Source organism: Acinonyx jubatus, chromosome D1, assembly GCF_027475565.1.
Source record: "Acinonyx jubatus isolate Ajub_Pintada_27869175 chromosome D1, VMU_Ajub_asm_v1.0, whole genome shotgun sequence".
Classification (NCBI taxonomy): Eukaryota; Metazoa; Chordata; class Mammalia; order Carnivora; family Felidae; genus Acinonyx; species Acinonyx jubatus.
Window position 1 is genome coordinate 40601485 of NC_069390.1, and position 60665 is coordinate 40662149.

General features: G+C 39.0%; 1 protein-coding gene across 2 annotated transcripts; it reads left to right on the forward strand.

Annotated features, from left to right (window-relative positions):
- The first annotated feature begins 25858 nt into the window (after positions 1-25858).
- On the forward strand, positions 25859-59555 carry TPH1 (tryptophan hydroxylase 1). Of its 2 annotated transcripts, XM_027073025.2 has the most exons (11): positions 25859-31227; positions 31351-31487; positions 38626-38809; positions 40929-41029; positions 44389-44456; positions 44583-44779; positions 47455-47590; positions 48289-48415; positions 52872-52967; positions 53771-53904; positions 55651-59555. In XM_027073025.2, the coding sequence occupies exons 1-11, from the start codon at positions 31122-31124 to the stop codon at positions 55823-55825; spliced, it is 1461 nt and encodes a 486-aa protein (XP_026928826.1). In that variant the 5' UTR covers positions 25859-31121; the 3' UTR covers positions 55826-59555. The 2 variants fall into 2 exon arrangements, with proteins under 2 accessions (XP_026928826.1, XP_026928827.2); XM_027073026.2 differs by having other exon boundaries at positions 25859-31487.
- Positions 59556-60665: the final 1110 nt, after the last annotated feature.

The window sequence follows — 60665 nt, forward strand, 5'->3', positions numbered from 1 at the left end:
AGGGGACCTTTATCATCACAGATAGAGGTGGGTATAAGGTCACATGTGTGTACTTAGAAGATATGCCTATATGTATATTGTGTGTTATGAAGCCTGGGACCCTTTTTGAGCAAAGATCTTAATGTTATAATGAGGCAGAGGTAACAGCTTATGACCCATCTGCACAGGTGTTGGCTTGGTAGTTGAGCCCAAACTGGTCAAGGCTAGCTGGAACTCATTTCTTTTCCTTTTGTTAGTTTTTAAAAGGTAAAATGAACAGTTCCGGAAGGGTGAGCTCAACGGATCTGGCAGTGACATCTGCTTAGCAGTGCTAGGAATTCCAGGTTATTTCTTAAAGTTTAAGGCTAAAGATACAAATAACCCCACAAGAATAATAGTTCCAAGTTATTAGTCATGTTTTACTCCAGTGCATATGAATTTCACATTTGTTTTAGAAAGAGCACATTTTAAAAGGGGAACACAAGGCCCCTGGGTATCTGAGGGAAAGAGTGCCACGCAGAGTGGGTAAGAGAGTGTTTCACACCAAGGGAGAAACAGGATATACCTGGGAAGGCTAGGGGTGTCCAGGTTATTTTCTGTTTCCCATTTCTGCCTTGGACCTGCCCTATTACTTGTTACTAGTTGCTACTGTAACATTATGAGGTAGTATATATTTTCATATTTTGATGTATTTGAAAACTTCTAAATCTATAAATTATAGTAGTTTTTTAAAGAAACAAAGCATAAACAATGTTAAAACTTTTTTAATGCTGTGCAGTCTGATGAATTCACCTCCAACATTTAGCACTTGCATTAATTATAGTGATGTTTTGAAATGGTGCTTCCTCTAGGAGCCTAACTGAAATTTGGAATTATATGTATAAATCAGATTGAAACTTTTCCCTATACTTTATTGCAGAGGAGGGGAGAAAGTACAAAATTAACTTGAGTTAGCATGTTAGATGTATTATTCTATTTCTAATTAAATTTGAGTTTGATTTTTGAAGTACTAAACCACTTAAAGACAGAACACATAAGATATCTTCCCCTTCTAACTCTCCCCCCTTTTAAAGATATTTTATCTTCTACAGTTAATGGAGTGTAGCTAAATTGTTTTCTCAGCTGATCCAACTTTCTAGATCAAAGACTTTTTCCACTCTGTCTTTAACATTTCTCATTGCTTTGGCTTTGAATTAGTTACCCTGAATAACTGGAAGTAAGTGTAAAAAAGTTTAAAAGGCACCTGTAAGCATATATACATTTGGTTATGAGGCACGTGCAGAAACAAACATATTAAGACATTAGAAAACAACCTCTGTTTGGGATTCAGAAAATCTTAAATGCATTAAATGTTGAACACATTTTCTATTCTTTAGGACTGGGTTGTAGTGGTACTGTGTCTGAGTTATTTGAATAAATTGAAGAAAAGGAATATTGAGGTTATAGATTAATTTGCCCATTTTAATTAGTATTTAAAATCAGTAGCTTTTTTTTTTAAGACATAGGTTCATATTAATTTAGGAGTGAACTGTGTATTGTACTTGAGCTTATATTCTTTTGCCACTTTACAACTCCAATCTTTCTGCTCGTGATAGAAGTTTTAAGAAAGAAATAGGTAACGACACATCATGTGTTAGACCAGACTAATAGTTTTCTTTTTATTGCTGGTATGAGATCTAATTTAAAAACTGTTATTAAAAGTCATATTTATAGTGAAATGATACGATGTTTTGGATCTGCTTCAAAATAGTTTGGGGCTAGGGGAATGAAATGGGTTATAAGAGTAGATGAAACAAGATTGACCATGATTTGGAATTGCTGAAGCTGGATGATGATTATACTATTCTATTTCTGTATACAGTTGAGGATTTTCTATTAATTTTTTAAGTATTAACTTAAAAACTAAAACAGTCATTTTACCAGGAAGAAAGGGTTTATTTGGGAATAGCAGAGACTTGAAGTTTGGGACATGCAAGCTATAGTGAAGTCATAGGCAAGTCCAACAAACAGAGGAGAGGAAGAGAAGGCCGTTTTATGGAAGAGGAGGAAGTTGCGAGGGGTTTTGAATGAAAGTCCACTGGAGAAAAGTAAAATCCAGGTGATGATAGTTTCTCATTGGCTGACTTGTAGTTGATTTCTTGTAGAAGATTCTATGTGCATTTTTTCCTGTTGGGACCTGTAATTGAGCGTTCTTTCCTGTTGATTCTTCTATTGGGGTCTGTAATTGACGCACAATGGTGGGGCTCCTCCTCCTAGCCTCCTATTCCACTTTAGTGAGGTTTCCGTTTATTAATTTTCACAAAAGCAACTCAATCATACACACGGTTTTAAGCCTGAATTTAATTATGAATGGTGCTTGCTCCTTTTTGTCTAAATAATACTCGAAATATTGTATTAGCATTAAATACTTTTGAATTCAACACAGTTGAAACCAACACAAATACTTGGCTTGCATTATCATCATTATGTAACCAATTACGTAAAAATTATTATCTTCATTGTTTTAGCTGACTCAGCAAGGCAACTTTTGTCATGCAGTTAGGAACTAACCAGATAGGAACTGATGTCATATATGTTTTACCACCATAGTGGGGTGTGTTTACTAACAAGTTCTTATTGGTGATCTTCAGTGGTGTATTTTGTAGGTAGAGGTGACTACAGGAAAGAGACAGACTCATAGAATTTTAGAGATGGAAAGATTGTTAGAGATTAGTATCCAGTGCTAATTCATTGGACTAGTCAAGCCAACAATAGTCTGGACCAATAAAGTGCCAGGCCAGATCTAAAGCAGCAACCAAAGGAAACTAGGTAAGACTGGAAGTAGGAAGACACCTTGTGGTGGATGCTTCTAGCTTTTCACTCACCTCATGGTATTTGCTCATCAGCTTGACTATTCTGTATCTCTGTATAGAATGCAAAGTTTCCATTGCTAAAATATTATGATGTACCTTAAGTTAATATACATAAAGTCAGATTTGCTTAAATCCAGTTTTGTGAGACTTAGGGAACATTTGTAATATAAAGGCTAAAGAGCCTTCATAGGTTGCTAGTTAGTTTTCAAAGCCAGAGAGTTTGGAATATTAGGCTACTCTTTATACCATGGTTATCATACCCATGTGACTGCTCTTTTTTAACAGCTGTATATTCCCTGGAGGTCCATGCCTCCAAGACTTAAATAATTTAGTGGCATCATGGACTATACCATTCTCATTTTACTCTAATTTTCCATGTCACAGGGCCCTGGCAAGGAACAAAAATCTGGGGAAAGGTCATGCCACACTAAAACCAGACTTGGAAGAGAGGATCTGTACTTCAGGCAGTGTGGGTTACTGACTAGCCTGTGGATTGGCTACTATAGGCTAAGTGTGCACATCTAATGCAGTCGATTGAAGTTGAAATTAAAATGAATGTGATACAAAATTTGCCTAAGGACACAAAACAGATACCTGGGATACCAGCTTATCTGTGTCCCTAAAACTACCTGCATTCTTTCTCTGGTTACAGTATATGACTAAACAAAGGATGGATTCCTGATCCAAACTGGGCAAATCTCGTTGGTTCAGGAGTACTAGACTGTAAAGATCATGTAGCCTATGGGGCGCCTGGGTGGCTCAGTTGGTTAGGCGGCCCGACTCTTCATTTTGGCTCAGGTCATGATCTTACAGTTTGTGACTTTGAGCCTCGCATCGGGCTCTGTGCTGATGTGTAGCCTGCTTGGGGTTCTATCTCTCTCCCTTTTTCTCTGCTCCTCCTGCTGTCTCTCTCAGAATAAATAAACTAAAAAAAACAAAAAACAAAAAAAAAAAAAACATACAATTTGCAAGGATGAGCACACTGAAGGTAGCCAGTCATGTATTATCTACTGTGTACCAGGCATTGTTCTAAACATTAGGAAGATAGCAATGAACAAAGCACTGGAAATACTGTAGTGGACAGAGACAAAAGTCTTGCCAAATAGAGCTTGCATTCTAGAGAGTCACGTGTGAGGGGTACAGAGGAAGAAGCTGGTCTGCACAGAGGGACAGATAGAAATCATGCAATCTGCAGCAGATTTGATCTCAATTCTTCACCTCTGTGTACCCATTCTCATGCCATGGCTTCTTAGTGGATAGTAGATTCTTCCCTGTTCCTTGACTTTGAGCTTGGCCAAGTCATTTTGCTTTGGCCAACAGAATGTTAATGAAGCTGGTGTAAGCAGAGTACATGTACCATTCTTTTTCTAAGGCTTAATATTCCTTTGTATGCTTATACCTCATTTTTTTAATCTTTTTGTTTGTCAGTGGACATTTAGGTTTGACCTGTGCCTTGGCTTTGTGAACATGGGAGTGCAAATATCTCTTTGAGATCCTGATTTCAATTCTTTTGGATATATACTCAGAAGTAAGATTGCTGGATCAATGGTAGTTTTATTTTTTATTTTGTTGAGGAACCTCCATAATATTTCCATAGTGGCTACACCAGATTACATTCACAGTAACACTATACAAGTGTTCCCTTTTCTACACATCTTCACCAATACTTGTTATCTTTGTTTATTTGTTTGTTTTAGTAATAGCCATCCTATAACTGGTATAAGGTGATATCTCATTTTGGTTTTGGCTTGGATTTCTCTAATGAGTAGTGACAATGACCTTTTCATATACCTGTTGGCCATTTGTATATCTTTGGAGAAATGTCTGCTCCTTGTCGAATTTTTTACTCAGGTTATTTGGGTTTTTTGCTGTTGAGGTGAAGGAGTTCCCTATATATTTGGATATTAACTCTTTATCAGATACAAGGTTTGGTAGTATTTTCTCCTATTCCAGAGGTTGCCTCATTTTTTTGTTTCCTTTGTTGTGCAGAAGCTTGTAGTTTGCTGTAGTCCTGCTTACCTAGTTCTGCTTCTGTTGCCTGTGCTCTTGGTGTCTTTTTAAAAAATGATGGCTGATGTCAAGAAGCTTCTCCCCTCTTTTCTTCTTGAGTTTTACCATTTGGGGTCTTACATTTATGTTTTTATCCATTTTGAGTTAATTTTTATGTATGGTATAAGATAAAGGTTCAGTTTCCCTCCTTTTTGTGGGTATCCAGTTTTCCCAACACCACTTGTTGAAGAGACTATCCTTTTCCCATGGTGTATTCTTGGCATCATTGTTGAAGATCAGTTGACTGTGTATGTGTGGGTTTATTTCTGGGTTCTCTATTTGGTTCCATTGGTATATGTGTTTTAAAACAATCCTATTTGTAATAGCATCAAAAAAACAAAACACTTAGGAATAAACTTAGTCAAGGAGATGAAAGACTTAAACATTGAAAACTATAAAACTCTGACCAAAAAAATTAGGCAGACACAAATAAGTGGAAAGACATCCCATGACCATGAATTGGAAGAATTAGTATTACTAAAAATACTCCTACTTCCCAAGTAATCTATAGATTCAGTGCAATCCCTATCAAAATCCTAATGGCATATTTTACAGAGATAGAAAAAAAAAAATCCCTCAAATTCAAATGGAACTATAAAAGACTCCAAATAGCCAAAGCAATTTTGAGGTAAAGGAACAAAACTGGAGGTATCACACTTCATGATTTCAAAATATATTACGATATTACCAAGCTTTTTAGGGTTTCATGAGTAAGATTCAGAAAGTCTCAAGCATCTGAAAATTCTACAACTACATTTATTTTTCACTAGAGATAAATTAAGTGAAGGCATACCATACTTGATACTTCACTGCAGATACGATTTGTACTAGAACATGAAGAGCTCTTTGGCTGCCGCCTGCTATATATACCTTTTGCTTCCTCTGAATACCTTTCTTTGTGAAATGATTTTAAATTTACCTTGGAAATACCAGTTTCCTGTGTTCTGCTAAGGGTACGGTATATATTTATAAAAACTTTTCTGTTCACTAGCACACCTCGTTCATTACATATTGAGCTTGTATCAATATTGGGCTTGTTTGCCTGCAGGCTGTTGAGAAGTTGAAGTCCTAACCAGACCATCTGCCAAACCCTGCCCATTGGAAATGTTTTTCCCTATTACTGTAATGAAATCACTAAAATCATTTCCTGTTCTTGGTCCTTGTTTAGATCTTCTATCTATTGTCAATAAGAGGATATTAAAGTACTTAGGAAAGTCCACATATCCTTTTCATCATGGTCAACGGTGTAGCACATGGCTTTGTGTTTTAGTGCTGGAAATAATAAATAATGAAGTCAAGCCTATTGTAATAAAAAAGGGCTGCTTATTAAACTCTTTCTCCAGCTGGTTTTCCTTTGACATCATGGGATCTGTTTATAATGACTTTTATGGGTTTTCCCCCTTACTGTTCAGGGTTTACGTGATTACATGAGAAATTGAAATGTTTTGGGAACACTCCTTTTATACAACTGAGTTTCCTGCTCAATCAGTCCTATTGTGCATGCAGATTACAACAATAGGATCGTGGGAAGAGAGGATGAAGAGAATTTTTATATTCTCCTGGAGAGTTTGGTTTCCTGAAGTGTGGGCTTGCTTCTAGGAAGGAGTATACATTGAAATCATGGTGGGTGGGTGCATGGGGATTATGTATTTATTATAGTCCACAATTCAAGAAAATGCATGTACATGGATGGCATTATTATAAGTCAGTCAATGTACGATCACATAGTTTTGAGTGGTGTCTATTGACCCCATGCCATTTGAGGAATTCGGCATCTCTGGAAATTCACTCTTCCTTTGGGTCTATATTTGGAAGGCTGGTGGCATTTGTAAATCCATGAGTATGCTTTCTTGAAAGTGCAACTGGCGTTGGACTTTTCCTTCCTGTACCCTAGAGGAAGCATTCATTTGGCCAACACTAAGTACTTCTTGGAGAAACCGAAATCCTTTAATTCCTCCATCACAGAGAAGTCTGTACTCTGTTATCATTGGGAGAAAAAAAATCTGATATTGTGGATTCTGGACAAGGTCCCTAAATTGAATTCCCTAATTTTTTTAAATGTTATTTTTAGGTTTACATGAACCAGGTAATGTCCCGTTTGTTCCAAATCAGTTCTAGAAGTTACTTCGTTTTTTATGATTTTAGTATTCAATATTTAAAGTGATTTGGAGACTTCTTGGTCCAGATCAACCTTTTGCTTGTTGCCCACTGCAAGTGATATATGAGTGGTCTTCAAAGACCCAGATTGCACATTTTCAGATGAGCCTTGAGTAATCTGAAAATCTTAGAATTTTCTGTATATTCTGTTTGGATATATGTTTTTAAATATAATTTATTGTCAAATTGGCTTACGTACACCACCTAGTGCTCATCCCAACAAGTGCCCTCCTCAATGCCCATCACCCACTTTCCCTCTCCCCAACCCTCCCCATCCACCCTGTTTGTTCTCTGTATTTTAAGAGTCTCTTGTGGTTTGCCTTCCTCCCTTTCTGTTTGTAACTCTGTCCCTTTCCCTTCCCCCATGGTCTTCTGTTAAGTTTCTCAAGATCCACATATGAGTGAAAACATATATCTGTCCTTCTCTGACTGACTTACTTCACTCAGCATAATCCCTTCCAGTATGTCGTAATGTGGGTTGCTATTTCTTTAGAACAACTGTATGAAAACACAATTTTTCATAACAATTCACGAAGCATTTTCAAGGATTATTTTATGTTTGAGGAAGTGGTCACAGGTTGTACCCTGAACTCTCACGGCCCCTAAGGGAAACCAGGAGGATCATGCTGCAGAAGCCCTTTGGAGGAACGTGCCGATTGCTCCGTAACCAAGAGTTGACTCTCCTTTGATGGAGAAATTAATAGTTTCCATAATCATATCATCCTGGTTGCTCTGTGCCCAGAGTTTACTCAGACCTGAAAGAAATGGAAATTAATTGAAAAAGAAAAAAAATTGTTCCTCCAAAGCCTCTCATCTGGAGAAGGGATGAGAAAGAGATTCAAGAGTGTGTTGCCAGTGGGAACCAACATGTTTGTTCTCTTTTGCAACTCTGGATGTAAAGGTCCAGAAGAAAGCATTTGGACGGGGGAGGAGATAGGCATGGGAATTGGGGCACAGCTTTGCATAAATAATTCCAAACAGAGGAGAAACATTTGGTAGTGGACCCAACATATACATGGAGAGTTGTCCTATAAAGCTGTGAGCATCTGCTGCTGGAAGTAAGTGCAGAAGGAGCAGAAAAGGGGTTTTGTAGCTCATGTGATTGTCATCAGACAAATTGAATTGGTCTACTTCTGTTCCAGAGGGGCTTATTTGCCATATCCTGGAGTTTGAAAAATACTCTTTGGTTAACATCTATTTTTTTCTGGCTCTGAAGTTTGAGCTCAATTCTTTTTTAGCTCCCTTTGTCACTCTAACCAGTTCTCTCACCGTGTATACCAGTGCTGATTTCTATAATGTTGCTGTTAAGCCTTGGAGTTATTTCAGTGGCAGAGAATTTGGTTCTCCATGGGAGCATTGGGACATTAATAGAACACAGGTCTCTTGTCATGTCTTCAATCTGAAGTGAACTTCCAATAGGTGCTCAGTAAGTGCTTTGTTTAAGTTTATTTAGCCAGTAAGAGAGAAACTGAATTGTAGATGAACACTTCTCATTTATTCATTCATGCTGCAGTATGTTACGATTTGTTGAACTTGACATGTGTTAAGCTCTGTTTGGTTTGTGGGACTAAGAAGATGACAATTCAAAATAGGAAGAAAATGGGAGCTAGTTAATAGGTATTCATTCCATCAGCTTCTGAAAGTCAAGGTCCATGTCACTTCCCCTGAAGTGATGTACTTTTGTTACTAGACAGAGAACCAGTTCCAAACTCAAGTTCAGCTGCTTGCATTGCATTTTGGGAGGAATCCATAGGGACCACCTAATATATATGCCATGAAGCATCTTTATCTTGGAGTAAACCCAGAGTGTCTTTGAAAGCTGTCACATTTAAAGGAAAAGAAATTGGAGAATTCCAAATCTAGTTTATAACCAGTCTCCAATGTAAAACAGGAGAAACTACCTAACTAGTGTTCATTTATATATTCAGCAAGTAGATATTCCCAGATACATGTCAGACACAGTGCCAAGTGCTGGGGATACAGTGCTTGGAATATGGCAATTGTTTCACAAATGTTAGTTATCTAAATGAATGAAAGCTATACTCCCTATCCAGAGACAGAAATACCTGAAGCCAATAAAGCTTAGCCTTTAAGCAGTGGTTCCCAAAGTTTGATGCACATAGGAATCACCTAAGATCTTTAAAACATACTGATAACTGGCTCTCATCCCCAGATATTCTGATTTAATTGATGTGGGATACAAACTGGGCATCAGGATTTTAAAGCTTCCCAAGAGGTTCTAATGTACAACAAAGTTTGGGAACTACTATGTTAAAGGCCTCAGACTTGCTAAAGCCCCTGGGAGGTGCTTAGAATTTCAAATGTGAAATTTTGTATTATTTTTTCTTATCTTTAATATTTTTATATTTTAAAAATGATTTTGTTAAGGTTTATTCATTTTTCAGAAACAGAGACAGAGCATGAGTAGTGGCAGAGAGAGAGGGAGACACAGAATCTGAAGCAGGCTCTAGGCTCTGAGCTGTCAGTACAGAGCCTGACACGGGACTTGAACTCACAGACCGTGAGATCATGACCTGAGCTGAAGTTGGATACTTAACCGGCTGAGTCACCCAGGCCCCCCTACTTTAAAAACAATTTTTTTAAGTTTATTTATTTTGAGGAGAGAGAGCGCACATGAATGGGGAGAGGCAGAGAGGGAGAACGAGATTCCCAAGCAGGCTCTGCACTGTCAACACGGAGCCTGACATGGGGCTCAAACTCACAAACCGTGAGATCATGACTTGAGCTGAAACAGTAAGAGTTGGCCGCTTACCCAACTGAGCCACCAGGTACCCTGAAATTTTGTATTCTTTTTCTTGAGCAGGTTTTCCGAACTGAGTAAGTTTCAGGTGGCACAAAACCTGGATCTGACCCTCTCTATCCTTGAGGTGGTCTTAGTCCAGTCAGTGGGTTACTTAGCCAGCATGAACTTTTCAGAGATAGAAGTTGCCTGAAAGATGCAGATTAACAGTCCTCTTATGGCTATCACCACGTGAAAGCTAAACTATTGTAAGCAATACATTCCACTTTTTGTGGGCTTGTTCCTCTTGGGTTTCTTGGTCCATGACCTTGGCGGTGATTTGCAGCGCTTTCAGAAGGAACTCCATTTCGGAGCAGAAGAACTGATTGCTACAAGTGGCAGGTCTCCATGGGTTTTTGGATTTTGCATTATGATTGGATTTCATGGTTAGCGCAAGGTTTATAGCATTTCTGGCACCAGTCCTTTGCAAGAGACACACTGGTCCTTTTCTGTGTCCCTGGAGCTCTGTACCTCACCATCCCTCCTATCTTTCCTGGGGGAGTTGCCTGGTGATTCTTATGAGGCTGATTTAAAGCTCTACAAAATTTAGTCAGTGATTTTATTACAGAGACAATAACCATTTCTGCTGTATATGTGGGCCAGTTGGCAAACAGAATGGCCACATGTGGAATTTCCGCTTCTTTGCCTTTGGCCAGGTGAATACCCAGGAGTGTTGTTTCCTGGACTTTTCAATGGGATGAGTATGAACACAGCCTGAAGAGGAAAGAATGGAGCAGCTCACTACGCAGGAGTGTTTTGAAGTGGCTCTGAACTTGCTAAGTGGGCGTGTGAGGTGATTTATCCATATCTACAAAGTACAAAGGCTACTCCTGGGTTCTTTGAGGCTTCTTTTACCTGGCCATGTTTTGTTGTGAGTCCTGTTGGCCCCTTAAGTGTATCGAACACCTACTTAGCAGGTCATTTCCAGGTTATTTACACATCTACTTGTGAGTGGCTTTGTTACCCTCCAAGGAAAATATTACATAATACATATGCCAGAGTCCCCAGTGATGACTAAAGGCAGATTAATTGCCTGGTTGCTTCTCTTTGTAAGGAAAGAGTAGGGCTTTCTAAAATTAATTTCTGTCACAATGGAGCCTGTAAAGTCTTCTAATATCTGACCCTTAAGAAAAGGTGCCTTCCACTAACCTCTTCCAGTGTAGAGTCCTGGGGTATTAATACCATGTAAGTAGGATTTCCCCAAAGATGAAAGGATGTGTCCATTTGGAACTCCAGGAGTGGCATTCCTTTTTTTCTCCATATGGTGTTTTATTCTTGACTTTTCCAGATGGTCACATTTAGATTCTTACAGAATCTTCCTGATTATTGTAAAACCTTGGCCACACTACCATGAGCTCAGTTAGAAATACAAAGGAGAAAGAGGCTAATCGCATTTGCTTATTTTCCCTGCTGTAAACTCAGTGATACCATTTCATAAAAGCTTCATTAATTAGACAAACATTCCTGGCTTTGCTTTTTGCAGCCCCAACAAATGCTGTTTGACTTGTAGGAGAAATGACTGGTTGCACTGAATGAGAAGGGTGATAATGCCTCTGAGCAGTGCAAAGCAAACATTAAGACAGCAGACACTGGGGAAACCAAGTGCACCTGAGCAGCAGGGCCCATTTCTCCAAGCACCATTGTTTCCTCATACTGTAAAACAGAGCCTCCTTCCTCCTTGAACATATGAATAACCAGCACTTCCTAATGATTTAGAATGCTCCATATTTCCATTGTTAGTGGCATTTTCTCATAGTTTGCTTTATTAGTGTGAGCAGGAATGCTGTATTGCACACCTCCAAGGGGTGGCATTCACATGGTTTTGTATGAAAGTCATGCCTTCCGGACTTAGAATGTCATTGGCTCTTTTGGGTGGTATTGGGTGCTTCATAATTATCTCTTAATAACGGATGAGGAGGCTTCTGTATGACTTAAAACCCAAAGTCAAAGAAGGCTAAAAACCTGAGGAAAGTAAAAAGTCCTTTGGGTTCCATAGTCCATTTATTGAAATTTTGTGGTATGCTGAGGTGAAATATTCCCTGGGATAAGTGAGGCCTTGGATTTTGGTCCCCTCTGTCACTCTGAATTTGGGTAAGCTATAATATATAGCAAATGGAAGGCTTTGTTGTGGCCAATACTAATTGGGCTATTGTGCTCAATGTATTTGAAATGACCACAAGCCAACATTTCTTGGAGTAATATGGTGAAACAAAGTTGTTCAAATAAAAAATAGGGTTTCCAATTGTAATTTTTAAAAGTGTAATTGAGAATTGAAGTAGATATGGAATGAAGCTTGCATAAATCTGTGTGTAAACAGACTTGTACCAAGCAGCTCTTCCTGTAAAGCCATTCGGGTGTGTTATCATAGATGAGTGTTGACTGAAGGTATCATGTGAAGATTACTGTGCTTTTTGGAGGAAGATTTAATACATTTGGATCTTGAGGACTCAACTGATTATGTCCTGGCCTGATCTCTCTCCTTCATCCCTTTGCCTCATCAGATTACTTCCCATTTGAGCATGGGTGGAATCCCATATGGCCTGTAACATCTGAGGTGTTGTAGAAACAGCCTCTGATTCATACTCAGATACACACATGAGGCTTTGACCTTTCTGATTAAGGATTACAGACAACATTTTGTTTTATCATCATGTTTCCCATTTCTCTCACATCCACTTGCTCATTTTTGTATTCATTCTTTCTCAACAAATATATATTGAATATTTATTGAGCACCTCTGTAACAGGTGCTGTGCTGGATCCTGGGCTATAGGGATGAAAAGCACGGTCCTTGCTTTCAAGGAGTTTATGGTAAAAGAAACAAGGAAACAAATAATTGTAATCCATAGAGGAATAAGCTCAGGAGGCATTCCTGCTGCTATTGTAGCTTCTGGAGGATGGTTGCAGTTTGTTTCAGAGATTCCCCTTTAATTAAATGGCACAATCTGAACTAAACACATATTCATTCATGGGAGTTGAAACCTAGTTTCCTCTTAGAGGTGGTAGCACGGCAAATAAAACAGCACAGCTGAGCAAGAGAACAGCTAGTTTCAGGTTCTTATGCCATTTACAAGCTGTGTAACTTTGGAAACAGTAGCAAAGAACCGTTCTGAGTCTCTGTTACTCTAAGGACAAGTAAACAATATAGGGGTGCCTGGTGGCTCAGTCCGTTACGCATTCGACTTCGGCTCGGGTCATGATCTCATGGTTTGTGAGTTTGAGCCCTGCATTGGGCTCTGGTTGGACAGTGTGGAGCCTGCTTGGGATTCTCTCTCTCTTCCTCTAACTGCCTCCCCCACTTGTGCTCTCTAAATAAATAAATAAATAAACACACACACAAAAAAAGTAAACAACATAAATAAACGTACTTTGTGAAATGGAAAACACTATATAAATTTAAGAATTTTTTAAGGAGAAAAAAGCAGTTTGCCACATGCAGGCACAAACTAAAGACTAATAAGCACAACTTTTACTTTGGGCCTAATTTTTTTTTTTCTTTTTTCTTGTTTTTTTTTTTTTTTTTTTTTTTTACCTGAAAAGACATTCTTTTTCTGTCTGAAAGGATCTTTTAATCATACATATAAACCACACTGTGATAGGCAAACCAGATATTCCTTTTGCCTAAGTCTCCAGTCACATGGGAATTAGGAAGTACGCATTTTAGACCCTCAGTTTGTGTATAATACAGTATTAAAATCCCCATAGATGAGCCTTAGAATAACTGCAGAGAATGATTTTCCCTAAAGGGGTGCACACTGTATAGCTGGGCTGCACTTCAGTCTTACTGACACACACAAACAGTTCTCCATGCATTCTGTATACACCCACGTTTAATATATTATTTAATAACTCAGCACTAAAAACCCAACATGCCTGTTGCCATCTTAGAAGTATAACATCTTGGTACTACAACTTTTAAAAGGTAAATGCTAGTTATCTAGTTACATGAATGCTAGTGTGACTTTTCAAACTTTGATGAGGTATTTGTATAAGGATTTGGAGTTAAAACATGTAATAAAATAAGTGTTCTTGCCTGTGGTGATAGTATTCTGTATTGAAGAGCCACAAGGAAAGGGAAAAGGAAGGAAACTTGCAATTACCTAGTGCTTCTTACATGCTAGGACCTGATCTAGGGAATTTACATACATAATTTTACGTGTGTATGTGTGTGTGTGTTTAATGAAAGCACCTGGCTAAATCACAATTAAGAATAATGAGAATTAAGATGTATATAGGGCTAAACGTTTTATATCAGTTTTCATGTGCACTGCTTTAAAATAGGACAGGGGGGAAATAGGAGTTGCCAACATGTGGGTCAACAGTTGTATCTAGAAACATCATTGTAGAAAAACTGCATTAGCACAGCATTAAAACTATACATTTCAACTTTGTTCTCTCTCCTGAACTGCCATGCATGTAGCATAGTTGCTGGGATGAAAATAAAATGATGTTACAGGCTAATCTCAACTGCTTGCCAAACACCTCCCCAGAATGATCCACATACAATTCAAAATCAAAATACAGCATGTTCATACTGAATTCATCTTCCTCTTAAAAACTTTTGCTCTTGTTTTCACCTCTTAATTAATAGATTCCTATCCAATGAGGTGCTTAATTTAAAATTTAGAACCATCTTTTAAAATCTTTCTCCCTAGGGGCACCTGGGTGGCTCCGTCGGTTAAGCGTCCGACTTCGGCTCAGGTCATGATCTCACATCTGTGAGTTCAAGCTCAGACGCTGTGCTGACAGCTCAGAGCCTGGAGCCTGCTTCAGATTCTGTGTCTCCCTCTCTCTCTGCCCCTACCCCACTCACGCTCTGTCTCTCAAAAAATGAACAAATGTTAAAAAAAATTTTTTTTAAATCTTTCTCCCCACCCAAATCTCCAATAAAATATACTGGGCAGATTTTATACTATATACCGCCTGGACATCTTTTGCTTCCCTGCAGTCCTTCCTTAAGGTGTCATTACGTTTCTTCAGGGTTATCAGGATGGCCCAACTTGACAAGCAGCTTTCCTCTCCACCACAGTTTATCCTTCATTTGCTAATTTGCCCAAATCTCAGACTGACTACAGTCTTTCTTTGGTTTACAGCCTGTTTGCAGAGAGAAATTTGTCCAGTCGACCAATGATTTTGAGTCCAGCACATCTCTTATTTACCACTCCAGCTACAGGCATAATCTTATTAATACAACAGCCTCATGAGGGAGATAATAATATTTCTATTTTCTGGATGAAGAAAGGTTCAGAATGGTTAAGAAATTTCATCGCACAGTAAATAGAGTAGTTGGAATTTGAATTGAAATTTCACTGTAAAACCCACTTTCTTACCTAAAAATGCTTCATTTCCTATACCTATATTGCACAAACACTGAACTGTGATCACATAAAATGCTGTATTAGTTTTACTTGTTATTTTCCCGGAAGAGACACATGAAAGGACAAAGACAGCAAGTTTCCAGATTTGGAACACTTTTGGTCACAGGAGTATTCTGAAGGTATGATACCCATGCAGTCTTCCGGAAAATTGTCTTTTCAAGGATTTACCTCAAGAAAATAAAAAGCTCATGGCCTAGAAGAAACAGTAACTTATGGGTCAGAACCCTTTTGTTTGCTTAAAAAAAAGGGGGGCATGAACCTTCAGGTGTGGCTGGTTCCAGATACTCAAACAATGTCTTAAGTCCTGCTTTATTTTTCAGTGTGCTCTTCTCTTTGTTGTTATCACTCAGTAAGTCTTCACTGGATGACCTCCATTAGCTACAGGCTTTTATCATTCAAGTGTAAAGATAAAATAATCTGTCTTCTAAATTATAAACAAGTTCTTGGGCCTGATTCTCATTGGTCCAAACTGGGTCATATGACCATCATGGACCCCACCCCCACCCCCCACCCCATTAATCTGGCTAAAGGCTGGCAATCCTCTGATAGGCCAGTGTAGAGCCATGAGACTACCCTGGGGCTAGGTGGGCAGGATAGAATCAGGTTCACCAAAACCAAGTGGACTGCGAGTGGGAGTCAGGAGGAGTCTCCAGAAGAAACAGCTTCTGTTAACAGAGGAAGAGGGAATAGATGTAAAATATAAGGAACAGCACTATCCTCTATAAGCAATGAACCAGTAAGCCAGGAAAATTGTAGTTAGGATCAAATAATCACTGATAATGTGGCATTTGATGCAATTATTAGATGTTAATGTACTAACAATTTGCAAACGAAATTCCAGATGATTTCAACACAGAGTTGAGGCTCAGTAAAGATTTGTTGAATGAATGCATGAGACATTTGGAAGTTTGGGATAGAGTGGGCAGGGGAAAAGAGAAGCAAGGGCCTTCTAAATTCCTTGTTAAGGAGAGAGTTGTAGATACTGATTAATCTTGGTGCTGACAGGATTATGTACATTGAAGTGTGTTTATTAAGCATTTAGGGATAATCACTATTAAAATAGGAAAAACATGTGGAATTTCTAAACCACTAGATTACAAAAGGGAGGGGAAGCAAAGAAAATTTGGTCAATCCAGCAAAAATCTGGTTGGAAAAGAAAGAGTGCATTTTAAAACTAAGATACCCATGATATAAATGTGTTAAATTCTTGTTATTAAAAGGTAAAGATTTTTCTGTTGAGACAAAATCAAGTTTTATGTTGTTTAAATTTTTTTTTAAAGTTTATTTATTTTTGATACACAGAGAGAGGGAGCATGAGCTAGGGAGGGGCAGAGAGAGAGGGAGACACAGAATCCGAAGCAGGCTCCAGGCTCTGAGCTGTCAGCACAGAGCCTGATGTGGGGCTTGAACTCATGCACCATGAGACCATGACCTGGGTCAAAGTCGGACGCTTAACGGACTGAGCCGCCCAGGTGCCCCAAGTATTATGTTGTTTAAAGGAGACAAATGTGACAACACACAATAAAGGGATGGATAAAGAGAAACTAGGTAAGTGATAAAATAGAAGGCAGGAATCGAAAAACAGAATTCAAGGCAAAAAATTTAAAGGGACTTTTGGTCTAACTTATAAGTGATACAACTAATATGATAGCATGCCTGTCTCAAAGGCTTGTATGAGGATTACAATCCTTTGAGAAAGGCTTGCTACCTAATCTTCATTTTACAGATAGAAAAGCCAAGGCATGGAAGAGTTAAGTAACTTGCCTGAGGCCACCGAGCTAAGTAAATGGCAGAACTGCATTTGGCCTCAACAGTGCGTGCTCTTAATCCCTATGCTGTAAATGCACACATGTATAGATCTTTGTATCCTACAGTGGAAAAAAAAAATATTTGGGCTCTTCATATTTCGTTCCCATCTTCCTGGATTTCTAGGGAGATGGTAGCTATCTTGCACTAAGGAGGGGCATTGTGATTAGTTGTAGTCAATGAAAGAAAAGCCATAGCATTTAAGAGCTGGCATGCCACCTCACAGCTCTTTTCTCTCTGGTGACAGCCACGGATTGAGACAGTAGAGGCGTAAGGTGGAAGTTACCAGAATCCCCGAGTAAGCACCCACCCAGAGAAGCACATGGAGAGAAGCTGCCCTGCAGGGTCTTCCAGTGCATGTTGGATTTAGAGTGAGAGAGAAATGAACCTTTATTGTGTCAGCATAAAAAGAGGATAACTTGTTATTGCAGTTAGCCTGATTATTACATACCCCCAAATGAAGAATTCACATTCTTTTCAAATTTAATGGAATATCCATAACGTTGATAATGTGATGAGGCACGAAGAACATCCTCATAAATTTCCCTAAGTAGAAATAAGATAGGCACATTCTCTGACTCCAGTGTAGTAAATAAAAACATTTTTTAAGGGAGAAACCAAAAGAACACAACCACATGGAAACCTTTAAATAGTGGATAACTTTCTAGGAAAATAGTCAATACTAAAATACTCAAAAAGAGAAAACCTTGAAAGGTTAATAATATTCACACTGGAAAGATAGTAAAAGAACTACCCTTGTTTCTATCTCAAGGCAACAGAAAATGGTGGGAAATTTCTGAATTCTACAGAGATAACAAAATGCTGTTTACAAAACTCGGTAAGAACAGTCACACACACAAAAGAACTATAGGCCAGTTTTTCTATTAATATGGATGCAAAAATTCTAGACAAAATGCCAGCAAATAAAATTTAGCACCATATTAAAAGATATATAAAAATAGACATTTTAAATAGACATTAAAAAAAGATATATAAAAATAGACATCATGACCAAAGTGAGTTTATCTCACAGGTACAGATGGTTTACATTAGGAAATCTTTTTTATTTTTTATTTTTTTTTTTACATTTATTTATTCTTGAGAGACAGAGACAGAGCACAAGTGGGGGAGGGGGAGAGAGAGAGGGAGACACAGAATCCAAAGCAGGTTCCAAGCCCTGAGCTGTCAGCACCGAGCTCACAAACGCAGGGCTCGAACTCACAAACCATGAGATCATGACCTGAGCCGAGGTCAGATGCTTAGCCGACTGAGCCACCCAGGCGCCCCAGGAAATTTTTTAATGTAATTCACTATATTAATGCATTAAAAAAAGAAGAGCTGTGTGATCATTTCAGTAAGTGCCAACAATTCATTTGATAAAATTTAACATCTATTTCTGAGAAAAACCCCTTTATAGTCTGAAATAAGAAAACTTCATTAATATGATACCTGTAGCAAATATTCTTAATTAAAACATTAGAAACATTCCCATTAAAACCTGGAACAAGGGGTGCCTGGGTGGCTCAGTTGGTTGAGCGTCCGACTTTGGCTCAGGTCATGATCTCGCGGTTTGTGGGTTCGAGCCGTGTTGGGCTCTGTGCAGACAGCTCGGAGCCAGCAGCCTCCTTTGGATTCTGTGTCTCCCTCTCTCTCTCTGCCCTCCCCTGCTCATGCTCCATCTCTCTCAAAAATAAACATTAAAAAAAAAACAAAACCTGGAACAAAACAGGATATTATTATATTAAACATTGTTCTGACAGCCCTACCTAATACATTGGATGAAAAACAAATAGGTATAAGGTATAAATATTAAAAAGAAAGGATTAAACAATGCTATTATTTTTACAGTTTATTTTGTTTTTCATTAATCTTTTTCTTGTCAAATAAAACACAGAAACAGAAAACTGCGTGAAACCAATGTGCATCTTATTGAAAAAGCAAATACTGTGGTATCCATCACCTAGCTCAAGAAATAGAGAACTTTGTCAGTCAACCAGAAGCCCATCTATATGCCTGCTCTCAGTCGTAACTCCTGCCTTCCCCCAAAACAAACCACCCTGCTGACTTTTATGATGATCACTTATTTGAAAAGTGCTGTTATTTTTTTTTTTCATGTGCCTTTTCAGAGGATATGACTGTGTACCTATGAAGTCAAGAGACTCAGCTGACTGACCTATTAGAACTAATGAGATCACTAGGATGGACTTTGCTCCTACAGTTATTCTCTGACTTTCTAAATCATCCATTTCTTCTGCCCTACTGGATCATTCGTTCTTTAGTATTTCCTATCTTAACAACAACAAAAATCCTTCCCTTTACCCCATATCCTCCTCTAGCCGCTACCACATTTTTCTGCTCGTCTACAACAAAACTCCTCCGAAAGAGTTGACTCTGTGACCTAATATCACCTCTGCTCATGTAATCTGGATTCCCTCTGTCCCACACCACCAATTCCCAATTGTCCCACAATTGCTCTTATTGGTAATCCCAGACTTCCCTGTTGCTGAATCCAGTGGTTACATTTCTGTCCTTGAGTTGAAGTAGCATTAAATGCAATTGACGATTCTTTCTCTCTTCTTAAAACACTTTCTCCTCTTGGCTTCTGGACACCACCTTCCCCTGAGTTTTCTCCCTCCCTGGTGTCCATTCCTTCAGCCTCCTTTTCCTCCTCTTTCTGGCCTCTGAACATTGGCATGCCCCGGGGCCCAGTCCTGGGCCTCTTTCTTGTCTCTTGACACATTTTCTCCCTAGAAGTTTCATCCAGCCCTGTGATTTTATATACTATCTTTATATATGATCATTATACCAGTGACTTATAAATTTGTATCTCTGCCTGTGATCTCTTTCTGAATTTTGGACTCCCACTGCTTGATGCCTACCTGACATTTTCATTTGGAAAAAAGGAGGCATATCAGACCTAACAAGTTCAAAACAGGACTTCATTTTCTACCCCTTACCAAACCTGCTCCAAATGCCAAGCAAAGAGCTTATAAATCATCCTTGAAACTCAGGTTCCCTTACCAGGTCCACCACCCCTGTTATCAGCTGATCCTATGGACTCCACCTCTGAAGTTGGTGGGTATTTCATTCCCTTTGTCTCTACTTTACCCTTACCCACCATCATATCTCTCAGCTGGACCCCTTCAGTAGCCTTTCAGCCAGTCTCCCTGCTTCCACGCTTAACTCCTTACACCACACCTTGTCCACCTTAGAACTGGAAGGAGGGAGAAGGGGGTGACGTGGGGGCCCCTTTAAACTCCAGCGTAAAAGATTGATTTGACTTTATAAAAACAAAAACAGTTGCAAAGTATAAGACATCTGTAATGAAGTTAAAGACGAATGAAAGGCTTAGGGGATAATGATGCATATATAATAGTTACTATCCATAATATTTAGACAGCTCCTCCCTATCAAGAAAAATATAGCCTGATTAAAGAATGAGCAGTGACAGGAAATTCACATGTGAACAAATGTCTGAAAAGATGCTCAGCTCTGCTAATAATTAGGAAAGAGCTAATTAAAAATTAGATACTTGTCTTTGCTACTCAGATTATCAAAATTGAGATTAATTGCATCCACTGTTGGTTGGGATGAGGATGTTGTTTTATATTCTTGGGAGTAGGAATATAAGCTGATATAATCTTTTTGGAAGGCAATTTGGCAGTATTGCACATCTGGGAATGAGTTCTACAGAAATGCTAGATTGAATGCATATATGGGCACATATTTGCAAATAGGTTCTATCATTCAGTTGTCATTAATTGAACAAATATATTGAGAAACCCCTATGTGCCAGGCACTGGGATAGCCATTGGAGACTTAACAAAAAAACAAAAGCAAAAAACAGAAAATTTTTTCCTTGTGGGAGATATAAGTAAATAGAATCACACAAATAACTGATAGCTGTTGTTACAAGTGCTCTGAAGTAAAAGGGCAGGGTATGAAGAAAGGGGCAGATGAGAGCCTAGTTTAGACTGGGGATAGTTTACTTCAGGGAAGGAATTGATCCTTATGTGAAAACTTAAATAAGGGATGAGAAAATATAATCAGGTGAAGAGTCAGGGTTGGAGTGTGAGGGTGGAGATCTTCAGGGTAAGGATGTGGGAAGGTCCTGAAATGGGAAGGAGCTTTGCAGAGAGGACCAGAATGCAATAGTAGAAGGAATGTGGTGAAGAAAGGGAGAGTGAAAGGGCAACAAGCCAGAGAGGTGCATACGGGCCAGATTGGAGGCCTTTGCAGATGATGAAAGACTTTAAACTTCATCATATGAATAATGGGGAGCCTTACATGGTTATGATCAGTGTAGTGACATGATTGTGTTTGCATTTGTAAAGTGTGGCAAAAATTATCATGTAGACTCGACAATAGTTTTTGGCATATTTAAAAAATGAGAATGGAGCGGGGCAGTTGGGTGGCTCAGTCAGCTGAGCATCTGGCTTCAGCTCAGGTCATGATCTCACAGTTCATGGGTTTGAGCCCCATGTTAGTCTCTGTGCTGACAGCTCAGAGCCTGGAGTCTGCTAAAGATCCTGTGTCTCCCTCTCTCTCTGCCCCTCCTGTGTTCACGCTCTTTCGCTCTCAAAAATAAACATTAAAAAAAATAAAATAAAAATGAGAATAGAGGAAGAGAAAGGAAAGCCAGTGAGGAGACAATTGCAGTATTTCAGAGACAAGATGGTGGATTGGACTGGCAGAGTGGCAGAGGAGATGGGGAGGAATGCATGAGTTCAAGTCTGTATTAGAGATAGAAGAGACCAAATTTCTTCATTTGTGAAATGAAGGAGATGAGAAAGAAGAATATGCAGGAAGGACAGAGACTTGAGGGGGGGTAGGGAAATCATTTACCTTTTCTATTGAGGTGAAGTTCACATAACGTAAAATTAACCGTTTTAAACTGAACAATTCAGGGCACCTGGGTGGCTCAGTTGGTTGAGCGTCTGACTTCAGCTCAAGTCATGATCTCACGGCTCATGAATTCGAGCCCCGTGTAGGGCTCTGTGCTGACAGCTCGGAGCCTGGAGCCTGCTTCAGATTCTGTGTCTCCTCTCTCTCTGCCCCTCTCCCTGCTCATACTCTGTCTCTGTCTCTCTCTCTCTCAAAATAAACAAACATTAAATTAAAAAAAATTTTTAATTAAAAAGGAACTGAACAATTCAGTGGCATTTAATAAATTGACAATGTTGTGTAACCACTACCTCTGTCTACTTCCAAAATATTTGGAATCAGATCATTCCAAAATAAAACCCTATACCCATTAAATACTTACTCCTTAGCTCCTCCTCCCCACCCTTGGCAGCCACCACACTGTATCTGTTTCTCTGGATTTACCTATTCTGGATATTTCCTATAAATCGAATCATACAATATGTGGCACTTTGTGTCTAGCTTCTTTCAGGTAGTGTAACATTTTCCAGGTTCATCCAGGTTGTAGCATGTATGAGTATGTCAATGTTTTGTTTTTTTTTTTTTAAATCACTGAATAGTATTTCATTGTATGTATATACCACAGTTTGTTTATCCATTTATCCACTGATGGGCATTTGGATGGACATTTGTTTCTACCTTTCGGCTATTGTGATGAATGCTGCTGTGAACATTTGTGTATAAGGATTTGTCTAAGAATCTGTTTTCAGTTCTTTTGGGTGTATACCTTGGTGTAGAATTACCAGGTCATATGTTAATTCTTTGTTTAACTTTCTGAGTAACCACCAACTGTTTTCTGCAATGGCTGAGTCATTTTATACTCCCACCAGCAGTGTGCAATGGTTCAGATCTCTCCACATCCTCACCAACACTTGTTACTTTCCCAGGGTCTCTTTTGGATATGTTAAGATGCCAGTGTGTTACAGAAGTGGAGATATAAAATAAGCTATTGGACATAGAAGATCTGGAGTTCAGAAGGAAGATTTGGGCTTTGAATATATATTTTGGAATTGTTGGCTTACCAAGGGCACTTAAAGACACAAGAGAAGATGACATTGGCAAGAAAAGTGTATAGACTGTGAGGAGAAGAGGGCCTTAGATCTTTGCTCAGAAGAACCATGGGTATCTGGAGGGAAGAGGAGAAGGAGCTGGCAAAGATCAGGGGGGGGCCAATCCAAACATACCACCAAGTCAGCTTAGCAAATGAGAAGTGGAGTTGGGATGTGTCCTGTCTCAGATAGGTTCTGCTGAAGATCCAGGAAGTGCAATGAGGTGTTTCTTCATTACCATCCATGGCACCAGTACTTTCTATATCTCAAAAGGCACATCTCAGGATCAGAAAACTCCCTGCTATAGATTTCCACAGAAATAGAATAGTACAAACATAAGGAGAAAGACCCTTTCCCATCTTCTAATTTTGGTACAGATATGTCCACATCCTAATCTTTGGAACCTGTGAATATGTTATTTTACATGGCAAAAGCGACTTTGCAGATGTGATTAAATTAAGGATTTTGAGATGGAAAGATTATCCTGGATTATCTGAGTAGCCACAAAGTAATCAGAAAGGTCCTTACAAGTGATAGGCAGGCCAGTCAGAGATTTAAAGATGCCACATTGCTTGCTTTGAAGATAGATGAAGGATTAAGACAAGGGAACTTTTTTGAGGTGATGGAAATATTGTATATTTTGATTGGTAGTCGCACAACTGTATATGTTTGTCAAAACTCACAGAACTGTACATCTCAAAAGGGTGAATTTTACTGTGTGTAAATTATACAGCAATAAACTTGACTTGACATGATCTCAGTTTGCAGGACAGAGTCCTTCCGGCTCCGTGCTCTTAGCAGAGCCTGCTTGGGACTCTGTCCTTTCCCTCTCTCTCTGTCCCTCCCCTGCACGCGCTGTCTCTCTCTCTCTGAATAAATAAACTTAAAAAAATAAACTTGACTTTAAAAAAATTGAAGAAAAATGTCCTACAACTATAGTCCTCAGTCCCTAGACTGAGCACTCAACCAGTAAATAACTTCGTCCAAATTTTTGGTTTCTGTGCCATGTTGTTCACATATTTGTTTCTACTAATATAGCATGCTCATCTGCCTGAAGCTTTAAATTTTAATTGGAAGAGTAATGAGCATTTCCCTTCTAAAAAGTTCAACAATTGCTCTGCCTCAAGGAATAAGGGAAAGCACCAAAAGAATGGTGATGAAATAACCTAGAAGCACAGAGGCACGTGGGAGGTGGGGGAATCCCTGCTTTGGTGCCAATCTGGAGAAGCAGGCAAGCCTATAGGAAGGAGGTCATTATGTTGAAAATAGACGTCATCTTGGTTTGGAGGGAACTTCCAACTCCGGATTGTTTAATGTTAGACTTATGTAGTTAAGGATGGCCTGGCATTAGCTTAATTAAAACACCAGTCCGTTGTACCTAAAGGCTAAGGCGCGCGAATCTCTGCACAGGCTGGCAGGGACTGTCCCCACCGAGCAGGGGTCAGCTCTCGGCCAACTCTCTCCAGCCCGGCAGGCGAACGGCCTTCTCATTGGCCACTGTCCGGCTGCCTCGGGCGTTCATTGGCCCGCTCCGAATCCCGTTTACTATAAGAGGCGGGCAGCCCTGGTCCGCCGGCAGCACCAGCTTATCGCCGGCGGCAGCACCACAGGTGAGTGGGGTGGCTCCTACTGGCGGGGATCTGGTACCACCGTCGCGGATCTGGGGACGCTGGGCCGGCACGGGGCGGAGGCAGGGTCACTCCCCCAGGAGGTAACTACTCGTGGGAATCTGGATCTGGGGAGTCGGAGTTGTACCCCTGTGATGACTTTTCTCCTTTCCTTCTACCCTCTTTGGGGAGAAAAGACACAATTTTTGAGGGTCTGCTGTGTGCCAAGAACAGGCTCTTTACACATCATCTTATTTCACCTTCACAACAAATCTTGTGAGGTGGGTATTTCTTGCATTTTACATTTCTCAGCAAGTTCACAGTTGAACTGAAGTCTGTATGTATGACTCCTTTATGTTAGCAAAGACAAATGCATTCTTCTTCCTTTCCTTCTCAAATAGCAACATCTCTTTCTTCCTTCTTTCATTAAAGGAACCATCCCTTAGGGGCGCCTGGGTGACTTAGTGGGTTAAGCATCTGGCTCTTGATTTCGGCTCAGGGCATGATCTCATGGTTGGTGGGTTTGGGCCCCAATTTGGGCTCTGTGTGGACAAGCACGGAGCCTGCTTGGGATTCTCTCTCTCTCTCTCTCTCTCTCTCTCTCTCTCTCTGCCCCTCCCTCCTTGTGCTCTCTCTCAATAATAAACACACATTAAAAACAAAAAAGGGAACCATCCCTTAGACATTTCCAAAGGAAAGAGTATTTCAGCTGCAAAGCCTCTCAGCCTCACATCCATCTTTATCACCGGCACCCTAACACAGTACTAAGAGCTTTGGTACAAAGTTGCAACTGACAAACAGTGCTAGTGGTTCAGATTCAACAGGTAAGCTTAACCTTGCCTCTGACCGTTTGGTTTCAGTGGTTTAAAATTAATTCCCAACTGATGTTCTAGTCTAGTTGGCTTGAGGGGTGGGGTGGGAAACTAGAGTTAAACTTTCTGGTCCAGTAAAAGTTTGTGCCTGTCAATTAATTATTAAAGGAGAATGGAATTCATTTATTTGCTTTAAAAGGAGATGCGAGGGGCGCCTGGGTGGCTCAGTCGGTTAAGCGTCCGGCTTCAGCCAGGTCACGATCTCGCGGTCCGTGAGTTCGAGCCCCGCGTCAGGCTCTGGGCTGATGGCTCGGAGCCTGGAGCCTGTTTCCGATTCTGTGTCTCCCTCTCTCTCTGCCCCTCCCCCGTTCATGCTCTGTCTCTCTCTGTCCCAAAAATAAATAAAAACGTTGAAAAAAATTTAAAAAAAATAAAATAAAATAAAAGGAGATGCGAGCACAGCTTAAAGTAACTACAAGTGTTTCCGTGAAGCCATAATCTGTGGTTTATGAATTTCAGCGCTGAAGTTCACTTGTATACATGTTGTTATCATATTAGCTTATCTTCAGATAAGGATGTGGCTTCTATTTCCATTTTCTTTGCCAGTGCCTGTATTCCCTAGAAAAATGCTTTTCATGGACACTGTTTTCTTTTGTATTTCATTTCTACTTTCATTTTTATTCCCTTCCCCCAGTCAGAAAAGAAAATCAAGATTCTCTGGAAGATTCTCTCCCTCCATACCAGTCCTTCCCACACCATTTAATTCTGTCTTCAAACAGCACCTGTGCTTCCAAATATTTTAATTTGATAGTTCTTTATGAATATTAGATCAGATAAATTTAAATTATACTTGTTACTGATTAAACTGAGGGGAGAAAAGAGTTAGTCAATGTAAACACTTTGACCTCTACTCTTTAAAGAGACTGTTGATCTTCTGACCTCCTTCTTGGGATGTCCTCCATATTTCCAATGGTATATCCTCCACACCAGTGCATCTTCAGTCAAGCCAGGAAATGCAGCAGGAGAATGACTCTGCCTTTTACAGGAAAAGGGAAAATACCAGTTGGCATTGGCTCATTAGAGTGTTACTTTAAAAATAAAATCTATACTTGTCTTGATGAGATATGGGTTTAAACAAGTGTGACCTCTTGGACACTCGATAGCTTTTATCTTACCAGTCTGTGCTGTGGTTTTTCCTTCTGAAGGAATAGGAAGGGATAGGTATGTTGAAGGGGGGGGGGGGGGGGAGGAGGGAAAAAAAAGTGACAAGAGAAAATTTTGAGGTTCTGAAAAGGCTTTGGGGGTAATTGAATAAAGGAAAAAAGAACTTATGCTTCATAAGCTCAACCAGGCAAAATTATGGCCAACTTTCAGTGGAGATCAAACCCCTGTGCTCTGTAAGCTTATTTGGGGGGATCTGGTGGTGGGTGGAGGGTGGCAATAGGGGAGTGAGTGAGAATTGTTTTCTTCTAGTTTCTTAGCAAAAGTTCCTTTTGAGAAACTTCATTCTTATATTGACTTAAACAAGAGGGATAGGAATGTTTCAAAATCTCAACATAAAATGCCTTGTACATGATAAATATTCAACTAATGTATCCTTCACCCTTCTCTGCCCCAACCCACTAAAGAGATATTGGTAGCAAAACTAGATCCATTCCAGAGCCAGGGAAAGAAGAGAGAATTATGAATACCAAAAAGATGGAGTGAGATCCACCATGAGTGTTAGTGCCTTTTTACAGTGGTTCCCCGAGGAACTTAAGGATTGGTTTTGAAATGTGAAAGGAAATCTTTATATAGTTTTATATGAAGAGTTGTATTCTAATCTCTAAGAGATCATTGAAGGGTGAACTGTCAGGCTATCTGAAATTCTGTCAGTTTTCCCACTGACTGGCAAAAATCACCTTTCTTTGCTGTTCTCTGATCCTTGCTCCCAGTTGTTAAATTTGCTTTCATTATGAACATGGTGGTGGTCTAGGAAGTAGCTTATATTTGCAGAATCCTCTTCCTTCAGCATGTCTTGGTGACAATATCAAGGAAAATGGGGACTTAGTAAACAGAGGCTGACCGGAGTCTTCATCTGTTTGTTTGCAAAAGAATTGCTAAATTCTTCACTTGTGATTTGGAACAGTATATTTTAGGAGTTTCATAATAAAAGAACTAATGAAACTGAAAGTCACCTCAAGACAAAAGAATACTTACATTTTATGTTGCAAAACAACCTTTACCCTCTTGTAAAATGCTTAATGCCCAGAGCAAGAAAAATTCTTAGCTAAGGTAGTTTAGAATGTCAATTTTATTACATTTAACATTTTATCTTTTTTGGAAGATGGGGAAATTTGGGATGCACTTCCCATTGGTAGAGCTAATATTTATTGAGTACTTGGTGTAGGTTAACAACTGTTCTAACAGTTTTATACATTATATATATATTTACTCCTCCTTATAACCATGAGATTGATATCAATTATCCTCCCTCCAATTTTGTAAATAAGGAAACTGATGCACATAGAAATAAGGAAATGCACTTGTCTAGATAAGTTTGTAGATGAATTTATTACTCGCAATTTGCCATCTGGTTTTATTTCTGTCTTATTGTTTGTATCTGCATATGATAGGACAAAATCACCCATGCTCTGGGTGGAACAAAAAGAATGACAGTTAGATAAGAATGTTTCCAAAGATTTTCACATCTCTAAAAGCAGTGTGAGAATGCATCCCTGAATTTTTAGCCCAGAGCCACCAGTTCAGACTTTCCTGTGTATACTTAAAGTTCACCAAAGGGTCAGTTTCTTTGAAGCCGTAAGTCTCTCTTAGGATCTCTTGTTTCTCATCCATCAATCCTTTCTGATCAGACTTCTGGATGGGCCAGAAGCCATCTCCAATTATCTTTAGGATATTGGTCATGGCGTGGGGGAAATGAGGGGGTGATGTGCTCCTCAGATATCATAGCTGGATCTCAGGGTCCCATTCTCTTCTGCTTATTTGTACTTATTGGGAGGTCTGCCTCTCCTTCCCCCACCCCTCATACATAAGTCTGTGAATTCTTTGGAGGCAATTTGTCTTATTTTTTAATCTTTACTTCCTTAACACTGACTATGATACTTCATACACTTGAATGCACCTAAGTTGAAATTTCATTTACCATTAGTAAACAGTTGAGCTACAGAACAATCCAGATTATTATTAAATTTAACCGGAGTGTTTGGTTTTAAAGTATTTGACATAGAGATTGTTTTAGTTATAGAGAATAAATTGACACAATTAAAAATATTTAGGGGTGCCAGGGTGACTCAGTCGGTTGAGCGACTGTCTTCAGCTCAGGTTATGATCTCACCATTCATGGGTTCGAGCCCTGCATCGGGCTCTGTGCTGACAGCTCAGAGCCTGGAGCCTGCTTCAGATTCTGTGTCTCCCTCTCTCTCTGCCCCTCTCCTGCTCACACTCTGTCTCTCTGTCTCTCAAAAATAAATAAACATTAAAAATTTTTAAAAAAATATTTAAGCAGTTTTGATTTTAAATCCAATGAATAAATAAGTATTTGTTAAATGTTGAATTATATATCTCAGTCTTTTCTTGGTGCCCTAAGTAGCCTAGTTTCTTTCTTCTGTGGGGAAAACATCAGGATGCCAAGTCACATTTTGTGTTTTAAAATGGGTGAGAGAGTACCGGGTTTTTGAGTTCCAGTGAACTGTTTGGTAATTTTGCTGTATTAGAAAGGTTAAGAGGTGCCTGGTTGGCTCAGTCGGTTAACCATCCAACTTCAGCTCAGGTCATGATCTCACCGTCTCATGGCTTGTGGGTTCTAGCCCCATGTCAGGCTCTGTGCTGACAGCTCAGAGCCTGGAGCCTGCTTTGGATTCTGTGTCTCCCTCCCTCTCTGCCCCTCCCCTGTTTGCACTCTGTCTCTCTCTCTCAAAAATAAATAAACATTAAAAAATAATTTAAAAAAAGGTTAAATAACATGCCTAAGGTCATATACTGATAAATATCAGACCAATGAATAGATATGTCTGACTTCACCTTCCAAATATTTCTGTACACTATTTAGCAATGTAAATAGGTGCTCGAGAAGATGCCAAGGTAGATCTCTAGTTCATCTTCTGAGAAGACAGCTCTCAACTAGATGCCAGGAATTTTATACTACCTTCTATGTTTCTGAACATAACCAAATACTCACTGAAACTGAGCTACAACTGCATCTGTGACCATTGCTATAAACAGGAGGTATATGTTGTGGCGATCTTGAACTCTGAGGGGAATGGACTTGGGGAGATCAGGGAAGGCTTCCATGAGTTAATGAAGTTTGAGCTGTGGGGAATTTGACACAGTCTATGTGACTTCAAGCCACAGCATCATTCTATACCTGTTCTGGGTGGTACTGCTTCAGACTTGGATCCATGAATGTGAGCAGCTAAAAGGCAGTGGAATTGGTCACATCCATCTAAGTTGTTAAAAGTTAATTCCACTAGAACTGCAACACAAAACTGGGAAATTAGGAAGAATTAATAAGAAAACTAATAAGAATAAATACTCCATATACTGTTTCCATTTATTAATCCAGATCTTATTTTTCAGGTAAAAGTTATTATACTCCACTTTCATGCCCACAATATCTTTACCTCTGCCAACACACATACACAGAGTTGGATTTATAATCACATAGCTCTTGTAGGCTAATAGGCTAAATGGCCTTTCAGGGCCCACAGCCTGGGGGATTCCAAGTCGGAGAAGAAAGAAGATACTTAATGTGGAACCAGAATTCTCTTGGCTAGCTGTTATTCTTGTAGCCCCCATGTATCCAGAGCTGCCCAGGCTCTTGAATTTATGGAAAAAAATAGAAGGCCTTGTCCTTGTTCTAAGGGGCTTGCTGCCCTGTTAAAAGACAAGACGATGGGAATGCAAGCTGGTGCAGCTACTCTGGAAAACAGTATGGAGGTTCCTCAAAAAACTAAAAATAGAACTACCCCACGACCCAGCAATTGCACTACTAGGCATTTATCCAGGGGATTCAGGTATGCTGTTTTGAAGGGACACATGCACCCCAATGTTTATAGCAGCACTATCAACAATAGTCAAAAGTATGGAAAGAGCTGAAATGTCCATCGATGGATGGGTAAAGAAGTTGTGGTATATATATACAATGGAGTATTACTCGGCAATCAAGAAGAATGAAATCTTGCCATTTGCCACTACATGGATGGAACTAGAGGGTATTATGCTAAGTGAAATTAGAGAAAGACAAAAATCATATGACTTCACTCATATGAGGACTTTAAGAGACAAAACAGATGAACACAAGAGAAGGGAAGCAAAAATAATATAAAAACAGGGAGGGGGATGAAACATAAGAGACTGTTAAATATGGAGAACAAACAGGGTTACTGGAGGGGTTGTGGGAGGGGGATGGGCTAAATGGGTAAGGGGCACTAAGGAATCTACTCCTGAAATCATTGTTGCACTATATGCTAATTTGGATGTAAAATAAAGAAAATTAAAAAAAAAAAAAAAGACAAGACGTGTGCGAATAAAACTTGAATTTAAGACCCAGTATAAATAAATAAAGTGCTGAAATTATTGCGGGAGAGGAGGTAGGCTTTAACAGAGAAAGAATGGCCAGTTCAGGCACAGTAGGAAGACTATAAGAAGCCAGTAGGCATGAATCATGCCCTGAAAGGATTGAGTTAGAAAAAAAGAAAAGGAAACTACTAACATGCATTGTATGCCTATTATATTCCAGGCACTGTTAGGCAATGTTTTATCTTATGTTGGTCTCATTACAGTCTTGCAAAGCATATCTACAAATCCATGTTTCACAGGTGAGGAAACTAAAACTTGGTTAATGTTATCAAGTATTGTCTTTGGTTTCAAATATTGTCAAATACAGCCTCTCTTGCACAACTTCTTTTTTAGACCTCTCTATTTTCATACTTTGTTTTTAGAGAAGTACACCAAACTCATCATGATTGAAGACAATAAGGAAAATAAAGACCATTCCCTAGAAAGAGGAAGGGCGACTCTCATTTTTTCCTTGAAGAATGAAGTTGGTGGACTAATAAAAGCACTGAAAATCTTCCAGGTAAGCGCTCTCCATATTTTTATACTTTTGCATAAAATCCTTCTAAAAGGAGTCTCCAGAATTACATTTAAAGTGTAAATTATTGTAAATTCTTCTTAAGCACTTAAATTTCTAAAATACTGCTCAATTCTCATTTATGGAAGAGAAGATACAAATAACTAATAAAGGAGCCGGGAGGAAGGAGTCACTTCACGGATTTCAGAGAAGCAAATTTTAATTTTATTTTAATTAAATAAAATATTAAAATTTAATATTTAATGACATATTCATAATATATTTAATGATATTTTTAAGATAGCAAAATAACAAAGATTCTACAGTTATACTGTTCCCTACTGTCAAAGCTTTAATGCATTTGGGACTTAAATACACCTTTGGTATGAGGGTAACTTAGTATAATGCTTAGGGAAACAATAGGCGGAACAATAGGTAATGCCTTAAAATGTTCTTGTATTTTGAGGCACCTGGGTAACTTACTGTCTGACTCTTGATTTGGGCTCAGGTCATGATCTCACGGTCTTGAGATCAAGCCCCATGGGGTTGGGCTCGGCACTGGATATGGAGCCTGCTTGGGATTCTCTGTCTCCTTCTGCCCCTTCCTCACTTGCTTGTATTCTCTCCCTCCCTCTCTCTCTCTCAAAAAAAAAAAAAAAAAAGTTCACATATTTTGATCCAGTAATTTCACTTCAATAAACCCATCCTAAGGAAATAGGGGTCAGTCAGGCAGAACATGAATATTTACTGAGTACTTACTGTGTGCCAAGTGCCCTGCTAGAATCTAAGGATGTAGACCTGAACAGAGTAGACACAGTACCTCCCCTCACAGTGTATATAATCTAGGGAGAAAGACAGAAAATAAACAAATAATGATAGTAAATAAATAGTTACATGTGTATAAAGTGACCTAAAAGAAATACCAGATAGTACTATGATAGCATTGAACTGGGGGACCTAACCTGGTTTATGGGCTTAGGGACACAAAGACTTATTTATAAGAACTAAAATTATAAACAAAGTACTTGTCCAAGGGGAGGGAGCAGGTTAAATTATGCTAATAGAACTTCACTGGCATTAAACTCTTACGCTCTGGAGGCAGACCACCTGAGTTCAAATCCTTGCTCTGTCACTTATTGGCTGGGTGACCATGGAAAAATCAATTGGTCTCTCTGTGCTTCAGTCTTTGCATCTATAAAGTGAGAACCCTGCCTCCCTCATAGGGTCATCGTGAGAAATAACAGAGTTAACATATGTAAAGAGCAGATGTTAGCTCTTTTAAAAATCAAGTTTATATCATATGACATGCTATTTTATAGCCATGTGAAAATAATACTTCAAGGAATTAAACATTTTACATAGAGACCAGTAGTCTAGAAGAGTTTGCAATGAAAAGCATGTTTTTCTACTCAATACACCAACCATATCCTAGTCCCATTCCCTAGAGGCAACCACTTTCAACTATTTCTGGTGTTTAATTCCTTTGACGCCGAATTTATGATATCTAAATATTGTTTTGATCCCTGTCTTGGAGTTATCAACTTTACATGATATTCATTTATTCTCTCTTGTGAATGATACGGATAACCATCACTTCTTCCTCTTCCTTCTCCCTAAATTTGATAATTACACGATTATTTTAACTTCTTTATTGATTACCTTTGAGTTTTTAAATAACATACCTTTATTTCTTCTTCTATCCACTGTCTTTTTTATTTTATTTTTAATCAAAGAATGTGTGTGCATGGTTTAAAAAGTGAACCCACACCATAAAGCTTATAAAGAAAATAGTAGTCTTCTGCTTCATGTCTTTTCATTTTTAAGGTAAGTTTAATTTATTTTGTTAACCTTAGGGCGGAGGGTTGACTTAATCATATATCTTAGATCACCTGTAAACAATCATCATCGACTTATACAGCCTCTTCCTGTTTTTTTTTTTTTAATTTTTAAAAATTTACATCCAAATTAGTTAGCATATAGTGCTAGCCTCCTCCTATTTTTTATTTTTTATTTTATTTTATTTTTAACGTTTATTTATTTTTGAGACAGAGAGAGACAGAGCATGAACAGGGGAGGGGCAGAGAGAGAGGGAGACACAGAATCTGAAACAGGCTCCGGGCTCTGAGCAGTCAGCACAAAGCCCGACGCGGGGCTCGAACTCACGGACTACGAGATCATGACCTGAACCGAAGTCAGACGCTCAACTGACCGAGCCAACCAGGCGCCCCTCCTCCTATTTAAAAAAAAAATTTTTTTTTTAACGTTTATTTATTTTGGGGAGCTAGAGAGAGCGGGGGAGGGGCAGAGAGAGAGGCAGACACAGAATCCAAAGCAGGTTCCAGGCTCTGAGCCTGTCAGCACAGAGCCTGACGCGGGACGCGAACCCACAAAGTGTGGGATCATGACCTGGGCGGAAGTCATTCAACCGACTGAGCCACACAGGAGCCCCACCCTCCTCCTGTTTTATTTTATTGTTCCATTCGATCTCCATTTCTCCCGCCTGATACACAACTGCTCTGATATGTTTGATCTGTACACTGAGTTATTTTCATGTGCACTTTACAATATGTGGAGTTTTTTGTGCGTGTCTTAGTAATTTACATTTGTAACTGTATGATACACTTTTTCTTTCAGTCAGCACTACCCATGTATCCATTTTCTTTGTTCTTCTAACTGTGGCATCATTTCCAGGGTGCACTCATTCTACTCATCTTCAGCCTGCAGGAGGCAACTATTTGAAGCTCTTTTGACTGTCTTTTCTAGTGCTTACTTCTATGGGTTTTTTTGCTTGTTTTGTTCCTTGTTTTTTGAAAGATTTTATTTTTAGGCAATCTCTACATCCAAGATGGGGCTCAAACTTACAACCCGGAGATAGAGAGTCGCATGCTTTACCGACAGAGTGGCCAGGCACCCCTACTTCCATGTTCATAAACAATATGCTCATTCTGCTATTTCTTGATTTTTTTCACTTGTAGATATTACCTACCGATTTCTTGCAATGGAAGTAAAGACTTAGCTTTTTTGACACAGCTCCCTTTCCAGTGGCGCCCTCAACTTTCCTTCCCCTGAATCTTCCCAATGCAGTCATGTCCCAGTTTTTGGCTATGCCAGTTTTTAATGTTTTCAATATTAAAATTATATAAGTCCTGCTCAAAGAAGGCCATATTATCCATTATTTTGACTTCCTTTTTGGTAAACAGGATTACAATTTAGTGTTTAAAAGCATGGAAAGTTTGAATTCCAGTTCTGACACTTATTAGCTGTGTGTCTTTGGGCAAACTGCTTAACTTCTCTGTGCCTCTGTTTCTATAATTGAAATACATGACAGGGAATGTCTCACTTATTACTTCTACTTTATATAAAATTTCCTGGATCTTCCTGGCTAAATTTTTCTTGCAGATGGAAAATAATAATTTTAAATTATTTAGTTATATTTCCTCACCAAATTCCATCAAAATTTTGATTTTGATAGTGTTCAATTTATAGAGTAATTCAGGAAGAAATGACTTATTGCTTCTTTGTCTCAAAAAACATAATTTAGCTTTATATTTATTCATGTCATCACTCAGAAAATATTTATTGGCGTCCCTGGGTGGCTCAGTCAGTTGAGCATCTGACTCTTGATCTCAGCTCAGGTCTTGATCTCAGAGTTGTGGGTTCAAGCCTCATGTTGGGCTCCACACTGGAGTGGAGCCTACTTAAAAAAAATATTTATGAGTGCATTCTTATTATAAAAATTAATAAGAAATGGATTAAACCCTCCTTTACTTCTTTCTAAAAAAGTTTTAATTCCAGTGTAGTTAACATACAGTGTTATACTCAGATACCACCTCACGCCAGTCAGAGTGGCTAAACTGAACAAATCAGGAGACAACAGATGCTGGAGAGGATGTGGAGAAACAGGAACCCTCTTGCACTGTTGGTGGGAATGCAAACTGGTGCAGCCACTCTGGAAAACAGGGTGGAGGTTCCTCAAAAAGTTAAAATAGATCTACCCTATGACCCAGCAATAGCACTGCTAAGAATTTACCCAAGGGATACAGGAGTGTTGATGCATAGGGGCACTTGTACCCCAATGTTTATAGCAGCACTCTCAACAATAGCCAAATTATGGAAAGAGCCTAAATGTCCATCAACTGATGAATGGATAAAGAAATTGTGGTTTATATACACAATGGAATACTACGTGGCAATGAGAAAGAGTGAAATATGGCCTTTTGTAGCAACGTGGATGGAACTGGAGAGTGTTATGCTAAGTGACGTAAGTCATACAGAGAAAGATAGATACCATATGTTTTTACTCTTATGTGGATCCTGAGAAACATAACAGAGGACCATGGGGAAGGAAAAAAAAAGGTTAGAGAAGGAGGGAGCCAAATCATAAGAGACTCGTAAAAACTGAGAATAAACTGAGGGTTGATGGGGGGTGGGAGGGAGGTGAAAGTGGGAGATGGGCGTTGAGGAGGGCACCTGTTGGGATGAGCACTGGGTGTTGTAACCAATTTGACAATACATTTCATATTTAAAAAAAACATACAGTGTTACATTAGTATCAGGTATACAATATAGTGATTGAAAGCTTCCATACATAAACTAGTGCTCAACACGCCAAGTGCACTCCTTAATCCCCATCACCTATTTCACCCATCCCCCCACCCACTTCCCCTCGACCCAGCTCCCCTCTGGTACCTGTCAGTTTATTCTCTGTAGTTAAGAATCTGTTTCTTGGTTTGTTTCTCTCTCTCTCTTTTTCTTTTGCTCATTTGTTTTGTTTCTTAAATTCCACATATGAGTGAAGTCATATTGTATTTGTCTTTCTCTGACTAACTTATTTCACTTAGCATTATACTCTGTAGCTCCATCCACGTCATTGCAAATGACAAGATTTCATTCTTTTTTATGGCAGAATAAAATTCCATTGTGTATATATATATATATATACACACACACACACACACACATATATGTATATGAATACATATATTTATGTGTGTGTGTATACATACACACACAACATCTTCTTTATCCATTTTTTAATTGATGGATACTTGGTCTCCTCCATAATTTAGCTATTATAAATAATGCCCCTATAAACATAAGGGTGCATGTATCCCTTCTAATTATTGTTTTTGTATCTTTTTGTGTAAATACCCAGTAGTGTCATTACTGGATTATAGGGTAGTTCTGTTTTTAACTTTTTGAGGAACCTCATACCGTGGCAAGTGGTTGTACCAGTTTGCATTCCCACCAATAGTGGAATGCAATTTCCTCCACATCCTTGACAACACTTGTTATTTATTGTGTTTTTATTTTAGCCATTCTGATAGGTGTGAGATGATATCTCATTGTGGTTGTTGGGTTGTTTTTTTTTTTTTTTACAAACTTTATTTATTATTTTTTTACGTTTATTTATGAGACACAGAGACAGAGCACAAGAGAGAGAGGGAGACACAGAAACCAAAGCAGGCTCCAGGCTCTGAGCTGTCAGCACAGAGCCCCATGCGGGGCTTGAACTCACAAACTGTGAGGTCATGACCTGAGGTGAAGTTGGTCGCTTAACCAACTGAGCCACCCAGGCGCCCCTCATTGTGGTTTCAATTTGCACTTCCCTGGTGATGAGTGATGTTGAGCATCTTTTAATGTGTGTGTTGACCATCTGGATGTCTTCTTTGGAGAAATATCTGTTCATGTCTTCTACCCATTTTTCAGTTGGATTATTTGTTTTTTGGATGTTGAGTTGTATCAGCTCTTTATTATACATTTTGGACACTAACCCTGTATCAGATGTATCATTTGCAAATATTTCCTCCCATTCAATAGGTTGCCTGTTAGTTTTGTTGATTGTTTCTTTCACTGTGCAGAAACCTTTTATTTTGATGTAGTTCCAAAAGTTTATTTTTGCTTTTATTTCCCTTGCCTCAGGAGACATATCTAGAAAAATGTTGCTACAGCCAATGTCAGAAACTCTCCTGTACCTCTGATCAACTCCAGTATATTTTGTAACTGGCTTTCTTCCATTGATTCCATGATAAAGTCTATATTCCAGGATAAACCTTGCCCATTCCAATTTTCCAATATCCCTGATACTCTTTTTTTCTTGTTAGTTCATGTTCCTAATAGTTCTTACTTCATCCCTACCTTTACATATGCAGTTCCTCCTGTTTTGAATCCCCCTTCTTCTTTTCTGTCTTCCCACTCTATCTATTTCTTAAGACTCATTTCAGTTCCTATCTGCTCCATGGAAACTTCTACTTTCTCCAGCCCATAATGCTTTTTCCCAGGACATCTCTGCACCCAAATACTTATTACTTCTATTTCTTTTAGTCTTTCATGTGTTAGCTTACCAGATTATAAACTCCTTGCATATCTTACCTTTCTTTGTATGCTTCACAGCCCTTACCTGGCTACATAGGTGTTCACCAAGTTAATTCAAATTGAACTGTTAGTGTTGGAGATTAGCTATTCCAACCTTGTAATTTTTTTTTTTTTTTGATGGAAAAACTGTTGGGTAATTGGTTCTGATGTTTCATTATTATGTCACCGGGGCTGGTCCTCAGCTATCCAAATTGGTAAGAGAAGATATCCTCCTCCCACAGGCTTGCACATATGGCACCCAGCTCAGGCTGGCATGGGGAGAGAGCAGAAGAAGCAATCTGCTTCAGCTGGTTACTAAGTGTGTAGCTTAAGAGATTTGAGGTATTAAATACTCTGTTCAAGCTGTTCAGCTAATTTTATTAAATGCATATTCACAAAGGAAACTTTTCTTTCTAAAGGACTAACATTAATATCCCTATTTGAAAACTAGCTTTTATTTGTGAGAATCTTTGAAAAGTTCTTTTTATCTAGGAGGTTTGAGAATTCTACCACTGAACCACCAGTGCTCACAGGTTTGATATTTTGGTTTGAAGGCCATTCATTTCTGGCAATTCGATGGACTTTCTAGTGGGTGATTAATTTTTCAAACTTTTTTGAACAGTACCTAATTAGGGGGAATTACTTTGCTTGTTGCATCAAAAACAGCCTCTTTCTCCTTTGATATTATGGTGGGTGTGGAATTGATTTTTAGTGGTAATGAATGTGACGAGTTCAGTGACTAATACCATTTGAGGCTGTCATGTGTATCTTCACTCTCTGCTTTACACAGGAGAAACATGTGAGCCTGTTACATATTGAGTCCCGAAAATCAAAGAGAAGAAACTCAGAATTTGAGATCTTTATTGACTGTGATATCAACAGAGAACAATTGAATGATATTTTTCATCTGTTGAAGTCCTACACTAACGTTCTCTCTGTGAATCCACCAGATAATTTTACTGTGAAAGAAGACGGTAAGTTTGAAAAGTGAAAATCCCCCTGAGAAGATTAAGTACATCATGTGTGTCCAATCTTGTATTTATCTTGGAGGCATGAAAATAAAGATAAAACACTGTCTCCTCAAATTTCTTACAGTCTAGTAGTGAAGGAAACCCCAAATGTAATTGCTTAAAATACTACAGAACAATTATAAAGCAACATTTTTATCAAGTGTGAGGGAACATGAAAAGGAAACGTTGGGTGCAAGAAAGAATTCCGAATAGTTAGAAATTGATTAAGTTTTCTCAGTTTCCAAATCATCAAACATTTCTTATTTCACAAACCTTCAATTTACAATCCCCGAGCCCTTAGAGACTCCCACAGGGCCTACCATCTGGCAGATATTAAGTGAATGTTCAAATTTGTTGAGAATGTTGACAGTTGCTGATGATTATGGTATGAATACACTCTTTACATACTCCTTCCTGTCTCCACTTCCACCAAAAGCAAGTGAAAAGCAACACAGCCTTCTAAGGTTTCAGATGGCTAAGATCTTCTGTTGTGAAAAAAAAAAATCCTCATAGTTTACTTGGGACAAAAGACAAAAGGATAATCCAACCACATTATATATATGTTACTCGATTTAAAATAGTCTCTTTAGATTATGCACGACATTAGGGTATAATCAGGACTGATGCCGATCTGTTATGCATTTGCATGGCTGTATAAGTTATTAAAATACTAATATGCTTCCATTTCTAAGTGGCAGATAGCTGCTTCCCCAAATCCCTTGAGTGTCCCCACCATGCCCAAAGTCCCTGTGCTCCAGATGCTATCCTAGGTGTCCCAGGCCCACCACAAACAAACAAAGGATTAACATCTGGCAGAGCAGGAGCCTAGGACTGGTGCCCCTGTGGTATTCAGGGTTAAATCTGACTATCAATTCTGGGTATGTTACAAAGAGCATTAAATGGCTAGAACAAGAAGGATTGAATTCTAGTCTTCTCTCTTCCAATAGAGATCAGTTACCTTGGATAAATTACTTCTCATCTCTGAGCTTTGGTTGCCTCATCTATAAAATGAAGAATTTTTTAGGGGCTAAATGGTTCAGTTGGTGTTTAGGGAACACCACGTTGTGTCAGATGTCTCTACTAAGAAACAGGGATACAGATATACATAGTCCCTCCCCTAGAGTCCTTCCCATTCTTTCCTGTAAGACACAGATATGAACAGATAATGTTTTAAAGAATCAGAAACAGTGTCACAGGAGCCCAGAGGACAGAGAAATAGCTCAACCTACAAGGTCAGGGGAGGTTCATTAGATCTGAGTCTTGAAGGAAGAGAAGGATGTTTTCAGGAAAACAGAAGGATGGGGTGGAGGAGGAAGTGGGGGTGGGGTATAGGTATTCCAGGGAGGAGAATAGCATATGCAAAAACCCCAGAGTTCTCAGAGGGCCTGTATGTCTCAGGGAGGGTGAGAGATCAGAGTGGCAAAGACATAAATGGTCTCTAAGATCCTTTGCATCAACAAAAATAAGCGTTCATTCTTCTTAAATTTGTACCTTTGGTCTGCAAAGTTGTACATCCTTACTCGGCTTTTTTAAGGATAGCTGGGTTTTAGGTTTTGTTTTGTTTTTTTTTTTTTTGTACTTTAGGTCTATTTCTAAAGTACAGCATTTCTCCAACACCTAGGAACTCAAGGAAATCAAAAAAAGTTTTAAGCTCAAAAATTTTGGATAAACTTTACTTATTAAGAGATAGAGCAATATACTTGTATAAATTTTGCCTCAAAGTACAAGCTAAAATTAAAAATCTCCTCCAGGGGCGCCTGGGTGGCTCAGTCGGTTAAGCGGCCGACTTCGGCTCAGGTCATGATCTTGCGGTCAGTGAGTTCAAGCCCCGCGTCGGGCTGTGTGCTGACAGCTCAGAGCCTGGAGCCTGTTTCAGATTCTGTGTCTCCCTCTCTCTGACCCTCCCCCGTTCATGCTCTGTCTCTCTCTGTCTCAAAAATAAATAAACGTTAAAAAAATAAAAAAATAAATAAAATAAAATAAAAATCTCCTCCAAATGTATCCATGACTTTCTTAATTTCTTCTTCCTTCTTGCCTTATTTAAGATCATCTATTCCACATTCAGTGGTTTTGTATTTTGCAGGTATGGAAACTGTTCCTTGGTTTCCAAAGAAGATTTCTGACCTGGATCATTGTGCCAACAGAGTTCTGATGTATGGATCTGAACTGGATGCAGACCATCCTGTAAGTATCTTTAATAAATCTTTTCAAGAGAATATTTTAAAGCAAACTAAAAATTAAGGGAAACTATTTTCTTTTTTTGGAGATTGTGGTTATTCTAGACTAAATAGGATCTTGTTTCACTCTGGATTTTGGGAAGTTCTGGTAGTCTTCCTTGTTGGTGGAATCCAGACTAAAGGCCTGAAGACCATCCAACCTCAGTGGCTCCAAAACACCTGTCGCATGCCTGGCATTCCTATTACTAAGAGCTATTCCAAAAGTTATTCTAAAATGAAGACAGAATCTGAAGCAGTTTTTATTTATTTATTTATCTATTTATTTATTTTTAATGTTTTATTTATATCTGAGAGAAAGAGACAGAGCATGCGGGGGAGAGGGACAGAGAGAGAAGGAGACACAGAATTGGAAGCAGGCTTCAGGCTCTGAGCTGTCAGCACAGAGCTTGATGCAGGGCTCGAACTCACAAACTGTGAGATCATGACCTGAGCTGAAGTCGGATGCTCAACTGACTGTCCCACCCAGGCGCCCCTGCAGCAGTTTTTACTAAAGTGGGGCATGGATTGTTGGAAAGGCATGTAAAGATAGGAGCGAGAAAGACTGTCCAGCATGATTGATTTATTAGGTGGTTCATGAACTACGAAATTGTTTCTTTGGAAAATTACCTGGGAGACAGTATAGGCATGAGTTGGAGAATTAGTAAGCCCAAAGCATCAGGGTTGTTTATGGAGCTCTTCGGTCCTGGGAAGGTGGAGAAAAAAGATCGCAATTCTGGAGTCAACACCAAGGTTTTGATCTGCCACTTACTAGCTGTATACATTGACTGTGTATTGCCATAGCCAGTCCTTAGCTGATCTGCCTATTTTTTTTTCTATAATATCTTATTAGGCAACTTATTAATTGGGATTAATACATTGCTGTACTTGCTCAGTTGGAAAGATAAAGCACACATATATGAATAAACACAAGATCAAATTGTGAAAAGTGCTAAGTGGCACGGATAAATTGCTTTGAGATGTACACAAGAGGACAAACACGTCTGGTTGAAGAGGTCAGAGGTCAACCTCTTAACTAGGCTTTGAAGGATTTTGGTAGGGAAGAGATGGAGAGGAAAGATAATTCATTGCAACATGAGCAAAGGGTCAGAGGCAAGAAAATCTGGGTCATGTTTACGGAGAGGTGACTAAGTCAGTTTTACTTATCTACTACCAAGTACTGCTGATTTTGATATCCTAAATATTGCTTAAATTTGTTCCTTATTTATACCACACCTTTAACTCATCTCCCAGCTTCCAGCTTGCCACCTTAAACCCATACTCCTCATAGTCACTAGAGCAATCTAAAACCTCAGGATGAAAAATTAAAAAAAATAATAAAAAAAAAATAAAAAAAAAGAAACAGGGTGCCTGGGTGGCTCAGTCGGTTAAGCGTCCGACTTCAACTCAGGTCACGATCTCATGGTCCGTGAGTTCGAGCCCCGCGTTGGGCTCTGGGCTGACGGCTCAGAGCCTGGACCCTGCTTCCGATTCTGTGTCTCCCTCTCTCTCTGCCCCTCCCCCGTTCATGCTCTGTCTCTCTCTGTCTCAAAAATAAATAAACGTTAAAAAAAAAAATAAAACCTCAGGATGATCATTATCCCTTTTCTGACTAAAGATCACCACTGATACCTAGGTACACATCTAAGAAAATTGAAAACATATGTCCACGCAAAAACTTGTACACAAATGTTCATAGCGGCAAAAAGTGGTCCATCCACTAGTGAATAGACAAGTAAAGTTTGATCTGTCCCGAAAATATAATATTATTGGCCATAAAAAAGCATGAAATACTGATATATGCTACAATATGAATGAACCTTGAAAACTGATAGTAAAAGAAGCCGGTCACAAAAGACCATATGTTATATGATTCTTTTTATATAAAATGCCCAGAATATGCAAATTCATAGAAACAGAAAGTAGATTAGTGGCTGCCAGGGTCTGAAGCTGAAGGGAAATGGGGAGAGTTTGTGAATGAGTATGGTGTTTCTTTTGGGGATAAACATTTTTTGAAATCATAGTAGAGGTAGTTGCACAACACTGTGAATGTACTAAAAATCACTACTCTGTACACTTTAAGATTTTATGGTGTGTGAATTATATCAATAAAGCTGTTACTCACTCACTCACTCACTCACTGATTGATTGATTGATTTATAGAAATCACCAGTGGCTTCCCATTACCCAAAGATGGAATCCAGGCTGTTTCAGACCTTTACTAGCAGACCTCAAACCAGTCCACTCCATGCCCCACCTCCTCCTCCAAACTCCAGCAACACTGGGTTGCTCCTGTTTCCCTAGGCCCAGAATGCTGTTTTTCAGCTCTGCACTGTCACTGCTGCTGTCCTTTCTGGCCTTTTCCATCCAGCTATCTCCTTTCCTCTTTTGAGACTTAGCTTAGGAGTCGTTATTGGGAAACCTTTCCTGACCTACCCCCCCGTCCCCCATACTCTTTCACATACTGTCTGGGTTGGGACTTTCTCTCTCTTTCAAAGTTTCTCTTTTGAGTCCCAGTGGCATTTTGTGCATATCTCTAATAAGGCAGTTATCATATTGTTTCATAATAATTGGTGGATATAAACTCCTTGAAGACTCAGATTGTGCTTCATTCATATTTGTTTCTCTGGATTTTACCACAAGGCCAGGTGCATAGTAGGGGTTTGTTAATCTGTGTTAAAGAGAAGGAGACTCATTCTCCCCTTTCATTCTCCCCTTGTTTCCTATTTTGCATTATTGGCTGTTTTCTCCTGGGTTTTGCATTTTGATGTCTTATTTTATCTATTTTTTAAAAAATTTTTTCCTAGGTATAGAGTCTAATGTTACTATGTTATCTTTTTATTATCATTGTTTGCCTTTGCAAATATGATTATGTTTGCATTTTGCGATAAAATCTAAGGCTAGATTAAGTTGTCATGATTTTGTGTATTAACTACTATTTTATTAGTAATTACTATTACAGGAAACTATAACTGAAGATGTAGTCAAACGATTAAGAAAAAAAGAATCTCACCCTTGGTAAAGAGTTGTGTATTTAACTAGGATGCTGCTTTTCTTATTCCTCAAACTATTTTATTTTTGTAGCCACTATAGGATTTTTGTGTCTTTTTATCTATAGAATCTTTTGTCCTGGTAGCAACTATCGAATAAAGCTTTCATGTAACATCGACTTTAAAATAAAAATGATCATTAATTTCTAAACAATGCTTACTCAAAATAATTCTGTAGCCCTTTAATTTCATAGCTTGAGTAAAAGTGAAATGTTTCCTAAAGATCATTTGTCAAGTATTTTTTAGGGTGGATATTTAAAAACTTTTCTTTAATTATCAGGGCTTCAAAGACAATGTCTACCGTAAAAGACGAAAGTATTTTGCAGACTTGGCTATGAACTATAAGCAGTAAGTATATTATAAATAACACATATAAAATAAATGAATAGAATAAGTTATACTCATTTAGTAAATAGAAAGTGAGTGCTACTATTTATTGAATGCTAATTCAAACTAACATCTGTGTCTCATTAGTGGAGACCCCATTCCCAAGGTTGAATTCACTGAAGAGGAGATTAAGACCTGGGGAACCGTGTTCCGAGAGCTGAACAAACTTTACCCAACCCATGCCTGCAGAGAGTATCTCAAAAACTTACCTTTGCTTTCTAACTATTGTGGATACCGGGAAGATAATATCCCACAATTGGAAGATGTCTCAAACTTTTTAAAAGGTAATAAGTGCATTACTTTTTTGTAAGGGGAATGTTGAACTCTGTTGTGATCATGACAGAATTAAAAAAAATTTTTTTAATGTTTATTTTCGAGAGAGAGAGAGAGACAGAGCGTGAGCAGGAGAGGCGCAGAGAGAGAGGGAGACACAGAATCCGAAGCAGGCTCCAGGCTCTGAGCTGTCAGCACAGAGCCCGACATGGGGCTTGAACTCATGAACCGCGAGATCATGACCTGAGCCGAAGTCGGACATTTAGCAAATTGAACCACCCAGGAGCCCCATCCATGACAGAATTTTTAATAAAAGAATAAAGTCAAGGGGCTCCTGGGTGGCTTAGTCAGTTAAATGTCCGACTTCAGCTCAGGTCATGGTCTCATGGTTTGTGGGTTCAAGCCCCGCATTAGGCTCTGCACCAACAGTGCAGAGCCTGCATGGGATTCTCTCTCTCCCTCTCTCTCTGTCACTCGTCCACTTACATTCTCTTTCTCTGTCTTAAAATAAATAAATAAACTTAAAAAATTGTTAAAGAAGAAGAAAGTCAAGTACATAGGAGGTCAGATTTTCCTTACTCCGTCCTGGAGTATTGGATCCAGTATGAGGCACCCCATTTGAAGAGGGACAATCATAACCTGGAGCCAGTGTAGAGGAAAGTGAGCAGAATTATAAGGGGATTGGAAAACATAGTATATAAATAAAATTTGGAGGACTCTTAGGATATTTAGCCTGGAGATTTAGAGGACATTATAGCTTTATTTAGGTACCAGATGATCATCTTATGTAAGAGAGGAATTACTATGTGGTCCTAAAGTAAATGACAATTGGATTGAAACTGCAAGCTTTTGGCTCAAAATGGAGAAGACGTTGTGTTAAAAGAGCCATTTAGAAATGGAACAGGCTCATGAGATGATTATTTCTGCCTCCCCAGAGGTTTTCATACAAAAGCTCTATACCCACTTGTCTGGGATATGGTAGAGGAGATTCAGGCTTCTTAGGGGAAGATTGGTGTAAATGATCTCTGAAGCTCCTTTCCACACTAAGACTCTATCAGTTTCCCAAGGAAGATGAGCAAGTAGAGGCATTAACAGAGTAGGTTAATTTTTTTCCTTTTAGTTCTTCATGCTTATTTGGTGCAGGTTTCCTTATTTTTTCTAGCTAGTTTAGGATATAACATGATCAGTAATTTCCAGGGTTTACAGTATGTAAGAAAAATATATATCCCCTTTGATCTCAGGGAACAAATAGAAGTTATGCTTTTCACTCAAATGGTTTAGTTTATTTCCACCGTGGTCTGAAATTCCTATCACTGAATTTCTTACATAGATTGTCATAAAAGTCTATGAATTTACTCAGCTCCATAATTCTTATTAGTCAACCACTATGCGCAAAACTAAGAACTAAACAGGAAAAGGCATGATAGTTTTACAAGGGAAGATTTCATGTACATGGTTCCTATAAAAACCAGATTTAAAAAATAGTGATGAAGGATGACAGAGAACCAATGCACATGACCTCGTGGGTCTTACAAAGATGGACAAGTATATGCTATGGAAGTTATCAAATTAAATTTGCTTGAGATTTGGAGGAAATATTTTGTTATGGGTACAAAACTGAAAGCTATTCACTTGGGGTCTGGAGCTTGAATTGTCTGCAGAACATGTTGCTACAGGTGTTTCAAGAGAAACTGCCAAAGAGGGAAACCAAACTTAAATGATACTTCAAACAAAACATCAGTTGGAAGGAGTTCTCTGCACTGTCAAATATGGTAGTCCCTAGACACATGTGGTTGCTTAAATAATTCAAATTAATATAAATCAAAATGTTAGTTTTCTATCCACCCTAGCCACATTTCAAGTGCTTAATAGCCATATGTGGTTAGTGGCTACCCTATTGGGCAGCCTAGATATAGAACATTTACATTATCATGGAGAGTTCTATTGGACCATGAAATCTACCCATCAGAGTGGGAGAATCCAAGTACAAAGCAACGGGGTGGAACTGGAAGATCAGAGGGTGAGGGTTTGAAATGAATGGAAAGAGTAGAGCTTATAGAGTTCCCCTGAGCCACTGTGGCCTACTGGCTGGTCTCTTTTTATAGAGGGCATACGCAGTTATAGCTGTTGGGGAATAAACGAGCACCATCCAGTTTAGAGAAAGTATAGAAACTACTTTGCAAGAGGTAATACTGGCTAAAAATGGCATGGATTAAAAAATCGTTCTGATTTCAATTAATAGATCTTCTTAGTTTTTTTTTTTTTTTTTTTTTTTTTTTTTTGCAAAAGGAAGTAAGATTGTCTAAGAGATATTCTAAACCCTTTAGGGAGACAATAAGGTGTAATATAAGGAGACTTGGGCTCCCTTTCTACTTTTATTATCTACTGTGTGACCTTGGATACTTACTAAGTCTCTGAGCCTTGGTTTTATAGTCATCACAATGAGGAGAATAAACTTTAATTCAAATTGCAAACATGAAAGGGGGTATGATGTATAAGGTCTAACTCATTGCCTGACCATAGTAAGTGCTTAATAATTATCACTTCCCCTTAGTGCACACATGACACATTTTAGTTTCCATGTTCTCCCTCAAAGTGTTACTTGGTACCACTGGCAGTATTAAAGCGTGGCGGTAACTGGTCTGTTTGGGTGAAGATTTTCTTCATTTTCTCCTTTGCTTTGCAGAGCGCACAGGTTTTTCCATCCGTCCTGTGGCTGGTTACTTATCACCAAGAGATTTCTTATCAGGTTTAGCCTTTCGAGTTTTTCACTGCACACAGTATGTGAGACACAGTTCAGACCCTCTCTATACCCCAGAGCCGTGAGTACTTCTACTTCAGCCTTCATTCATCAAATAGTATTTGTCATAGTGGTACTCATGTCATGAGTTTTGTGTGAAGATTAAATGAATGAACGCATGTGAAGCATTGAGAATAATGCCTGGCACATGATACATGCTCCATGCTCTGCATATGTTAGCCATTAGCATTACTATTAGTAACTGACAACCTGTTAGGTGCCAGGTGCTATCCTAAGCATAGGGAGTGTAGCATTGAAAAAAATCAGGCAGAAATTTCTGCCTTCATAGAATTTATATTCCAATGGGGGATAAGGATAATAAACAAGTAAATAACATATTATATTTGATGGTGAAAAGTGCTATGGAGAAAAGTAAAGCAGAGCAGGAGGAAAAAAGTGTTATGTGTGGAGTGTTTCTGTTTTGAAAAGGGTGATCAGACAAGGACTCACTGAGAAGGTGAAATTTGAGCAGAGACTTAATTTGGTGGGGGTGTGGGGGGCACATGTCTATGGGTATCCTATGTGTGTATGTTTCTGAGTGGCCTAGGTTTTGAACCAAAATAGTTTCTCTGCTACATTGTTAGTGTCCTTTGTGATCTATTTCCAAGTAATACCACCTGAATAGAAGGAAGATGAGATTCTGGCTTGATTGAACTGTTGATTTTGCATTTATGTGTGACATAAGCATCACAGTGTGACAAACTTGTACCTCTTTTTCAGAGATACCTGCCATGAACTCTTAGGTCATGTCCCCCTGTTGGCTGAACCTAGTTTTGCTCAGTTCTCCCAAGAAATTGGCCTGGCTTCTCTTGGAGCTTCAGAGGAGGCTGTTCAAAAACTGGCAACGGTATAAATCTGAAAATAGCTGTGTAGATCAGTAATTCTTATCTGGGGTGGGATGTGAGTGTCAGACTCAAGATGGCTGTTAGATTTGTCTTTGTTCATATTTAATTTAATTTAAATGATTTCTTATTTATTTATTTATTTATTTATTTATTTTTAATATGAGATTTATTGTCAAATTGGTTTCCATACAACACTTACAACACCCAGTGCTCATCCCAACAGGTGCCCTCCTCAATGCCCATCACCCACTTTCGCCTCCCTCCCACCCCCCATCAACCCTCAGTTTATTCTCAGTTTTTAAGAGTCTCTTATGATTTGGCTCCCTCCCTCTCTAACCTTTTTTTTTTCCCTCCCCTCCCCCCATGATCTTCTGTTAAGTTTCTCAGGATCCACATAAGAGTAAAAACATATGATATCTGTCTTTCTCTGTATGACTTATTTCACTTAGCATAACACTCTCCAGTTCCATCCACGTTGCTACAAAAGGCCATATTTCATTCTTTCTCATTGCCACGTAGTATTCCATTGTGTATATAAACCACAATTTCTTTATCCATTCATCAGTTGATGGACATTTAGGCTCTTTCCATAATTTGGCTATTGTTGAAAGTGTTGCTATAAACATTGGGGTACAAGTGCCCCTATGCATCAGCACTCCTGTATCCCTTGGGCAAATTCCTATCAGTGCTATTGCTGGGTCATAGGGTAGATCTATTTTTAACTTTTTGAGGAACCTCCACCCTGTTTTCCAGAGTGGCTGCACCAGTTTGCATTCCCACCAACAGTGCAAGAGGGTTCCTGTTTCTCCACATCCTCTCCAGCATCTGTAGTTTCCTGATTTGTTCATTTTAGCCACTCTGACCTGTGTGAGGTAATATCTCAGTGTGGTTTTGATTTGTGTTTCCCTGATGAGGAGTGACGTTGAGCATCTTTTCATGTGCCTGTTGGCCGTCTGGATGTCTTCTTTAGAGAAGTGTCTATTCATGTCTTCTGCCCATTTCTTCACTGGATTATTTGATTTTTGGGTGTGGAGTTTGGTGAGTTCTTATGGATTTTGGATACTAGCCCTTTGTCTGATATGTCATTTGCAAATATCTTTTCCCATTCCGTTGGTTGCCTTTTAGTGTTGTTGATTGTTTCCTTTGCAGTGCAGAAGCTTTTTATCTTCATGAGGTCCCAATAGTTCATTTTTGCTTTTAATTCCCTTGCCTGTGGAGGTGTGTCAAGTAAGAAATTGCTGCGGCTGAGGTCAGAGAGGTTTTTTCCTCTTTTCTCCTCTAGGGTTTTGATGGTTTCCTGTCTCATATTCAGGTCCTTCATCCATTTTGAGTTCATCTTTGTGAATGGTGTAAGAAAGTGGTCCAGTTTCATTCTTTTGCATGTTGCTGTCCAGTTCTCCCAGCACCATTTGTTAAAGAGACTGTCTTTTTTTTTGCATTGGATATTCTTTCCTGCTTTGTCAAAGATTAGTTGGCCATACTTTTGTGGGTCCAATTCCGGAGTCTCTATTCTATTCCATTGGGCTAGGTGTTTGTTTTGGGGTCAATACCATGCTGTCTTAATGATTACAGCTTTGTAGTAGAGGCTAAAGTCTGGGATTGTGATGCCTCCCGCTTTGGTCTTCTTCTTCAGTATTACTTTGGCTGTTCGGGGTCTTTTGTGGTTCCATGCAAATTTTAGGATTTCTTGTTCTAGCTTCAAGAAGAATGCTGGTGCAATTTTGATTGGGATTGCATTGAATGCATAGATTGCTTTGGGTAGTATTGACATTTTAACAATATTTATTCTTCCAATCCATGAGCACGGAATGTTTTTCCATTTCTTTGTATCTTCTTCAATTTCTTTCATAAGCTTTCTATAGTTCTCAGCATACAGATCTTTTACATCTTTGGTTAGGTTTATTCCTAGGTATTTTGTGATTCTTGGTGCAGTTGTGAATGGGATCAGTTTCTTTATTTGCCTTTCTGTTGCTTTATTATTAGTGTATAAGAATGCAACTGATTCCTGTACATTAATTTTGTATCCTGTGACTTTGCTGAATTCATGTATCAGTTCTAGCAGACTTCTGGTGGAGTCTATTGGGTTTTCCATGTATATCATGTCATCTGCAAAATGTGAAAGCTTGACTTCATCTTTGCCAGTCCTCTTACCAGGCTTCTCAAAAAGAAAAGGGAGATGACCCAAATAGCTAAAATCATGAATGAAAATGGAATTATTACAACCAATCCCTCAGAAATATAAGCAATTATCAGGGAATACTATGAAAAATTATATGCCAGCAAGCTGGACAACCTGGAAGAAATGGAGAAATTCCTAAGCACCCACCCGCTTCCAAAACTCAAACAGGAAGAAATAGAAAACTTGAACAGGCCCATAACAGCGAAGAAATTGAATCAGTTATCAAAAATTTCCCAACAAATAAGAGTCCAGGACCAGATGGCTTCCTTGGGGAATTCTACCAGACATTTAAAGCAGAGATAATACCTATCCTTCTCAAGCTGTTCCAAAAAATAGAAAGGGAAGGAAACCTTCCAGACTCCTTCTATGAAGCCAGCATAACTTTGATTCCCAAACCAGACAGAGACCCAGCAAAAAAAGAGAACTACAGGCCAATATCCCTGATGAATATGGATGCGAAAATTCTCAACAAGATACTAGCAAATCGAATTCAACAGCATATAAAAAGAATTATATACCATGATCAAGTGGGATTCATTCCTGGGCTGCAGGGCTGGTTCAACATTTGCAAACCAATCAATGTGATACATCACATTAATAAAAGAAAAGATAAGAACCATATGATCCTGGTAATCGATGCAGAAAAAACATTTGACAAAATTCAGCATCCTTTCTTAATAAAAACCCTTGAGAAAGTTGGGAATGAAGGAACATACTTAAATATCATAAAAGCCAGTTATGAAAAGCCCACAGCTAATATCATCCTCAATGGGGAAAAACTGAGAGCTTTCCCCTGTGAGATCAGGAACAGGACAGGGATGTCCACTCTCACCTCTGTTGTTTAACATAAAGTTGGAAGTTCTAGCATCAGCAATCAGACAACAAAAGGAAATCAAAGGCATCAAAATTGGTAATTTAAATGATTTCAATAACATTAAAGGAGGATGTAAGATTTTTAAGGTTCATCAAAAGGAGACATGGGCCTTAAAAAATGGTAGAGAAACACTAGAGTTCAATAACAATAGTTTGTAGATATTTCTTTGGTAAAAATGATAGGCCCTCTAAAGATGATGCTAAAAATATTCTTTGAGCACTAGGTACAAGATGTCGTCCTGGAAATACAAAGATGAGGAAGGCCTGGTTCCTGCCTTCAAGGAATTTATACGCTACTTGAGGAAGCTGTTGTGTTAGGATGGGATGAACTGTACAGCGAAGTTCAGGCAGAGTGGTCTGGGAGGACAGAGAACTGCTTGGGGGAAGTTTCATGGAAGAGAAACATCTGGACTAGCCCAGGGAAGATGAGTCATGTTTTCACCTGCCAAGAAAGGGAGGAAGAGCATCTCTGGATGAGTGCACACAAGGGAAGACAGGAGGTGCTTGGTGTGTCTGGGGAAATGACGAGAAGCTGGAGCAGCATGTGTTAGGGTCGAGGAGATAGTATGAAATAGGCTAGATGATTAGAACAGTGCTTCTCTAGTTGTGGGTCAGGGACCCCCTAGAGTCCCTGCAACCCTTGCACAGGGTCCTTAAGTGAAAGACCCACTCAGAGTGCAAAGTGGCTTTCAATATAAGAAAGGCTAGAGTTCATTGATATAGTTTCAGACTCCATACTACAGCTGAACTCTAAGAAATTGCCACTTGAGTTCTGATGTGTCAAAGAAGAATACCCACAATTATCTGAAAAGGCTATTAAAATATTTAGCCTTCTTCCAACTACTTTTCTGTGTGAGGCTGAATTCTCTTCGTATACTTGAACCAAAACAACATATTGCAACAGGTTAAATGCAGTAGCAGATGTGAGAATCCATCTTGCTTTCCAGCCAGACATTAAATAATATCTATCCAGATGTTAAAAAAGATTTAGAGCAATGTAAAACAATGCCTTTTTCCTGACTCTTTTTTGTTTTGTACAATATAAGTCACTTTGCATTAAATTGTTATGTTACCATAACATGGTTTATTACATTTTAAATTTAATCAGTAAACATGTAAATGTTTTCAGTTTTAACTTTTACTGCCATAAATATAGTAAGCTGTAACCCACATAAACAAAAGATCTTTCAGGTCCTGAGTAATTTTTAAGAGTGTGTAAGAGTCCTGGGAACAGCAGTTTGAGAGGGGCTACCTTAGAACAAGCCCAGATTGTAGAAATACTTGTGAACTGGTCTGGGGGTCTTGAACTTAATTCCAGGACACTTTGGGTCAATCTCTAAGGGTTGCAGTTTGTTTTAAATTGAGCTAATTCAGGATGTGAAAGTAATATCAATGTCCTTTTGCAGTGCTACTTTTTCACTGTGGAGTTTGGTCTCTGTAAACAAGATGGGCAGTTGCGAGTCTTTGGTGCTGGATTACTTTCTTCGATCAGTGAACTTAAAGTAAGAGCTGTAAACCTCTGCATATAGTCATGTTCACTTAATATGATTGATACGACCAGAAAGAGTTTTTGGATTTGAACAAGTGTCTACTATGGAAAATACTTGGGGTGGCAATAAACGTTACTTAAGAGACAATTTTCTCTATTTCCCAAGTTTATAGTGATATCTTAAATTGTTTTTTTACTTATATGTGGACTTTAATTACTTAATTTCTCTTTTTTTGAGTATAGTTGACACACTATAGATATATCTTTTAAATAAAAAGTACTTTAGAGCTTTTGCTTGCAAAGTCTTGCTGTTCTCTCATCATTTTTAGTGTGCTAGCAATAACTTCTCCTAAATTCTAGAGAATTCTTTGAGATTGATTATTTATCCAATAAAGGAATGAACTAAGTATGTTTGTTGAGTAATGGGTGTGTGTGAAACACTGTCCATGGTACTGTCTTGCTCTCAAGGAGCCTACGACCTGATGGTGGGTACAGTCATGTATAGGAATAACTAGTACAGGATGGAAAGTAGGTGTCCTAATGCAGGAATACATAAATAAAGATCACTGGGGGGCTCTTACATGGAAAGTGCGTTAGAACAATGCTATGGGATGATCTTGGGGCACTTATGGGGAACAGCAGTTTGTTTTGCTGAAGTATATTGTGGGTTAAATAATGCTGTAGGAAATAAGTTTGGAATTGTAGGTTGGGGCCATTGCATTAATACATTCAGAGGTGTGCTGATTGTGGTGGTTGTGTGTAGGATGTGATCCATAAAATTAGACAATATTCTTTGATTCACTGACTATCTTCTAGCATTCACTTTCTGGACATGCCAAAGTAAAGCCCTTTGATCCCAAGATTACCTGCAAACAGGAGTGTCGCATCACAACTTTTCAGGATGTGTACTTTGTATCTGAAAGCTTTGAAGATGCAAAAGAGAAGATGAGGTAAAGTATATCTTCCTCATGCCTAACGTTCCTCTGCAAAAGATAAGTCCAGGGGCGCCTGGGTGACTCAGTCCGCTGAGTATCTGACTCTTGATTTTGGCTCAGGTCATCATCCCAGGGTCATGGGATCAAGCCCCATGTCAGGCTCTGTGTTGAGCATGGAGTCCGCTTGGGATTTTCTCTCTCTCTTCCTCTGCCCCCTCCCCCACTCGCGTGACCTCTCTCTCTAAAATAATAATAATAAAAATAAATAAATAAATAAATAAAAAGATTAAAGAAAAATATAGGTCCAATAATGGTAACAAATCACAGAAGTAAGCAGCTGGATAATTAGAAGCCTACTAGGTACCTTCTGCCTGTGATAGATCTCCCTTTCACAACAAATATTTAGAGTATGTTGTTTATGGTGATGTTTGGTGACTGCATATATGAATCAGATACATTGAGAAATTGGTTTCTCCTCATCAGAGTTTATAATCTAATAGGAAAAATAAACTATATACAAATTGCTACGTAACAACATAGGAAGCCTTACAGTGATACAGATGAAACTTTGTTCTCCATTTTATTCAGGAGCAATTTGTTCCAAATGGAGGAACAGGGAAAGCGTAATGACATCTGAAAAAGCACTTGGAGGATAAATAGGATTTAGGTATGTTAAGTTTTAGGCTAAGGAACAGCATAAAAAAGGTAAGGAGATGGAAACATACAAGAGTGTGATGCAATCAAGCTATGTGTTATTTAACTATTGATCAGCTAAGTGTATTGTTAAGAAAGAAGAACATTGGAGGCAGAGAAACTACTTAGGAGATTTTTGTAATACTTCAGGTGAAAATAAGGGCCTGGGCCAAGACTGTAGGACTATAGAAGCAGAATTAACAAAACATTTGTTGGAAGGTGTCATGAGGTCACATTGTGAGATCGTTGTGGGATAGATGGGGGTTTAAGACATGCTCCTTGTCTTCCAGGGATTTTCTGTTACTTGAGGAGTTAGGCCATGCACAGAACCAAATAACAATACTAGCAGGGCTTCCTCTAACACATATGACCCCCTTTTGCAGACTAGAAAAAGGGGTCCCTTCTGGGTAGACCAGTTGGATTGCAAGCTGCATTTCAGCCCTTACTCCTGTACAGCTGTCTTCAGGTGTGTTCCTAGGGGTCCTGAACACAATTGTTCTTGGGGGTGCCAAATGAGAGGTTCAAATGTTGGCCTGATAAAGAAGGCAGAACTTTAATGTGTGAAGAAAGGGTAGAAGTTAGGTCATTTGAGAAGAGGCTAGAGGATGACATTCTAAACAGAAAGAATGTCCATGTGCAGGAGGCAGGCCTCCTGGCCTGTTTCTGGCCTGTTTCCATGTATGTGTGTTTGTGTGTGTATAGCTGTAGTTATGTAAATCACAGCTGAGGAGTCTGTTACTAGGTGGTCAAGGGCTACCGTTGTCTACTGATAAAGCTACTGTAGTTGGTCTCCTTAGCGTAGCCAAGAGATATATAAAGGAATACATCATTAATACAGTCATCCACAGGATCTTTCCCTAGAAATGCAGGGGTGGATGTGTCTATGACAATTTTAGGTTTCCTACCTGTGTAGGATTCCAGGGGATCTCTGCACAGGCAGTGTAGGGAAATAGGTCAAATTGGCTGTGTCTTTTGTCTAGTGTGTGAAATAGGTTTGCTATTGCTCATTCCATTTTCATCATTCTGCCTCCTAGAAATTGATTGCCTCTTACTTGTTTTCTTCAATAGAGAATTTACCAAAACAATTAAGCGTCCGTTTGGAGTGAAGTATAATCCATATACACGGAGTATTCAGATCCTGAAAGACACCAAGAGCATAACCAGTGCCATGAATGAACTGCAGCATGATCTTGATGTTGTCAGTGATGCCCTTGCGAAGGTCAGCAAGCAGCTGAGCATCTGATCCTGAGAGCATCTGAGCGCCAATTCAGAGGCCTGTGGGCCAGCTCCTGCTTTTCTTGAAGACCTGGTCATGGAGGGACAGTAGCCAAACAACATTCTCTACTCCCATTCCTTAATTAGTTCTTTGGAAATTTGTACCTGGATACTCTATACCAGTACCTATTTTTTTTTTTTTTTTGTAACAGCTTAGTGAAGTATGATTCACATACCATACAATTCATTGACCACTCGTTTAAAAAAATTTTTTTTTTAAACATTTTGTTTATTTTTGAGAGACAGAGACAGAGAGTGAGTGGGGGAGGGGCAGAGAGAGAAGGAAACACAGAATCTGAAGCAGGCTCCAGGCTCTGAGCAAGCTGTCAGCACAGAGCCCGGTTTGTGGGGCTTGAGCCCACAAACCGTGAGATCATGACCTGGGCCGAAGTTGGACGCTGAACCAACTGAGCCACCCAGGCACCCCTGACTGACCACTCATGTTTTATAGAGAAGTTTTTTAACCCCATGGATAGATCTAATACCAGCTTGATTCTCTTTTCCCTAATTTTTCTTGAGTAAAATGACCTTTATGATCATTTAAAATGCCTTGGTGGGTATCATGGAGCTGACCCATATTGATACCTAAGATCCTTTTATTTCTAAAGTATCTTACTTATCATTGGATTTGTGCCAAGCTTGATCGCATTCAGAGCCATAAAGTTAATAGGAGACCCACTGTCTCCACTGCTAGCATGGGCAGAAGTATAGAGACCTTTCCACATGAAGCACACCTCATAAAGAACAAGTAGTCTAGTTTCAAGGATGGTATCTTGTAAGGAAATAGGAGTAGCTAAATCTGGAAAGGTTGATTAGGGCATCATCCTCAAGACCAGGTTATGAATTTGGGACTTTATTTGGTGGGCACTAGGGAGCCCCTTCCCATGTGACCATCCTCCTTGAGTGAGACCCTTTGTTTTCTAAGGCACTGCATGATGCTGGTTTTGTTTTAAAACTTTTTTTAAACGTTTATTTTATTTTTGAGACAGAGAAACAGGGCATGAGCAGGGGAGGGGCAGAGAGAGACGGAGACACAGAATCTGAAGCAGGCTCCAGGCTCTGAGCTGTCAGCACAGAACCCACTGCGGGGCTCAAACCCACGAACCATGATATCATGACCTGAGCCAAAGCCAGATGCTGACTGAGCCACCCAGATGCCCATGCTGATTTTGTTTCAGATTATCTGTTCTACTCATGGGTCCAACGGGGAACTTGGAAGCCGGGCATTTGCAAGGCCCTATACTCAGACGTGTAGCATATCATGATGGGATTTGCCCTTAGGTTAGCAGAAGATGATATTGTCAAATGGAGAGTTCAAACTGAGACAGGTGAGAGAAGCACAAAGTTAATGTTGGAAAACTGATGTTGGGCACTTCATTTCCAAGGTTTAAGGTGAGACTGTAAATAGGGAGTCAAGGCATAAGGGTGGAGGGTGGGGAAACGGCTGAGGAAATGGGATATGAGAAAGGTCAAGAAGACCATTTTAGGTCTGACACTAATAATGCAAGGGTGCAAGGACTGGTTTTTATGTGGTGTCTGCTGTGTAGTACAGGGAATGGGCCTGATACAAGCAGGTGAAGCTGGACTCCTCAATATGTGCTGTATCTGTTTAATTTGCTCCTTTTCTCTTCCCCACTCCCTCCTCAAGTTTCTTCTGTCTTTGGTCTTCTCTTTCTGCCATCTCTTTATGGGAAATGTTATCCACATCCATGACTTCAATTATTATTTTGTATGACTCCCGTGTTTGCAATTCTAACCTTGAGATCTTTGTTGAATTTTTGCCTCTTAAGTCCATCTGCCTGCTAGATATTTTCCATCTAGATGTCCCATAAATCAGGCCAATGTTGTACAACTTCTTGTGGTACCATCCACATAGAATGAAACGGGTTTATACAACACAGTAGACCTGCCAAGTATCTCACACTCAGTAGGTTAAAAAAAAAAGAACCCATGAATAAAAACCTCAGGATCACCTGAATATTACACCCCACCAGGTTCCTCTCCCAGTGATGTCACTTCTGTTAATGATATATTATGGGTCATATTTTTAGCCAATTATTCATTCTTAATCAGGTACTTAAAAAACTGTCTTTACTTTTTTTCACATTAATAGTCAAATGGTATACCATTTAACACATTGTATCTCAACAGACCACTAGATCTTTTCATTTATTTTAAGGCCACAAAAGAAATTATAGAAACTTAAAAAAATTTCTTTTATTTTAGGTCATACAAGGAAATAGAACTGGGAAGAGTAATTCATGCTATTTCAGATTTTTACATTACTTATAATTTTAGTTAAGTGTAACTTAATATACCTTTGATAGTAATAGATCTAAGTCAGCCAATCTAAAATCATTTAAAATATTGATTAGCTAGTTTATAGTTAGTGAATTTGGTTGCAAGGAAATCTGTAAGAAAACCATGATAGATAACAATTCATAGCAAGTTATGCATATCATATTTGGTTATTTTCATATGACTTTGATCATGGTATAAAGAATCATAGTTTTTGAATTTTAAGATTGTGGTATTTAAAACCACTCTGCATAAAGCACACTAAAATCAGTGTTAGAGCACAATCAATATTACTTATAACTTCAGAATAATGGAAATATTTAATGATTGATTTTAGTTCTTCTAACCTCTGGGATTGTGATATTTATTTGGTACATCAGGAGTCCTGAGAGTCTTAGAATTTTAAATAAATATTTTAAATATATGTCTTTAAGGCATCTAAGAATATGTTAATATTTACTCCAATATGAGAATAGAATTGAGTCGAAAGTTTGGTTTATAATTCTTTTTTTTTTTTAATTATCTCAGAAGGCTAGGGCTTCTTTTTTTTTTATTTTTTTTAACATTTTATTTATTTTTTTTATTTAAAAAAAAATTTTTTTTTCAACGTTTATTTATTTTTGGGACAGAGAGAGACAGAGCATGAACGGGGGAGGGGCAGAGAGAGAGGGAGACACAGAATCGGAAACAGGCTCCAGGCTCTGAGCCATCAGCCCAGAGCCTGACACGGGGCTCGAACTCCCGGACCGCGAGATCGTGACCTGGCTGAAGTCGGATGCTTAACCCACTGCGCCACCCAGGCGCCCCGTCATTTTATTTATTTTTGAGACAGGGAGAGACAGAGCATGAACAGGGGAGGGTCAGAGAGAGGGAGACACAGAATCTGAAACGGGCTCCAGGTTCTGAGCTGTCAGCACAGAGCCCGACGTGGGGCTCGAACTCACGGACTGAGAGATCATGACCTGAGCCGAAGTCGACGGCTTAACCGACTGAGCCGACCCAGGCGCCCCTGGTTTATAATTCTTAATCAATGACTTAATACTTAAAGATGTAGGTGGTATCTTTCTGACTTTTTGAAGAAAGCTCTAAAAGCTAGCTGGTTGTCAGAATACCTATATTTCTTAATCTGCCTATGTTGTAATTTGGAGTTATATATTGTAATGACACACCAGAATGTACACAATTATACTTAATTTGTAAGTTGGCTTCAAAACTGAAAAAGGAAAAATTCCTGGAGTTCTTTAAAGGCACACATAATAGAGTCCATATAGTAATTTCTAGGAAATGTATAAAGATGCTGTGGTCCATTTCAGTCTAGTGTTTATTGTACTATGTAATATATATTTATGATTTGCAAGTTTGTTATTCAAGCAGATAATAATAAATGGACACAAAATTCATGTTCTTAATAAGCCTTTTTTTGTCAAACATGTTAAAAACGGATTTCAATATATATTAGCAATTTTATAAGTTTAAGAAATTTATAACATCCTATACTTCTTGAAAAGCTTGTGAATATGAGATATAAGGGGAACCCAACACACTTGGAACTTAGTAACTACTTTTGGAATTTTTGATAAAGTCTCAATCTCATGTTTCTCATCTGAATCATTAGCTAAATCTACTTCATTGAGTTATTGGAGGAATTATGTTGTAAAAGGACATTGTAAAAAGAAACTTGTTATCCAGATGTAAAGAATCATTAATACACTCACTGTCCTGATCCAGGATCTCCCATAGCTTCTGGATGACTTTATCTTCTTCCAGAAGGAATTCACTTTTGCTTCTAACAGGCAGTATATAATGGCATGCAAGATCTTCTTAGTCCAATTAGGGATTAAGCTAATTTGAAGCTGAACTTCAGTCTTTGTGAGGGCTGGTCTATTTCCGGTTCACTCTACTCCCAGGGTGCAGTGCTTTAGGGATCCCAAAGGAAAGCTATGGGTGTGTACAAGGGCTTCTCTTTGGGGACCCTGGATGCCTACTTTTGTCCCCTCCTCCTGTCATTCTCCCCACCCCTATAAGATTGCTGAAAGTACTGTTCAGCTTCTCAGCTTCTCAGCTACAGCTTTTAGCCCAGTTTCTTAGCCTCCAAGTCACTACTTGCTAATTAGCAAACACTTCAAGTGGAAAAGCAGTGCCAAATATAAACTCTCAGCTTCCAGATCTTGGCCCTTCAAGTTCTGGCTGCTTTGATAATTTTCCAATGTCTTGAAATAGATTTTTAAAATACTATCCCCCAGCTTTTCTAGTTGCTCTTGTGAGAGGCTTGATCTGCAGCTAACTAATTCGCCTGTATCAAAAATGGAAATCTGGGGCGCCTGGGTGGCTCAGTCGGTCCGACTTCGGCTCAGGTCATGATCTCACTCTTCGTGAGTTCGAACTCACGCATTGGACTCTGTGCTGACAGCTCAGAGCCTGCAGCTTGCTATGGATTCTGTGTCTCCCTCTCTCTCTGCACCTCCCCTGCTTGCTCTCTCTCTCTCTCTCTCTCTCAAAATTAAACGTTA

Bases quoted from the DNA above. Each gene is read 5' to 3' on its own strand.
- TPH1 (XM_027073026.2), top strand. From the start codon at position 31,122: ATGCATTGTATGCCTATTATATTCCAGGCACTGTTAGGCAATGTTTTA. The intron at 38,810-40,928 runs GTAAGTTTGAAA...TGTATTTTGCAG, and splicing joins TTTTACTGTGAAAGAAGACG to GTATGGAAACTGTTCCTTGG. The intron at 41,030-44,388 runs GTAAGTATCTTT...TTTAATTATCAG, and splicing joins AACTGGATGCAGACCATCCT to GGCTTCAAAGACAATGTCTA.